The following is a 72089-nucleotide window of genomic DNA, read 5'->3' as shown; positions in this document are numbered from 1 at the left end:
GGAATGGTCCACTGTGTCAAAGGCAAAGGACAGGTCCAGGAGGAGGAGGATAGAGTAGTGTTGCTTGATCCTGGCGGTTAATAGGTCATTGGTCACCTTAGTTAGGGCAGTTTCAGTGGAGTGGTGTGACCGGAAGCCTGATTGTAAGCGGTCGAAAAGGGAGCAGGAAGATAGATGGCAGGACAGATCAAGATGGACGTGTTGTTCCAGTAGTTTTGAGGCATAGGGGAGAAGTGATATAAGGCGATAGCTAGATACAGAGGATGGGTCAAGAGAGGGCTTTTTGAGGATAGGTGTGATTGAGGCATGTTTAAAGCTTGAGGGGAAAACATCAGTTGTTAGTGATAGGTTGAAGAGATGGGTTACAGTTGGGATGAAGACTGTGGCGAGGTTTGGGATGAAGTGGGATGGGATTGGGTCAAACATATCAGCAAACATCACTAGTAATAAAGGATAAGCCACAATAAAAGTGAATATTATGGCCTACACAAACAAAAGTCTGTTTACTTGACCAACCAGAAATCAACACTTAATTTGAAAGCCAACATACAGATAACATTCTAGTATTCTTCGTTTGCTAAAAATAGTCATCTGGTTAATTAAGATACAATGCTGTATTCACAATGCCAAAAGTAAACAAAAAATGTTTTAAAAAATATAAAAATATATATATATATATATATATATATATATATATATATATAACTTCAAATCATCCCCTTTCAAAATAAAATAAAAAAAATGAAACATCCACATATTTGGTATCACCGCATTCAGAATTGCTTGATCTATCAATATAAAAAAAAGAATTAACCCAATCGTGCAGCGAGAAAAAAAAAGTCAAAACGCCACAATTACGTTTTTTGGTCACCGCAACATTGCATTAAAATGCAATAACTGACGATCAAAAGAATGTGTCTGCACCAAAATGGTATCATTAAAAACGTCAGCTCAGCACGCAAAAAATAAGCTTGCACCCAACCCAAGATCATGAAAAATGGAGATGCGCCGGGTATCGGAAAATGGCGCAATTCTTTTATAGCTTACCTAATAAAGTTGAGTTATTTTTACTGATAAATTTTTTGGGGGTCATTTATTTTCTGTTTGTATTTCATTTATCCTATAAAACTCCCATATAATATTCTCATTTTGAACGCACGCCGCGCGCATCATGTTTTTGGACAATTTGTCAATAATATATATACAATAGGTTCTCCCCGTCGGTGTTATTTTTGATGGTCAACAAAATACGATTTTCCTGTAATTCATTTCTCACACTCTAGGTATAATAATGGATTTTTCCTGTGTGGGATTTTCGATGTTTAAAAAGGTAGTCAACTAGTTGGACAAGCCCTTCTCATTCCTCATGTTTGGTCCTGTTAAAATAAAAATCCTCATACAAACCTCTCATGGTGGCTCCGTTTCACTGGTGCTGGCGCTTGAGGCTCTGCTGAGGTTTTTACATCATGTGAGCTCTGTGCCCAATCAGTGCTGAAGTCCCTGTCCCCACCTTCGGACAAATCAAGCATCATGAGGCAGTCAGAGAGAAGCCGCGGCCCTGGCTTCCTGTTCATGTTCACTGCGTCCAAAGGAAGGAGCAGTGAAGCTGCCGTTGATCGAGTGCAGGGCTCGTGTGACACTAGAAGTCCCAGAAATTTCGAGCTCTCTGGGTTCCAAAGGTAGAAATGTTAAATGACCCCTCTCTGGGACTTCAAGTGTTAAAGAAGATAAACACTCACATGTTGCTTAGGTCATTCCAGGCTAACCATGCTGGTTGGAGGAGCCAGACATGCTAATGCATCAGAGGGTCTTGGTGCAACAGCTTCTCAGGTAAGACTGAAGGCTGGGCTGACTGGCAGTAACTTAGACATGTAGGCTGTGACATCACTAAAGGGGGTTGAGTTACCCTCGCCCTCCCCTTATCATTATCATGACTTGCCTGGAGAATCTAGCAGAGTAACGGCACACACATCACTCATCTTATATGGAAATTAGCTTTCTAATGATTCCAAACCCGGACTAGCTATTCCACTCGGTTCAGGAGAAATCCATTTCTCGGGTTCCTTGGGAGCTAGAATTTAGCAAGAGGCGCCGTAGCGAAGATCTATCGAAGCACGTTTCAAATATGTAACTGTCATATTTCTATCACACACTGGCATCGCATTACAGCTTCTGTAATATCTCCCCAACATACAGCAAGCCCATGTGTTTGGAGACAAAGACATTCCTACGGGAAGGGGGGAAAGGAAGGAGTGAGGAGAGAGTGTAAGGTTACAGGAGCCAGGGACAGATATCCCCTAGTGCAGGGGCTGCGAGGGGGGCCACATGCAGTGTGTGTGATAACAAGGGAAAATCATACGCCATTTTATACATTATCGTGACAAGGCCAACATGAGCAATGAGTTCACTGCGAAAAATATACCGTATATTTTGGACTATAAGATGCACCTCGGTTTTAGAAGAGGAAATTAGGCAAAAAAAAATGAGTAAAAAATGTGGTTAATTCTGTACTTATTATACCCTATCCTGGTATATATGGTTTCCTCACCCTCATCCTGATACACATGGCTCCTTCACCCTTATCCTGGTATACATGGATCTCTTATCCATATCCTGATACACATGGCCCCCTCGTCCCTAGCCTGGTATACATGTCTCCTCATCCCTATCCTGGCAGGAATGATCACCCTCATCCCTCTCCTAGTATGTATGGCCCCATCCCTATCCTGGTATGCAGGGCCCCATCTGATCCTAGTATGCAGGGCCCCATCACTATTCTGGTATGATTGGCCCCCATACTGGTCATGGTCTGCATCAGAGGTGTAAAACTGCATTCCTCGAGGGCTGCAAACAGGTCATGTTTTCAGGATTTCCTTGTGTTGCACAGGTGATAATTTAATCACCTGCACAGAATGATTCCAGCACCTTGTGCAGTGCTAAGGAAATCTTGAAAACAAGCATGGTTTGAGGCCCTTGAGGAATGCAGTTTGACACCCCTGGTCTGCATAGCCCCATCAGAAAACATAAAAAAAAAAAAAAAAAAAACATTACACTTACGTACCCGGCGCTCCTTCACAGCGTCCTGTTCCGATGCCAGCAGCTGCTTTATGCTCGTTAGGCCAGGTTCACATTGCGTTAACAGCAGCCCATTCAACACATGCATTAACGGGCTGCTGTTAACGCAAGTGCCGATGTGTCATCACGCTAGCACAGATAGAGCTAGCAGATGCTCTATCTGCACTAGCAATGACGGACCCAGAAACGCTGCAGCCCGTGTCCCAGAATCCGTCACTCAATGACGACACATCGCTAGCCCATGCCCACTGTGGGTGTGCGCTAGCGATGCGTCCGACATTGGACTCAATGGAGGTGTTAACTGTTGTGAATTCCGTTCTGGAGCTCCCTCCTGTGGTTGCTAATGGTATTTTTGTGAGTTCTGCCCTGGGGCTCCCTCTGGTGGTTTCAAGTGGAACTGCTGCTCTTTTAGGTAGCTGTATCAGCTGCCTTCACTAATCGCCTTGCCTGGGTTTGTTATTTAAACCTGCTCTGGGCGTTAGTTCATGCCTGCTGTCAATGTTCTTGGTTGGATTTGGTTCTCTCCTTGGAATTCTCACATGGCCAGTCCTGGTCTGCAAAAGATAAGTTTTTGCTAGTTTTTGTTTGTCCATTTGTTTGGACTTCATTGCTCTGCAGTTATGTCTCTTTTTGTCCAGCTTGTCACTATGTCTCATTCAGGCTAGCTGGAAGCTCTGGGAAAGCAGATTTGCCTCTCCACACCGTGAGTCGGTGTGGAGTTCATTTTTGTAATCTCTGCGTGGATTTTGTAGTTTTTTTTTTTTATAAATCTGTTTATTAAGTTTCTCAACATAAAACAAAACAGTCATACAAAAGTAGTTAATTCAACAGTAACTCCCTTCCCTTAAGCCCACCCATAACCCTCCCACCTAACCTCTGTGTGCGCATCTGTAGCCACAAGATTATGGAATTGGTGAATGACCACTTATCCGTTGCAGCAGATACCATTGCGTGTTTTCAAATTGAGCTCGTAACCTCTCCCTGATTTCTAGAGGAAGCGAGGGAATAAAAAGAGACCATGTATTCAAAAATTTGCTCGATAACCTCTCCTTATTAGACTGAGCCTCCAACCACTCCATTTTAAACAAAAAATTGACCTTTGTGTGTATAAGAGAGAGCGATGGGGCCATTGGATTCTGCCAATGTTGTAGTATGCTTTTTCTGGTGGCCGAGGCCCAGAACACCAAAGTTGCCTTAATGTGTTTAGGCCAATTCTGATTTGCCTCTTCTATGATGTTAAAGATGGCCCATTGCGGCGTGAGTGTGAAGCTGATCCCGCATAGCCTCTGTAGCTCAGAGTGTACCTTGACCCATATATCCCGGATCTTTGAGCAGCTCCACAAATGATGGAAAATGTCAGTGTTACGCGCTTTACATTTTGAGCATAAGTACACACCTGAGGGAGATATTCTTGATTGCAAGTAGGGAGTGATATAGGCTCTATGTAGGATTAGAAGGGCCATGTCAGTGTAGCTGCTATACGTGATAAATTTCCTTTGTGTCATGGTTGCTTCAAGAAAGTCTCCTGCTTGGTGACCTGTAAGATCCCCAGACCACCTTGCGACCCCTGTGGTCAAACCTTCCCATGACCATTTCCTTCTTAATACTAAGTAAATAGAGCTTATTGACGTCGGTTGAGATTTCGTGTTTCTAATAAAGCCATCTAGACTAGTCCTCCCTCCCTCTGTCCCCCCTATAGGAAGGCATTTTTGAACTAGACTGCGTGCCTGAAGAAACAAGAAGGGATTGTTGCCAAACGATGAGAATCTGAGCGATGCAGATTCAAAAGAAAATACAGAAAAATTAAGGTCTAGCAGATCTATTGCCTGTCTGCATCCCTGAGTCGCCAATTGAGTGTAAATTAAAGGAGCTTTGCCCCCAAAAAATCTTGGGTTCTTAAAGAATGGTTGAAAAGGGGAAGTCCCAGCACTCAGTCCACATAGTTTCCTGCATCGTCTCCAAGTCAACACCGTCTGCCATAGCATTGGGTATTCCTGTATTTCCGCCGGAATCTCCTCCCCCCTCAAATGTAGTAATGCCGCCAGCGAGATATTTGGGCACATCTGTTGTTCCAAACCCACGTTGGCAAAATGAGATACCCCTTATCCAATCTGTGGCGAATCTGAAGTTAGCCGCAAGGTTGTACCTGCCTATGTCTGGAAAATTTACTCCTCCGTCTTTTTTTGTCGCCTGCAGTCTAGCAAGGCCAATACGCGTCCTACCTCCCACCTCCCAAATAAATTTCCGAAACCTGGAGTTAAGTAAGCTAAGGTCTGCCTTGGACAACAGAAGGGGCAGGGTCTGAAAGGCATATAGCAGTTTAGGGAACACTATCATTTTAATTAAGTGGCATCTGCCTGAAAATGATAGTGTGAAGTGTTTCCATGAGTGGAGGAGATTGATTATTGAAGATATTAGTGGTTTATAATTGGCTGTGTATAAATTAGACATTTCTGCTGTCAACCAAATCCCCAGATATTTTATAGACCCATGACTCCAATGAAACGGAAACTCTGGATCATGCAGCCTCCCAGTTCTAAAAATTGCCAGGGCTTCTGATTTATTATAATTAACTTTAAAACCCGAACTCGAACCAAAATCTTTTAGTATTCTCATAATAGCCGGGGTTGCACGGGCAGGATTGGCGATAAATAAAAGAATATCATCCGCAAATGCTGAAAGTTTAACAGAGTTTGTTCCCACCCTAACCCCTTCAAAGGACTTTTCATTCTGCAGGGTTTTCAGGAGCAGGTCCAGTGCCAAATTAAATAGCAGAGGGGACAAAGGGCAACCCTGGCGAGTTCCCCGTTGAATTTCGAATGGCTTAGATAGAATGTTATTCACTGACATCCTAGACATCGGATTTTTATAAATTGTTTTAACTGCTTCACAAAACCAGGGGCCAAAATTACGGATTGCTAGTAGGTCGTGTAAGTAGTCCCATGCCACTCTATCAAAAGCCTTATCGGCATCCAGGCTTACCACGATTGATTTGGTATGTTTTTGTGCTCTACAATAAGATATAGCTCCTATGGCCGTTCTAATATTGTATGTGATAGATTTTCCGTGAACAAATCCTGTTTGTTGTGGTGAGATTAAGTTAGGGATGATCCTTTGAAGTCTGTCAGCCAAAATTTTGGTAAATATCTTAAAGTCGGAGTTAAGTAGGGATATTGGTCTGTATCCTTCCACCTGCATATGGTCTTTGCCCGGCTTTGGCAATACTATAACTACTGCCTCGTTGAATCGGTCTGGGAGACATCCTCCCCTAACCGCTTCATTGTATAGTTCACAAAGGTGGGGTGCCAAGCTAGGTCCCAGTATCTTGTAATGTTCGTTGCTAAACCCGTCTGGGCCCGGTGCCTTGGAAACCTTGAGATTATTGATAACCTGCAAGATTTCCGTAGTGGATATGGGGGCGTTGATCGCCTCCCTCTCATCCTCAGTTAATGTTGGTGCTAAATGACTTTCGAGGAAGTTTTCTCCTCCTTCTCTCCCCCCAGAATCTGCTTTATATAGTTCACTGAAAAAAAGTCTAAATTCTTCCACTATTTCTGCGTCATTAGTTATTTGATGTCCGTTGCGGTGTTGTATTTTGTGTATCTTTGCTCTATTCCTGTACGGCTTTGTAAGTGAAGCCAGTACCCTACCTGGTTTGTTGCCCCACTTGTAAAATTTGTGTTTCTGGTAATCCAGATTTAACATGGCTCTTTCATGCGCCAATGCATCCGCCCCCTCTCTGGCTTCTAAGAACTGTGCTTTTGTTAATGGGTTGTTGTTGGACTTAAATGCCTTGTAGGCCTGGGTCAGTGAGATTTGAGCATCTATGGTTCTTTTTGCTAGTTCCTTCTTTTTGTGACTGACATAGGAGATAATCTGGCCTCTTATTACTGCTTTCGACGCCATCCAGAATAATTGTGAGTCATTTAAATGAATACGATTATCCTGTTTATAAGCTTCCCAAGACATTTGCAGGTGTTTCTTGAAGTCATCTGATTGATAAAGATGGGAAGGAAAACGCCACCCCCTCTCCTGATGTATTGGGGATGTCAGTCTAGATTTAAATGTCACTGGAGCATGATCTGAGATGTGGATGTTGAGAATGTCTGTTTGAATTAGTGTGGGGAGTATTGAGGAGTGTAGTAGCCAACAGTCTATCCTTGCGTGGGAGTCATGCACGTGAGAATAATGGGAATAGTCCCTATCTAGAGGGTGTTGCAGTCTCCAAACATCCACCAGATCTAAATGTTTTGAGAGTGATTGAATGTTATTTCCTTGTGCTGATCTATGAGTGACTTTCGAACCAGATCTGTCCATAGAGGCATCAGCCACTTCATTGAAGTCTCCGCCCATGACCACCCTGGATGTATCCCACCCCGCCATACCCTCCAGTATTTTAACTTGGAACTGTGCATCTGGTGTGTTCGGAGCATATATGTTAATTAGACTATAATTTATCCCCTCAATTATGATCCTGACTAGAAGAAATCTGCCCTGTGAGTCTTCAAAGGTGTCTACAACCTCGTACTTAAGGTCATTGGAGATTAATATAGCCACTCCACGTTGTTTCTTGGAGTACGAAGCCTCTGCGCAAAGTGTGTACTTCCTGCTAAGCAAAGATGGATGGTTGTTTTTTATCCAATGTGTTTCTTGTAGAAAGATAATATGAAAGTTTTGTTTGTGTAAAAAATTCAAAACCTTTTTCCTCTTAATTGGAGTGTTCAACCCATTTACATTCCATGAACACCAATTTAGCGAACGGATAGTAGTATCTATAACAATGTCATGACCAGCCATTAGCCCACACCCATACGATTAAACAATTGACCAATATGTAAATGCTCTAAATGAGGTCACCACCCATCCCAGCGAGTAAGCCTGGGACCTCGATTTGCCGATTCTGATTGGATGCGCACACAGAAGTCCCTCCCCCTCCCCCCCACCCAAACAACTTTTTTAACTATTATCAGTAAGCTCAGCTGCAGAGTGAGCAACATATAGGACAAAGACATGCCACTCAATGGGCAGAGAAGCAGCATCATAAACCCAACATCACCGACAATGAAGGAATCGTGGTAGGTCTCATCGTTCAAGTAGGGCTGGAGTTAGCAGGTGGATGAATCTCTCTACGAAGAAACTCCAGAGCCCTATCAGGGTCATTGAAGGCCCAGTTTTTCCCCGCCGAGTTGAATCGCAGAATTGAGGGGTACTGCAAACTGAAACAGATGTTATTTTCCACGAGAATTTTGCAGGCCGGGTTGAAAGCTTTGCGCTTGGCTGCCACGGTAGCCGAGTAATCCTGGAACAAAAGTAACTTATGATTGTCATATAACAGAGATCGTTGTTTCCTGTACGCTGATAGGATGCGTGTTTTATCTTGAAAGTCCAGAACTTTGAAGATGACTGGTCTTGGTCTTCCTCCGTCTCCATCCCTGAGAGGTCCCAACCTGTGGGCTCTCTCTATGGCCATTGCACCTGATGGTATTGAAATGCCAAGAGATTTCGGGAGCCATTCTGAAGTTAATTTAATCAATTCTGATGAGGAGACAGATTCAGGTATACCAATGAGTCTCAGATTATTGCGACGGGATCTGTTCTCAAGGTCATCCACCTTATCAAGAAGATCTGAAATATCTTTTTCCTTGATGGTCAGTGTGTCCTTGAGAGCCTTGGTGGAATCTTCTAAGTCTGAGATTCTCTGTTATGCTTCTGTTAAGCGCATTCCCTGGGCGTTGACTTGTGACAGAATCGAATCTAAAGAGGACTGAAAAGCCGCCAGGCGGTTATCAATTACAGGCGTCAGCCGGACCAGAATAGCATCTGCTATGGATTGTGTGTTTTCGTTATTGGTCTCAGCTACTTGTGAAGTTGGGGATGCGCCAGCCTGATTACGCGTGGAGCTTCTGCCAGGTTTAATATTTTTGCCCATGAATTTATCCATAATGAGATAAGATGAGAGTTCGTTATTTTCAATAAAGGAGTCGGTGATGTTTTGATGAATGCCACTTACATCTGGATGCTAGATCATAGAGTCCTATATATCAGTGCTGCCCTCTTTCTCCTCTTCCCTCTTTAGCTGTTCAACGATGTTATGTAGGTTCCACTTAAACCTAGATATTAATCAGCCTGTAACCTGTGTGTAGGGGCAGTCTTTGGTGTATAAATTCAGGATGCTGCGTCTACCAAAATGGCACAGGATTGACATGCAGATGCCTGGCACACTGAGCCGCAGCGCTGTGCAAAGGGTGCTATGTGGGATCCACTTTAGTCCATATAATACTCAGCCCGCTGCCTGTATGTTGGAACAGTCTGTGGTGTTTGAAATAAATGGGCTGCGCTGCTAGGATGACATAAAATTGGTGTGCTGATGGCTGGCACACTGAACCGCAGCGCTGCGCAGGCGAGTTATGTGGGGCCCCCTTTAATCCAAGTAACAGTCAGCCCGCAGCCTATATGAAGTAGATGCGCTACACAAAACTGAAGTGCCGACGTCCGGCACACTAAGCCTCCACACTGTGCGGTGCTCTGGAGCCCACCACGAGGGGTTGTGTAATGGCGCCGGTCTGATTTTGTAGTTTTTATACTGACCGCACAGTATCCTTTTCTATCTGCCTATCTAGTTTAGTATTGGCCTCCCTTTGCTGAATTCTGATTTCATTTCTATGTACGTCTTTTCCCTCTCCTTTCACAGTCAATATTTGTGGGGGGCTATCTTTCCTTTTGGGGGTTTCTCTGAGGCAAGATAGCTTTCTGATTCCTTCTTTATGGGTAGTTATATCTTAGGCTGTGAAGAGGTGTCTAGGCAGAGTCAGGAACATCCCACGGCTATTTTTAGTTGTGTTGTTAGGATTAGGGACTGCGGTCAGTAGAGATACCACCTTCCCAGAGCTCGTCCATGTTGCGTTTTAGCCACCAGGTCATATCAGTGTGGCCTCTTAACCACCAGGCCATAACAGTTAACGGACTGCACTACACCGCGTTGTGCCGCTGTGTAACGTAGTCCGTCTAATGGACGCAAGTAGCGTAATGTGAACCCAGCCTAAGCAGCACATGGCAGGGACGTCACAAGAAGAGCACAGCTGTCGGAGTACTCGCCGGGACTGTGCACAGAGAGCGGTGAGTATTCATTCCTCTTCAGTAGTGCGCAGTGTCAGCCACTAGCTTCCTGCTGCTGTCGGCGGTCACGTGTGCCGCTACTTAAGAGAAATGAATATTCATTGGATTCATTCATCAGGATACTATTTAATATTGAACTATATTCAAGCGAGACTAGACGAAGAAAACCCTAAAATCATGTATCATGTTATACGAAATAGTCAGAAAACTAGCCACATATTGGCAGACCCCAGACCTCAAACTATATACTTCGTAAGTTTATACACCACTCCAATGTCAGGAATAGATAGTATGTGAAAATAAAGCATATACCGCTCAGGGAACAGTTAACTTTCAGAGACAATCTCCATATTCATACAAAATAATGGCACAGATCTTCCAGACATTATGACTGCACTAGTGATAATAATAATAATAATCTTTATTTTTATATAGCGCTAACATATTCCGCAGCGCTTTACAGGTTGCACACATTATCATCACTGTCCCCGATGGGGCTCACAATCTAGAATCCCTATCGGTATGTCTTTGGAATGTGGGAGGAAACAGGAGAACCCGGAGGAAACCCAAGCAAATACGGAGAGAACATACAAACTCTTTGCAGATGTTGTCCTGGGTGGGATTAGAACCCAGGACCCCAGCGCTGCAAGGCTGCAGTGCTAACCACTGCGCCACCGTGGTGAGCGAATATACTCGGTACTCGAGATTTCCCGAACACGCTCGGGTGTCCTCCGAGTATATGTAGGTACTCAGAGATTTAGTTTTCAGTGCCAAGTACATGTGGAGATTCTCTAGCAACCCCCACATGTACTTATGCTGGCTAAGGCTACGTTCACACTAGCGTTATGCTAGTGTGCGTCGGGTTAGCGTCGGGCAACGCAGCGGCGACGCACGCGTCATGCGCCCCTATATTTAACATGGGAGACGCATGCGTTTTTGTTTGTTGCGTTGTGCGACGCATGCGTCTTTTTTGCCGCAAGCGTCGGACCAAGAAAACGCAACAAGTTGCATTTTTCTTGCGTCCGATTTTCAGCAAAAAACGACACATGCGTCGCAAAACGCAGCGTTTTTGCGCGCGTTTTGCGGCGTTTTTGCATGTGTTGTGCGTTGCGTCGCCGACGCAGCGGCGCACAACGCTAGTGTGAACGTAGCCTAATAGATGCAGCTCTGAAAACTAAATCTCCAAGTACTTACAAATACTCGAAGGACACCCGAGCGTGCTCGGGAAATCTTGAGTACTAAGTATATTAGTTCATCACTAGATTGTACACATCCCTAGTCTTTATATTGATATTGCACTCATTCCTTGACAGACTGCAGCATGGCCATTAGTGAGAAGCTGCTATTGATCTTTGGAGCAGGCAAGTTTTCCCTGAGTGGTACATATTGGGCCGTCTGAAAACGGAGTTTAGTCTAGGACAATTTGTCTGCACTACTAATTAACAGCGGTTACAATACCAAACTAGGGCAGTCCCTACAGGAGGAAAACACAAGAATTATACTGTATTTCCACATACTATCTATTCCTGACACTGGAGTGGCGTATACACTTACGAAGTATATAGTTTGAGCTCTGGGATCTGCCAATATGTGGCTAGTTTTCTGACTGTTTCGGATAACATGATACATGACTTTTTTTTTTTTGGTCTAGTCTCGCTTGACTATAGGTCAAGTCTCCTGATGAGTCGCCTTTGGTGAGGACAATGAAACCAGTAGAAATGAGAAGCTTGGAGAGTGAGTGTCTATATGTCTCACCTCACCCTATATACTCAACTGTAGGGTACATGTTTTTTCTATTAGTCACCTACTGAATAACCTTCAGAGGGTGAATTATGGGTATAGTTTTACATTTGGAATTAATAAAGTTTAGTTTTATCCTTTTGTCAGCAAACATGAGGAATGACAAGAGGCAACCCATTTAACAAGATTCAATTTTGGTTAAAACTATTCCAATATTACGAACATAAAAAAGGCTTCGCCCCTATGTGACCGCTCTGATGTCTAACAAGAAGCACTTTCCATTTAAAACATTTCCCACATTCTGAACAGGAAAAAGGTTCCTCCCCTGTGTGATTTCTCTGGTGACTAACAAGATCTGATTTCCATTTAAAACATTTCCCACATTCTGAGCATCAAAAAGGCTTCTCCCCTGTGTGATTTCTCTGGTGACAAACAAGAACTGATTTCCGGTTAAAACATTTCCCTCATTCTGAGCATGAAAAAGGCTGCTCCCCTGTGTGATTTCTCTGGTGACAAACAAGAACTGATTTCCGGTTAAAACATTTCCCACATTCTGAGCATGAAAAAGGCATCTCCCTTGTGTGATTTCTCTGGTGACAAACAAGATCTGATTTCCGGTTAAAACATTTCCCTCATTCTGAGCATGAAAAAGGCTTCTCCCCTGTGTGATTTCTCTGGTGACTAACAAGATCTGATTTCCGGTTAAAACATTTCCCACATTCTGAGCATGAAAAAGGCTTCTCCCTTGTGTGAGTTCTCTGGTGACAAACAAGAACTGATTTCCGGTTAAAACATTTCCCACATTCTGAGCATGAAAAAGGCATCTCCCTCGTGTGATTTCTCTGGTGACAAACAAGAACTGATTTCCGGTTAAAACATTTTCCACATTCTGAACATGAAAAAGGCTTCTCTCCCGTGTGAGTTATTTGGTGTATAACAAGACTCCTTTTCTGGTTAAAACATTTCCCACATTCTGAACATGAAAAAGGCTTCTCCCCTGTATGAGATATTTGGTGTCTACCAAGATTCTCTTTGAGGGTAAAACATTTCCCACATTTTGAACAGGAAAAAGGCTTCTCCCCTGTATGAGTTCTCTGATGACTAACAAGATGCACTTTCCTTTTAAAACTTTTTCCACATTCTGAACAGGAAAAAGGCTTCTCCCCTGTATGAGATATTTGGTGTCTAACAAGATTCTCTTTGAGGGTAAAACATTTCCCACATTTTGAACAGGAAAAAGGCTTCTCCCCTGTATGAGTTCTCTTATGACTAACAAGAAGCACTTTCCTTTTAAAACATTTCCCACACTCTGAACATGAAAAAGGCTTCTCCTCTGTGTGAGATATTTGGTGTCTAGCAAGATGCCATTTCTGGTTAAAACATTTCCCACATTCTGAACATGAAAGCGGCATCTCCCCTGTGTGAGTTTTATGGTGATTAACCAAATCTGATTTCCATTTAAAACATTTCCCACACTCTGAACATGAAAAAGGCTTCTCCTGTGTGTGAGATATTTGGTGTCTAACAAGATTCCATTTCTGGTTAAAACATTTCCCACATTCTGAACATGAAAAAGGCTTCTCCCCTGTGTGGGTTCTTTGGTGACTAATAAGACGACATTTCTGCTTAAAACATTTCCCACATTCTGAACATGAAAATGACTCCTTTGCTTTAGGAGCAGTTTGTTGTTTAATGCCTCTTTTGTGACTTTGATTTTCCTTAGTAGTCAGTAATGAATCAGAACATGGGACCTGTTTCATAGGATCAGATGACAGATCTTTGCTGTGAATGGATGATGATATATCTGAAGTAATGGCATTCACTTCAGTTTTATCTTGTAGGATCTCAAGGTCATCATATTTAAAAATTGAAGAGGTCAGCTGTCCCTCTGATCTCCTGGTGCAGTCATCTGTTAAGATAAAAAACATTTTTTTAATAAAATATCCTTGAGTTTTATATTTTTGAACATTTCTACTTACAGTAAACTGTACATAAAAATGGCAAGCTATGTAAAAAACTTGAATTATTTACCAAGACAATGACAGTTCACAGTCTAAAAGAAAACCTTGTTGGATGAGCCAGTAGTGCTTGGTGTTCAGCTGTTTGTTCATTCTGCCTCCCAAATATCGAATAAAAAGAAACCAATCAATGTTATGTAGGCGAAAATAATACCAATTCTCATCTCACAAAAAACAAGTCCCCACTTAGGTCCATCATGTGTCAATGGAAAAACAAAGGTTCCCACTCTACTAGTGGCTCAAAGGCTGTTGAAAAGCAACAGGGTTTCTATAAACCAATCCAGCAAAATCCACTCTCACTTCTGAGTCTTGCAGAGTGCTCAAACAACATTAAGGACCCATGTTGTCATGAGATTGTATAAAATATAATGATTTTGGAGTTTGCCTGTCAGACCCATGCTGCGGGCTAAAAAGCCCTCCCTTCCCTCTGTGGTTCTGAATCTATGTGTAGAAGAGGTTTTTATTGCTCTGGCCATAAATTCCAAGCTTGGAGCAACTTACTCCCCCCCTTCCATCTGTCCAGCTATAACTGGTATAGAAGTTCTCCAAAATCCATGAGGGTCTTTGTTCTAATATGATAAGATATTGGGCCAATGGTTTAGGCTAGGAAAATAATACGTCCAGTTTGTGAATCTCCATCGACGGATTTATCCGCCACGGTAAGCGCGGGCTTCTAACTCCATCAGTTACAAAGTAACCGCTGGAAAGTGGCAGGGGCATTCTTCATGCCGAAGGGCATGACCGTGGACTCATACAGTCCAAAGGGTGTGATGAAGGCGGACTTCTCCTGCGCCTCGGGGCTCAGGAGAATCTGCCAGTATCCTCGACTCAGATCCATTACTGTCAGGAATTTTGTGCCAGCTAACCTCTCAAGCAGCTCCTCGATGCGCGGCATTGGGTGCGCGTCAGAGGCTGTGATGGCATTGAGCCCCCTGTAGTCCATGCAGAACCGAGTGGTCCGGTCCTTCTTTGTCACGAGAACTACAGGTGAGGCCCACGTGCTCTTTGACCGTCAAATCATCCCCAGCTGTAACATCTCATCGATCTCCTGGCACATAACCTGCTGCACCTGGTCGGAGATTCGATAGGGTGTTTGCCGTAGTGGGGCGTGATTCCCGGTGTCCACCTTGTGGACTGCTAACTCAGTCCTCCCAGGTCGGTTGAAGAACATGACCCAGAAGTGTTCCAGTGTGGTTTGCAACTGCAACTGCTGGGGTTCAGTTAACGAGGCGCTTACTTCCACGTCCTTGATGAACCCACCGGCCTTGGCTCGGGCCAGCATGTCCAGGAGGGTGTCTTCCTCCCCGTCTTCGGATAAGCTGCAGACCGGTAGGACAAAAGGTTCAAGTTCATGGTGAGCCTTCATCATGTTGACGTGAAAGGCCTTTTGCCTACCCCGAGCGTGGTCAAGCGTGACCACGTAGGTGACCGGGTTGAGCTGTTGGTGGATGACGTACGGGCCCTCCCAGGCTGCCTGAAGCTTATCCGTTGGCACAGGGACCAGCACCCACACCTTTTGACCCACGTGGTAGGTCCGCTCCCGGGCATTCTGGTCATACCAGTGCTTCTGGTCAGCCTGAGCCTGCGTCATGTTGTCATGCACCAACTGCGTCAAGGTCTGCATCTTGTCACGGAAGCGCATGACATAGTTACATAGTTATTAAGGTCGAAGGAAGACTATAAGTCCATCTAGTTCAACCCATAGCCTAACCTAACATGCTCTAACATGTTGATCCACTATGGACCCTTCAGAAGGGTTCGGCTCCTCTTCCCAGGATTCTCTTACCAACCCAAGGGGTCCCTGGACTTACCTGCCGTACAGGAGCTCGAAGGGGGAGAACCCCGTCGAGGCCTGTGGAACCTCTCGGTAAGCGAATAGCAGGTGTGGGAGGTACCGCTCCCAGTCACGCCCTTGAGTCTCAACCAGCATGCGTAGCATCTGTTTGAGGGTACCATTGAAGCGTTCACACAAGCCATTGGTCTGTGGGTGATACGCACTCGATACCAGGTGCTTCACCTGCATTCTCTTACAGAGAGCCTCCATTAGGCGAGACATGAATTGGGTCTCTTGATCAATAAGCATCTCCCTGGGAAATCCTACACGTGAAAAGATAGCCAAGAGGGCATCCGCCACCTTATCTGCCCTAGTTGTAGACAGAGCTACTGCCTCAGGGTACTGGGTAGAGTAGTCTACCACAGTAAGGATGTATTGCTTCCCAGAGCTGCTGGAGACGGCCCGCGGGCCCACAATGTCCACAGCGAATCTCTGGAAAGGCTCCTCTATCACTGGCAAAGGGATCAGGGGAGCCTTAAGAGCAGGCCCGGCCTTCCCCACTCTTTGACAGGTGATACAGGAGCGGCAGTAGTTTGACACATCTGTCCCCATCTTAGGCCAATAGAAGTGTTGAGACAGCCGGGCCTTAGTTTTGCTGATCCCCAAGTGTCCAGCTAGCGAGATCTCATGGGCAATCCGTAACAACTCACCCCGGAATTGCTACGTAATGACCAGCTGTCTTTCCCTCAACCACTCCTTTTGCGATTTTCCGGGTACTGTCTCCTGGTACAACCTTCCTCGTTCCCAGAACACCCTCTCCTTATCAGTCATGGAGGTGGATGTCTCGGCGAGTTGTCTCAAACTCTCTAGGCTTGCATCTGTGCGCAGAGTGGCCTGAAACTCCTGGCTAGGGGAAGCCAGAAGCGATGTCAGGGTCCCTTCCCCACGGGAACCCTCTTGGACCTGCTCTGGGTCCACCTCTGGTTCAGTCACCATGATGACTGAGGAGGGTCCGGAAGGCAGACAGTTATCTGTGTTCCAGGCACTCTGACTGCTGGTGACAGCAGCTACGTAGGCTGTCTCTCTGGGGATTTCTACAGACCCATCAGCCGGCGCCGCTATGGGCTCTACCTCCCCATCCACCCCCAACACTCCAGGGGCAGTGCTACTTATGGGCCAGTTACCTTCCTCGGTGGCACTGGTCAATTTCATGGCATCACCTTTCTCACGGTTCCCATGCTTCTCCCCATTTCCTGTAGCACCGACACTTGCCCCTGCTAGGGGTTCCTCAGCCGTCTCACTCCGCAGAGCGACGTGGCTGAGCACTCCTGTACCTATGGACACATCAACTTTCACAGAAAAATCATTATCAGGCTCCGTTGGCACAGGTACACCATTTTCACCATCAATCCTGGGGAAAAAATGGTTATCAGATGCATCATTACAAGATAAAGCATGGTCAGGTAACACATGCGATTTCCCATCATCATCAGAGTTAATATTACCCTTATTAGCAGATTGGGGAGGGGTGTCAGGGACGTAGTATGCAACCATCCTCCCCAAATCAGTCCCCAACAAAACATCAGTGGGTAAATTATCAGACAGCCCCACTTCCTTCACCCCGCTCCCAGCACCCCAATCAATATAAACCTGGGCCATTGGTAAGAGACAGCTGATGCCCCCAATCCCAGTGACAGTTAGGGTTTTCCCCAGAATGATTTCTTCAGGGGCCGCCAGTTCGGGTCGGATGAGGGTTCGTTCAGCTCCGGTGTCCTTGAGGCCTGTAGCAACATGGCCTCCCAACGGTGACGTGCTCTACGTTGTCACACACCCTCCCAACCACACCACCCACCAAAAGAACTGCTGCATTAGGCCCTGGGGCCTTCGCTGGGGGGTTCTTCGGCTTGTCTGGACAGTGGGGACTGATATGACCAGTCTGCTTGCAGAAGAAACACTGGCGAGGTTCGATGGTAGGTCTGGTGCTTTTGGCCACGGGGACAGGACCTCTGGTGTGTTGGCTGGCAGGGGTACTGGTGTTGGTTGCAGGCTTACCCCCTCTCCAGCTGGTGGTGACTGGCTTCTGCACTTCCGATTTACGGTTGGCCTCATAGGCATCGGCAATCTGCGCTGCTTTCGCCACGTCTTTGGGTTTTCTATCCATAACGAACTGTCGCACCTCAGCTGGGCAAAGATGTAAGAACTGGTCTTTGATCATCAGGTCTCCCAGCTGCTCAAAGGTGGTCACTGACAGTCCTTGGATCCACTGATTAAAGTGGGTCCTGAGTCCATGCACCACATCGCCGTAGCTGTCATGTGGGCCACGTTGGAGGTTCCAAAACTTTCTACGATACACCTCGGGTGTAAGCTGGTACTTGGCTATCAGAGCCTGCTTGATGGCCTCATAGTCACCTTCTTGTTCTTGATGGAGGGCAGCAAACGCCTCCAGAGCTTTGCCTCTCAGCCCTGGTGTCAGGTATCGTGCCCATTCATCTGTAGGTAGCCTGTACTGTCTGCAGGCTTTCTCAAAGGCCTGCAGAAAAGTGTCCCAGTCCCCATCCTTTTCCATAACAGGAAAGTGATCGGGCCGGGGCTTTGGTATATGAGCGCTGCTGGGCTCACGTGTTGTGAATTCTGTGGCAGAGCTCCCTCCTGTGGTCACAAGTGGTACTTCGGCTGATTCTCTCTGGGAGCTTCCGTTTGTGGAGGAAAGTGGTACTGCGGCTTCTCAGTTTCCTCCCTCAGGTGATCTGGTGAGGTCGTTAGGTGCTTCTCTACTTAACTCCACCTAATGCTTTGATCCATGCTTCCTGTCTATGTTCCAGTGTTGGACTTGTTTTTCCCTGGATCATTCCTGTGGCCTGCTGCTCTGCATAGCTAAGTTCTTCTTTGCTATTTGTTTGCTATTTTTTCTGTCCAGCTTGTCTAATTGTTTTGCTGGAAGCTCTGGGACGCAAAGGGTGTACCTCCGTGCCGTTAGTTCGGTACGGAGCGTCTTTTTGCCCCCTTTGCGTGGTTTTATTTAAGGGTTTGTGTAGACCGCAAAGTTATCTTTCCTATCCTCGCTCTGTTAAGAAAGTCGGGCCTCACTTTGCTGAATCTATTTCATCCCTACGTTTGTCTTTTCATCTTAACTCACAGTCATTATATGTGGGGGGCTGCCTTTTCCTTTGGGGTATTTCTCTGAGGCAAGGTAGGCTTATTTTCTATCTTCAGGCTAGTTAGTTTCTCAGGCTGTGCCGAGTTGCATAGGTAGAGTTAGGCGCAATCCACGGCTGCCTCTAGTGTTGTTTGGAGAGGATTAGGGATTGCGGTCTGCAGAGTTCCCACGTCTCAGAGCTCGTTCTATTATTTTGGGTTATTGTCAGATCACTGTATGTGCTCTGACCGCTATGTCCATTGTGATACTGAATTGCCTATCACAACAGTACAGGAAGCCAAAAGTGCTAATGATTCTCAATAGAGGGAAAAAAGAAGTTCTGAGACCATTTTATTTTCTTTGCACTGTGTTTTGTCTTTTTTTTCCCCTAGACATTTGGGTGGTTCAGGACACAGGTGTAGCAATGGACATTAAAGGTCTGTCTTCATGTGTGGATCAGCTCACGGCAAGAGTTCAAAATATTCAAGATTTTGTGGTTCAGAATTCTTTGTTAGAACCAAGAATTCCTATTCCAGATTTGTTTTTTGGAGATAGAACTAAATTTCTGAGTTTCAAAAATAATTGTAAACTATTTCTGGCTTTGAAACCTCGCTCCTCTGGTGACCCAGTTCAACAGGTTAGGATCGTCATTTCTTTTTTGTGTGGCGACCCTCAGGACTGGGCATTTTCTCTTGCGTCAGGAGATCCTGCATTAAGTAATATCGATGCGTTTTTCCTGGCGCTTGGATTGCTGTACGATGAGCCTAATTCAGTGGATCAGGCAGAAAAAAATTTGCTAGCTCTTTGTCAGGCTCAGGATGAGATAGAGGTATATTGCAAGAAATTTAGAAAGTGGTCCGTGCTCACTCAATGGAATGAATCTGCGCTGGCAGCTATATTCAGAAAGGGTCTCTCTGAAGCCCTTAAGGATGTCATGGTGGGATTTCCTATGCCTGCTGGTTTGAATGAGTCTATGTCTTTGGCCATTCAGATCGGTCGACGCTTGCGCGAGCGTAAATCTGTGCACCATTTGGCGGTATTACCTGAGATTAAACCTGAGCCTATGCAGTGCGATAGGACTTTGACCAGAGTTGAACGGCAAGAACACAGACGTCTGAATGGGCTGTGTTTCTACTGTGGTGATTCCACTCATGCTATCTCTGATTGTCCTAAGCGCACTAAGCGGTTCGCTAGGTCTGCCACCATTGGTACAGTACAGTCAAAATTTCTTCTGTCCGTTACCTTGATCTGCTCTTTGTCATCGTATTCTGTCATGGCGTTTGTGGATTCAGGCGCTGCCCTGAATTTGATGGACTTGGAATATGCTAAGCGTTGTGGGTTTTTCTTGGAGCCCTTGCAGTGTCCTATTCCATTGAGAGGAATTGATGCTACGCCTTTGGCCAAGAATAAGCCTCAATACTGGACCCAGCTGACCATGTGCATGGCTCCTGCACATCAGGAGGTTATTCGCTTTCTGGTGTTGCATAATCTGCATGATGTGGTCGTGTTGGGGTTGCCATGGCTACAAGCCCATAATCCAGTATTGGATTGGAAATCCATGTCGATGTCCAGCTGGGGTTGTCAGGGGGTACATGGTGATGTTCCATTTCTGACAATTTCGTCATCCACCCCTTCTGAGGTTCCAGAGTTCTTGTCTGATTACCGGGATGTATTTGATGAGCCCAAGTCCGATGCCCTACCTCCGCATAGGGATTGTGATTGTGCTATCAATTTGATTCCTGGTAGTAAATTCCCAAAAGGTCGACTGTTTAATTTATCCGTGCCTGAGCACACCGCTATGCGCAGTTATGTGAAGGAATCCCTGGAGAAGGGGCATATTCGCCCGTCATCGTCGCCATTAGGAGCAGGGTTTTTTTTGTAGCCAAGAAGGATGGTTCGCTGAGACCTTGTATAGATTACCGCCTTCTTAATAAGATCACTGTTAAATTTCAGTACCCCTTGCCATTGTTATCTGATTTATTTGCTCGGATTAAGGGGGCCAGTTGGTTCACCAAGATAGATCTTTGTGGTGCGTATAATCTGGTGCGAATCAGGCGAGGCGATGAATGGAAAACTGCATTTAATACGCCCGAGGGTCATTTTGAGTATCTAGTGATGCCATTCGGACTTGCCAATGCTCCATCAGTGTTTCAGTCCTTTATGCATGACATCTTCCGAGAGTACCTGGATAAATTCCTGATTGTGTACTTGGATGACATTTTGATCTTCTCGGATGATTGGGAGTCTCATGTGAAGCAGGTCAGAACGGTTTTTCAGGTCCTGCGTGCTAATTCTTTGTTTGTGAAGGGATCAAAGTGTCTCTTTGGTGTGCAGAAGGTTTCATTTTTGGGATTCATCTTTTCCACTTCTACTATCGAGATGGATCCTGTTAAGGTCCAAGCCATCCATGATTGGACTCAGCCGACATCTCTGAAAAGTCTGCAAAAGTTCCTGGGCTTTGCTAATTTTTATCGTCGCTTCATCTGCAATTTTTCTAGTATTGCCAAACCATTGACCGATTTGACCAAGAAGGGTGCTGATTTGGTCAATTGGTCTTCTGCTGCTGTGGAAGCTTTTCAAGAGTTGAAACGTCGTTTTTCTTCTGCCCCTGTGTTGTGTCAACCAGATGTTTCTCTTCCGTTCCAGGTCGAGGTTGATGCTTCTGAGATTGGAGCAGGGGCTGTTTTGTCGCAGAGAGGTTCTGATTGCTCAGTGATGAAACCATGCGCTTTTTTTTTCCAGGAAGTTTTCGCCTGCTGAGTGAAATTATGATGTGGGCAACCGAGAGTTGCTGGCCATTAAGTGGGCATTCGAGGAGTGGCGTCATTGGCTTGAAGGAGCTAAGCATCGCGTGGTGGTATTGACTGATCATAAGAACTTGACTTATCTCGAGTCTGCTAAGCGTTTGAATCCTAGACAGGCTCGTTGGTCGCTGTTTTTTGCCCGTTTTGACTTTGTGATTTTGTACCTTCCGGGATCTAAAAATGTGAAGGCGGATGCTCTGTCTAGGAGTTTTGTGCCCGACTCTCCGGGTTTATCTGAGCCGGCGGGTATCCTCAAGGAAGGAGTAATTGTGTCTGCCATCTTCCCTGATTTGCGGCGGGTGCTGCAAAAATTTCAGGCTAATAAACCTGATCGTTGTCCAGCGGAGAAACTGTTTGTCCCTGATAGGTGGACGAATAAAGTTATCTCTGAGGTTCATTGTTCGGTGTTGGCTGGTCATCCTGGAATCTTTGGTACCAGAGAGTTAGTGGCTAGATCCTTTTGGTGGCCATCTCTGTCGCGGGATGTGCGTACTTTTGTGCAGTCCTGTGGGATTTGTGCTCGGGCTAAGCCCTGCTGTTCTCGTGCCAGTGGGTTGCTTTTGCCCTTGCCGGTCCCGAAGAGGCCTTGGACACATATCTCTATGGATTTTATTTCAGATCTTCCCGTTTCTCAAAAGATGTCAGTCATTTGGGTGGTCTGTGATCGCTTTTCTAAGATGGTCCATCTGGTACCCTTGTCTAAATTGCCTTCCTCCTCTGATTTGGTGCCATTGTTCTTCCAGCATGTGGTTCGTTTGAATGGCATTCCAGAGAATATTGTTTCTGACAGAGGTTCCCAGTTTGTTTCGAGGTTTTAGCGAGCCTTTTGTGGTAGGATGGGCATTGACTTGTCTTTTTCCTCGGCTTTCCATCCTCAGACTAATGGCCAGACCGAACGAACCAATCAGACCTTGGAAACATATCTGAGATGCTTTGTTTCTGCCGATCAGGATGACTGGGTGTCCTTTTTGCCTTTGGCTGAGTTCGCCCTTAATAATCGGGGCCAGCTCGGCTACCTTGGTTTCGCCATTTTTCTGCAATTCTGGGTTCCATCCTCGTTTCTCTTCAGGACAGGTTGAGTCTTCGCACTGTCCTGGTGTGGATACTGTGGTGGACAGGTTGCAGCAGATTTGGACTCATGTAGTGGACAATTTGACCTTGTCCCAGGAGAAGGCTCAACGTTTCGCTAATCGCAGACGCCGTGTGGGTCCCCGACTTCGTGTTGGGGATCTGGTTTGGTTATCTTGTCATCATATTCCTATGAAGGTTTCCTCTCCTAAGTTTAAACCTCATTTCATTGGTCCGTATAGGATTTCTGAGGTTCTTAATCCTGTGTCTTTTCGTCTGACCCTCCCAGATTCTTTTTCCATACATAACGTATTCCATAGGTCATTGTTGCGGAGATACGTGGCACCTATGGTTCCATCTGTTGACCCTCCTGCCCCGGTTTTGGTGGAGGGGGAATTGGAGTATATTGTGGAGAAGATTTTGGATTCTCGTGTTTCTAGACGGAAACTCCAGTATCTGGTTAAATGGAAGGGTTATGCTCAGGAAGATAATTCCTGGGTTTTTGCCTCTGATGTCCATGCTCCCGATCTTGTTCGTGCCTTTCATGTGGCTCATCCTGGTCGGCCTGGGGGCTCTGGTGAGGGTTCGGTGACCCCTCCTCAAGGGGGGGTACTGTTGTGAATTCTGTGGCAGAGCTCCCTCCTGTGGTCACAAGTGGTACTTCGGCTGATTCTCTCTGGGAGCTTCCGTTTGTGGAGGAAAGAGGTACTGCGGCTTCTGAGTTTCCTCCCTCAGGTGATCTGGTGAGGTTGTTAGGTGCTTCTCTACTTAACTCCACCTAATGCTTTGATCCATGCTTCCTGTCTATGTTCCAGTGTTGGACTTGTTTTTCCCTGGATCATTCCTGTGGCCTGCTGCTCTGCATAGCTAAGTTCTTCTTTGCTATTTGTTTGCTATTTTTTCTGTCCAGCTTGTCTAATTGTTTTGCTGGAAGCTCTGGGACGCAAAGGGTGTACCTCCGTGCCGTTAGTTCGGTACGGAGGGTCTTTTTGCCCCCTTTGCGTGGTTTTATTTAGGGTTTTGTGTAGACCGCAAAGTTATCTTTCCTATCCTCGCTCTGTTAAGAAAGTCGGGCCTCACTTTGCTGAATCTATTTCATCCCTACGTTTGTCTTTTCATCTTAACTCACAGTCATTATATGTGGGGGGCTGCCTTTTCCTTTGGGGTATTTCTCTGAGGCAAGGTAGGCTTATTTTCTATCTTCAGGCTAGTTAGTTTCTCAGGCTGTGCCGAGTTGCATAGGTAGAGTTAGGCGCAATCCACGGCTGCCTCTAGTGTTGTTTGGAGAGGATTAGGGATTGCGGTCTGCAGAGTTCCCACGTCTCAGAGCTCGTTCTATTATTTTGGGTTATTGTCAGATCACTGTATGTGCTCTGACCGCTATGTCCATTGTGATACTGAATTGCCTATCACAACACTCACGGCTCTGGGCGGTAGAAGGCATCCCCCCCTGCCGGAGCATCTCCGGTTCATGTTCTCGCTGGGCTTGGCGCTCGGCTCTCAGTCTCCCGCTCGGCTCTCTCATGGTATTGCTGGATCAGCTGCAGACATCCAACACGGTCATCAGCGGGGAGTAGTTCCAAGACTGCCAGCAGGTGGGGGTCCAATTCGCCCTGATTGCTAATAGGGCCGGCATTCAGTGATTGAACCTCTGCTGCAGCACCACCTCTGCTCGTGCTGGCTTCTGCGGCCTCTGGGCTCTGTGGCCTGGCTTGGTCTAGAGCGGCTTCCCATTGCACCAGATCTGTGACCAGTTGGCTTTTGTTTTTGCCTGCAAAGTCAATACGCTGTGACCTACATAAGGCAATAAGGGTGTTTTTGGTCTGCTGCTTATAAAAGGTTTCTCCCAGCACAACCATGGTTGCCAAATAAAAGATAGGACAGAAAAACGAAGAGAAAGGGAAGGGATAATTACCAGTACACACAATTGTCTCAGGACTAATAAACACTGAGTTCGTTCTCCAAACTTATTTGCGCAGAGTCCTCGCAAGAACTTTGCAAGTTTTTAGTGAGAGGAATGATTGCTCAAACCAAATCACTAATGCTCTAAGATCCCACCGCCTTGCCACCAATATGTCACGATTCACACCATGACCGTCACCTCTGCATCACGGATCGGGGTGACTTTAGGCCAACAGACGGCTATCACATGTGCAGGGGGGCTTATCTTAGTTATCCCTCCACTGCAACAATGTGATGAAAAAACACACAAGGCTATTGACCTCTTGTATTACAGCAGGGGCTTATTTTAGGTATCCCACTGCTCTTCAATATACCACAAACTGCAGGGATTTATGTATATCCCGCTTACAGTTCCACTTGAAACTTGCAGCTCTCTGGCACCCTCCTTACTCTCAGGTCAGATTAGGTACTGCACCTAGAGTAATTAGTCGCCAGAAAGGCTGCCAGCTATGTACTGGCTATTGGGCACGCTGCAGCGAGGCGATATAAATACTCCCACACAAGCAGGAACAATAGTTATCAACGCCGCAGTCGCTACAATGACTCCCAACCACCCAGTACAAAGGTATGCTGCCACCAGCTCCGATTAACCGGGTCCGAAGCTAACCCAAAACAATAGCGTAATTCCCTTCAGAAGACTTAGAGTACGTTTTAGAGCAGGAAGAACGAAAACTAGTAACTAATATATATTTTACTCCGGAAGAAGGCAGTGTTTATAAAGAAGGCATATAAAGATGTTACAATATAAAACAATTGAAAATATGTACAAAGGTAATTATAAAAAAAACAGGGATTACATGAGAAATCAACACTTACATGTGTTCAGAGCATTGCAGGCAACCAGGCTAGTGGGTGGAGTTCCCATATATGTCACAATGCATCAGGACTGGCAGTCAGAGCTCCTCAGGTAAAACTAACTGCTGGGGGTTTGGCATAAACTTATAAACCGCAGCCTGTGACATCACCAACAGGGCTGGTTTACCCAGACCCTCCCCTCTCTTCAGTCTTAGTAAATTTCACACAAGTTTGTCTAATGCCTGTATCTCCGCTACAGAACATGTCAGAATCATAACACACCCAGCATTCATCTTGTATTAACATTGGCATTCTAATGAAACCAAATTTGTGCTATTTGTGACGCACAGTTCCAGGGAAATCCATACTTTTTAACTGATGGAGTTAGAAGCCCGCGCTTACCGTGGCTGATAAATCCGTCGATGGAGATTCACAAACTGGACGTATTATTTTCCTAGCCTAAACCTTTGGCCCAATATCTTATCATATTAGAACAAAGACCCTCATGGATTTTGGAGAACTTCTATACCAGTTATAACTGGACAGATGGGAGGGGGGGAGTAAGTTGCTCCAAGCTTGGAATTTATGGCCAGAGCAATAAAAACCTCTTCTACACATAGATTCAGAAACACAGAGGGAAGAGAGGGCTTTTTAGCCCGCAGCATGGGTCTGACAGGCAAACTCTAAAATCATATTATATTTCATACAATCTCGTGACACCTGTGTTTACCAATATTATAGTGAGAAGAATCCACTTAATTTACGGTGTGTGTCTCCTGGAGCGCAATCTGGGCACTATGTGCTGGGTAGTGATGAGCGAGTATACTTGTTGCTCAGGTTTTCCAGAGCACGCTCGGGTGGTCTCCGAGTATTTGCTAGTGCTCGGAGATTTAGTTTTCATCATCCGCAGCTAAATGATTTACAGCTACTAGACAGCTTGATTACATGTGGGGATTCCCTAGCAACCAGGCAACCCCCACATGCACTCAGGCTGGATAACAGCCATAAATCATTCACCTGCGTCAACAAATATTAAATCTCCGAACACTAACAAATACTCAGAGACCACCCAAGTGTGCTCTGGAAAACCCGAGCAACGAGTATACTTGCTCATAACTAGTGCTGGGTAATAAAATGGCAAATGTGTAATTTTCACTCTCTAACATCCACTTTGTGCTAATTTCCAGAAAGTGGCAGTGGAGTCAAAATATTCATTCCACCTACATACGTGGTCAAAATTGTTGGTACCCCTCGTTTCATGACAGAAAAACCCACAATGGTCACAGAAATAACTTGAATCTGACAAAAGTAATAATAAATCAAAAATCTATGAAAATGACCAAATGAAAGTCAGACATTGCTTTTTATCCATGCTTCCACAGAGTTAAAAAAAAAATAAAACTCATGAAATATGCCTGGACAGAAATGATGGTACCCTTAACTTAACTGCTTCGTGACCGCCAACAGTAGATAAACGGCAGCGCTAGCAGGGCTTTGTGCAGTGCCAACGTTTGTCTACTGTCCCCAGTTTTGTGCTCATCAGGACCCCCACGTACCTTATAACAAGGGGATTCCGGCGCACAACACTTCCTGTGTTCCCCGACCTCATCGAGACCTGATTAGTTCAGGTCCTGATGACGTCAGCGTCACACCAGCCAATGAGACAAATCACTAGGAAAGTGTGTTGTAGCAACGAACTTTCCCGGGCGACCTGCCTCATAAAAATGCTGTTTCTCCTCAGATCTCCTGTCAGTGAGAGATTAGAGGAGAAACAGTGTTACAAGTGCTGCTGCCAACAGCTGTGTCAGTCAGCGATCTTGTTATAGAGTAAAAAAACAGATTAGGCGGGTTAGTGTTGAGGGTAAAGTTAGGGTTACTGTTAGGTTAAAGTGAAGGTTACTGTTAGGCTAAAGTTAGAGTTTATTCTAAAGTTAGGGTTAGGCTAAAGAATTCGGTTTTTCTCAATTGTCTCCCCAATAATTTGGTCACCTGAGTCACGTAACGTCAGTCAGTCACGTCAGTGTTTTCTATTTCCGGGTAAAATGGCCGTCAGTATTATAGTGCAGGGGAGACTTATGCACTTTTATGTTCTGACAGTGAAGATAGTGCAATGTCAGATGGGGATGTGGATTTTGAGGGCTTTAGTAGCAGCGACAGTGATAGCTCAGAAATGAGCAGTGATTCTGGTCCATCCTCACACACAAGGACCAGTACAACAAGAAGGACAAATAGCACTTCTGGAGAAATGTCTCCAACTCAGGGAACAATGCCCAGTACTAGCGCTGTCCTTAGTGCTCGTGAATTGGTGCATATCAATGTCCAAGGGGTTTTGCCTCTTGATGTAGCATTTCTCAGATGGGAGACTTCGGATTTGGCTACTCCATTCATCCTTAATTTTAATGCCATTCCTGGTATAAATGTGGAGGTGAAAAATTTTGGGCCAGTTCATTTTTTAAATTTGATTCTGACAGATAGTTTGCTAGAGCATATTGTCATAAAAACAAATTCATATATGTCCCAATTCATCAGCCAGAATCCACGATCCTATTATGCTAGGTCAAATTTATGGACACCAACTAATGTCCTAGAAATTAAAACATTTTTAAGACTTACATTAGTTATGGGGCTTGTTAACAAAAATTCGGTCCTATTGGTCCAACCACCCTGTTCAAGCCACCCCAATGTTTTCTGCCATTCTTCCTTGGACCTATTATGAAATGCTTATGAGATTTTGGCATTTTAACGACAACAGTCGATGCCTGCCCAGAAATGCCCCAGAACATGACAGAAAATTCAAAATCAGACCCATCATCAAAGACTTGACAGAAAAGTTCTTAAAGCTCTACACATCAACAGAAAACATTTCCATTAATGAGTCCCTTGTAAAATTCAAAATAAGACTGCACCTCAAGCATTTTATTCCTTCTAAGAGGGCAAGGTTCGGAATAAAGCTCTATAAAATGTGCGAGAGTTCAACCGGATACACATCAGCTTTTCGCATTTATGAGAAAGATACCCAACTAAACCCACCAGGATGCCCTACTTATCTGGAGACATCTGGAAAACCGTTTGGAAGCTGGTAACTCCAATTTTACAAAAAAGCTACAATCTGTATGTTGACAACTACTGCACCAGCAGACCACTATTTAAAAGTCTGGTTGCACATAACATAGGGGATTGTGGGACCATCTGTCAGGGGTTACCACAATGATTGGTTAATGAAAAGTTCCGAAAGGGGCAGTCAGGGGCTTTACACAATGGAGAGATGTTTGTCCTTAAGTATAAGGATAAAAAATATATTTTTATCCTGAGCTCGATCCACACAGATTCCACAAGGGCCACTGCAGAGCAACAGGGATCCACTACTCCAAAACCTGTGTCTATCATTGACTACAACAAATATATGGGGGGTGTGGACCTTGCAGATCAGGTTCTACAGTCATACCAGGTATTAAGAAAATCATATACCTGGTATAAAAAGTTAGTCATTTATTTGTTTCAGGTGGCCTCATATAATTCTGTTGTGTTATACAAAAAAGCCGGAAATGCAGATACTTTCCTTGATTATCAGGAAAAGGTCATTGAAAATCTTGTTTTTGAGAATTTTGTCCCCGCCAATCCTTTAGAATCTGAAGATGTTAGAAGACTCACTGAGCGACATTTTATTGTACTCATTCCAGCAACTGTAACAAGAAAGAACCCCCAGAGAAGATGTCGTGTATGTTCCAAGAGAGGAATGAGGCATGATACCCGCTATTATTGCCCACAATGCCCATCATTGCCGGCTTTATGCCTCCATGACTGATTTACAATCTTCCACACAGAACCAAGTTTTTAAACTGTTTTGACATTCAAAGATTTGGTTTATTTAGTGACAGACACATCTGAGTAGAGCTGACCTAACAATTTCCGGGGGTAGGTGGGGGGATGTCTCCAGAGACACAAGCTGGGCACAATATGTTGGGCACTACAATGACATTCTTGCAATTTAGCGGCTCTCCAAAGTGCCATAACAGCAGAATCCCCCCTGATGTTACCCCATTTTAGAAATGACACCCCTCTGCGAATTCATCTATGGGAGTAATGACCATTTACCTATCTACCTATTTTAATGTAAATTCTGGGGTTAAAACAACATTTCAGTGGTAAAAATGTAATTATTTTTCTTCACTGCCCAATGGTGTAATTTTCTATGGAACAGCTGTGGTGTCAGTTTGCTCACTGCACCACTAGAAGAATTCATTCAGGGAAGTATTTTGTAAAATGCAGTCACTTTTGGGGGCTTATGCTGTTTTGCCACCTCAGGGGCTCTGACAATGTGACATGTCACCCAACAAACAATTCCAGCAAAATCTGCTCTCCAATATGGTGCTCCTTCCCTTCCGAGCTCTGCCATGCACCCAAACAGTGGTTTACCCCCACATATGGCGTATCGGCGTGCTCAGGAGAAATTGCAAAACAAAACATATAGTCCATTCTCTCCTGTTACCCTTGTGAAAGTTAAAAAAATTAGGTCTAAAGGAAAATTTTTGTGAAAGAAAAGTAAATGTTTATTTTTTCCTTCCACATTCCATTCATTCATGTGAAGCACCTGAAGGGTTAATAAACTTCTTGAATGAGGTTTTGAGCACCTTGAGGGGTGCAGTTTTTAGAATGGTGTCACTTTTAGGTATTTTCTGTCATATTGACCCCCCAAACTCACTTCAAATGTGAGGTGGTCCCTAAACAAAATGGTTTTGTAAATTTTGTTGTAAAAATAAGAAATCGCTGGTCAAATTTTAACCCTTATAACATCCTAACAACAACAAAAAAATTGCATCCAAAATTACGCTGATGTAAAGTAGACATGTGGGAAATGTTATTTATTAGCTATTTTGTGCAATATCACTCTCTGATTTAAGAGCATAAAAATTAAAATTTTGAAAATAGCAATATTTTCGCCAAATTTCCATTTTTTAACAAATAAACGCAAGTTATATCAGAGAAACTTTACGACTATCATAAAGAAAAATATATCAAAAGAAAACAATCTCAGAATCACCAGGATTCGCTGAAGCGTTAGAGTTATGACCTCATAAAGTGACACTGGTCAGAATTGAAAAAATTGGCCTGATCACAAAGGCAAAAACAGGCTCTAGCGCGAAAGGGTTAATATTTAGCTGCACAACCTTTTGAGGCAATCACTGCAATCAAACGATTCTTTTAACTGTCATTGAGACTTGTGCACCTCTCGACTGGTATTTTTGATCCACTACTCAAGAGCAAACTGCTCCCGTTGTCTCCTGTCTGAAGGTTGCCTTTTCCACACGGCAGGTTTCAGCTCTTTCCAAAGATGCTCAATAGGATTTAGGTCAGGGCTCATAGAAGGCCACTTCAGAATAGTCCAATGTTTTCCTCTTAGCCATTCTTGGGTGTTTTAGCTGTGTGTTTTGGGTCCTTATTATGACATGCGACTGAGACCAAGCTTTCTGACACTGGGCAGCACATTTCTCTCTAAAATCCCTTGATAGTTTTGAGATTTCATTGTACGCTGCACAGATTCTAGACACCATGTGCCAGATGCAGCAAAGCAGCCCCAGAACATAACAGAGCCTCCTCCATGTTTCACAGTAGGGACAGTGTTCTTTTCTTGATATGCTTCATTTTTCCCTCTGTGAACATAGAGCTGATGTGCCTTGCCAAAAAGTTCAATTTATGTCTCATCTGTCCATAGGACATTCTCACAGAAGCTTTATGGCTTGTCATCATGTAGTTTGGCAAATTCCAGTCTGGCTTTTTTATGATTTTTTTCAACAATGTTGTCCTCCTTGGTCGTCTCCCATGAAGTCCACTTTGGCTCATACAACGACGGTTGGTGCGATCTGACAATGATGTTCCTTGAGCTGGAAGTTCACCTCTAATCTGTTTAGAAGTTTTTCTGGGCTCTTTTGTTACCGTTCATATTATCCATCTCTTTGATTTGCCATCAATTTACTCCTGTGGCCACATCCAGGGAGGTTGGCTACAGTCCCATGGATCTTACATTTCTGAATAATATGTGCAACTGTAGTCACATGAACAACAAGCTGCTTGGAGATGGTCTTATAACTTTTACCTTTAACATGTTTGTCTATAATTTTCTTACTAATCTCCTGAGACAACTCTTTCCTTCGCTTTCTCTGGTCTATGTTGAGTGTGATACACACAATGTCACCAAACAGCACAGTGAGTATCTGTAGCCCTATATACAGGCCACTCACTGATTCCAAGATTGTAGACACCCGTGATGCTAGTTAGTGGACACACCGTGATTTAACATGTCCCTTTTGTCACATTATTTTCAGGGGTAACATCATTTCTGTCGCCTATTCATGAGTTTTATTTTTTGGTTTAATTCTGTGGAAGCATGGTTGAACAGCAATGTCTGACTTTCATTTGTTCATTTTCAGAGATCTTTTATTTCTATTACTTTGTCAGATTCAAGTTATTTCTGTCACCATTGTGGGTTTTCCTGTCATTAAACGAGGGAGACCAACAATTTTGACCACATATGTATAGATTATAACCCTCAGTTAATTAATTTATAAAATGGAATCACTTTATGAGGATTTCAACTATTCTGGTTTTCTGTCATTTAGTCATATTAGGGCTTCTGCATATGGTGCGTCCAATCTCATCTGGGATCTGTTCCTGCTGTCCAGCTGGAGTAATCTGCTCCCTACTTCAGCCAATTGGAAAGTACCACACCCTACTAAAGCTCAAAGCACATGGCCGGAATCTGCCAGAAACAGCGTTGTTCTCCTCTGGTTCAGTCCTCTGTGCTCAGCTTGCGGCTTGTGTATTTGTTTCCTGTTGTGACCGTGGCCCGTTTACTGACTACTCTTGTGTCTTCTGATTCTGTATTCTGTCCTTCCGGTTCTGACCCAGCTACCTGACTATTCTTCTTGCCATCTCATACCACAGAATAGCAGATAACACCATGGTCCTAGCCTAGGGGTCCCAGTGTAAGTCAAGATCCATGTAATGGTGTTAAAGGGCGATGAGCAAGGAAATCCTTGGGATATGGAAAGCAGAGAAGATAGTGCCAAGCATGTTCATGGTGGAGATCTTTTGAGCTGCCAGTTGACCACGAACATTGCTCCCAATACATTGTGTCTGCAAACTATTCCAGCTAGATCTGCATTCAAACAGCTAAATGGCTCCTTCCCTTCTGAACACGGCCATGTGCCCAGAGAGTAGTGTACAATCGTATGTAGGGTATTGTGAGAAGTTGGAAAATAATTTGTAAGATCCATTTGTTTTCTATTATCCTTTGTGAATAATTCCAGAGTTATCTCCACATAAAGTGACACACGTCAGATGGTAAAAATGGGGCCGGATTAAGAACACAAAACTTGGTGCGGTAAGAGGATAAATCAGAGTATTCTGGACACGACTGTAATCAAAAACTGACTATAGACAATAACATCTACTGAAATGCTCAAACTGAACAGTCTCCATCAGTAATAAATGAGCAGCTAGTGGTGAAACCTCTCTGGGGGAATTAGAGCACGGGGCTCGGTGACTTCACAATCTAAACTATCGGAAGATCCAATATTTTCTGTCAGATGAGTTTCAAGAAGAAATATTACACATTTAAAGAGAACTGTGTATAATAGTGCAGAGCGGAGATGTCTTAAAGGGATCCTGTCACCCCCAAGGTGCCGGGGACCTTCAGGAAGGAAATGGAGGCGGCGCCCACTGCAGGGAGGCCCTGAGTGACGGCTGTGAGACATTTGTGTCAGGGGGGGAAAAGACATGCCCCCCTGACAAACTTCAGGTATGAGGGGCACATTATAAAAGCGATTATTTCAGCGTTTGCAGGGGTTGTTTAATCTGTATTTGTAGTTTTCAGTTAATGAGATCCTCGGGCTCTGGGGCGGGGCTGTGGGCGGGGCTTTATGTGGTGCTCTGGTGCGGGGCTGTGGGCGGGGCTTTATGTGGTGCTCTGGTGCGGGGCTGTGGGCGGGGCTTTATGTGGTGCTCTGGTGCGGGGCTCTGGGTGGGGCTTTGTGTGGTGCTCTGATTACATATGCATCTGTATTGGCTTATGACAGGTCATAAGGTCGATGGCGGCGCCTGCACAGTAGAATCTATAAGTAAGAGATACAGTAGATGCTACTGGACAGGAGCCGATGGTGTAATTTTGCTGGATGTAAATTTTTTTCTAAGCCTCCCAATAGCCACAATATTATAGGCATTATCAACAATAATATCAACACTATTATATGCATTATGTAAAAATGGGAGCAGGTCAGTGAGGGATCAGCGACCAGTCATAGGCCAATACAGATGAATATGTAATCAGAACACCACATAAAGCCCCGCCCACAGCCCCGCCCCAGAGCACCACATAAAGCCCCGCCCACAGCCTCTCCCCAGAGCACCACATAAAGCGCCGCCAACAGGCCACTCACAGCACCGCCCAAGAGCACTATAATTAACTGAAAATTACAAACAAAGATTAAAGAACAGTAAACCAGAGTTGCATTCATTTATGGTGGACCATTGAAGCTACTATGAATCCTGACCAGAAGATTTGAGGAAATAATATCGCTCCACATTTCAGGAGAGATTGTGCAGTAATCTGAACTTCTTAGGATAAAACAATGTAATTTATGAGGTTGAGTGAATCCATGAAACCAGGGCTGGAGTCAACACATCTCCTGCAGGCGGGAATAAATGTATATTACAGCCATCAGCCACACACAGCTCAGAGATATATCATGGCACCAGTGTGATGGGTTTATGGAGATTATCACAATCCTCCTTGAAGTTAGTCGGTTTTAATACAAATTGAAAAGTCAGGATAAAGGGAAACTCTGTTATTGTCCAGAAATTCACACTTGGCCTCACTGCACATTTAATGTTGTCGATCATAAAAGTGAAGTTTGGCCAGAAAGACTGGACCTGGTCTTGTAGGGACCATATGATCACATTCAGCAGCACAGAAGGGAGAGAAGGGAGATTCATCCGATAAGATCTCAGGGTTCTAGGAAGCCAACAGCATCATTACGGTGGCTCAGTGGTTAGCACAGCAGCCTTACAGCGCTGGAGTCCTGGGTTCAAATTCCACCTTGGAGAGCATCTGCAAGGAGTTTGGAGGTTATCTCCGTGTTTGCGTGGGTTTCCTCCCACATTCCAAAGACATACTGGTAGGGAATATAGATTGTGAGCCCCATTGGGGACAGCGATGATAATGTCTGTAAAGCGCTACGGAATATGTTAGCGCTATATAAAAATAAAGACTATAATTATTATTATACAGTAATGTACACCTAGGTGTATACAGGTACGCGCTGGAAAAATAGCAAATAAAGGTGGGTGAGGAGTAAGAGTGTCCTTAAAATAAATGGCTGTTTATATAATGTCCCAATATGTTGTAATTTGATGTCCGGATCAACATAGGTATACCCACGGTATGCCCACTTCACATAGCCAAGGAATTTACATTTACATGAAAGGTGCACAAAAGGTACATAAAAGTTCTGCCTACCTCCGTCGGTGATTAAAAGACTTTAACGTTCCTCCTGATGTTCCGGATGTATTCAGGCAAAAAAGAAGTATTGTAACCAGGTGGTTTTACTTGATCAAGAATCTTACCATAAGGAAGCACTTCGTTTACTAAGTGACTCCTGTACTTATAAAAAACTAAATGGAAATCCCACTAAGGATTATATCAAGGAAATGAAAATCCTAACAAAAAAGAGCTTAGATTTGGGATTTATTAACAAACAAGAGTTTGAATTCATTAATTTTGGTCCCCTTAGAGTGGCAGTGTTCTATTATCTCCCAAAGATTCACAAGGGCAATGTCAACCCACCTGGTAGACCAATCGTATCCGGCATTCAATGCTTAACGGCTAACATGTCTAAGCTGGTAGATTCTCACTTACAGCCTATTGTCCCACTCCTTCCATCACATTTGAAGGACAGCACACACATCCTAGCACTCCTTCAAAAAGTGGAATGACGAAGAGGGTATATAATGGGCACCCTCGATATAACCTCACTGTATACGGTTATTGACCACAATAAAGGATGTCAGGCTGCCAAATACTCTTTACATAAATTGTCTAAAGCTCCTCCAGAACAAACGGAATTTTTAGGTGAACTAATGCAGTTCATTTTAACTCACTATTATTTTTTATATAAGGAGGACTACTACTCCCAGCAGTGGGGTACCGCCATGAGGACCAGGTTCGCGCCCAGTTATGCCAACCTCCATGTGGGAAGCTGGGAAGAACAATTTATTTACCCAGATGGCGGACTGCTCGCGAACCTTGTCCTATGGCGGCGTTTTATTGACGATATTGTTTTTTTTGGTCTGGTGGGTGGGACACTCTTAATCAATTTTTAATGGATATAAATAAAAATTAATATTTTTTAAAATTCACTTCCACCACCAGTACCACTGAAATTAACTTTTTAGATTTGAAGATTTTTATTGAAGACCTGCAAATTCACACACGCACTTTTTCTAAACCAACTGATACTAATAGTTATATCCCTTTAGATAGCTCTCACCTTCCCGGCTGGTTGCTAAATATACATAGAAGCCAATTTACTAGGATTCATAGAAACTGCTCGAGGCCTCAGGATTTTGAGATGGAATCACAAATATTAACCAAAAAATTCCTGGAAAAAGGGTATAACGCAACATTGCTAGAAAAATCAAAAGAAACGGCTATAAGCAAACCCAGACAGGACCTTATTAATCCAGCTCCTAGGTCTAAACCAACCCTTGAGTAACATAGTAACATAGTTAGTAAGGCCGAAAAAAGACATTTGTCCATCCAGTTCAGCCTATATTCCATCATAATAAATCCCCAGATCTACGTCCTTCTACAGAACCTAATAATTGTATGATACAATATTGTTCTGCTCCAGGAAGACATCCAGGCCTCTCTTGAACCCCTCGACTGAGTTCGCCATCACCACCTCCTCAGGCAAGCAATTCCAGATTCTCACCGCCCTAACAGTAAAGAATCCTCTTCTATGTTGGTGGAAAAACCTTCTATCCTCCAGATGCAAAGAATGCCCCCTTGTGCCCGTCACCTTCCTTGGTATAAACAGATCCTCAGCGAGATATTTGTATTGTCCCCTTATATACTTATACATGGTTATTAGATCACCCCTCAGTCGTCTTTTTTCTAGACTAAATAATCCTAATTTCGCTAATCTATCTGGGTATTGTAGTTCTCCCATCCCCTTTATTAATTTTGTTGCCCTCCTTTGTACTCTCTCTAGTTCCATTATATCCTTCCTGAGCATCGGTGCCCAAAACTGGACACAGTACTCCATGTGCGGTCTAACTAGGGATTTGTACAGAGGCAGTATAATGCTCTCATCATGTGTATCCAGACCTCTTTTAATGCACCCCATGATCCTGTTTGCCTTGGCAGCTGCTGCCTGGCACTGGCTGCTCCAGGTAAGTTTATCATTAACTAGGATCCCCAAGTCCTTCTCCCTGTCAGATTTACCCAGTGGTTTCCCGTTCAGTGTGTAATGGTGATATTGATTCCTTCTTCCCATGTGTATAATCTTACATTTATCATTGTTAAACCTCATCTGCCACCTTTCAGCCCAAGCTGAGTCTATTCCTATTATCACAAAGTGTAACACAAATTCAAATATCCTTCGGAAGATAGTGAGTAGTAGGGTTGAGCGACTTTTACTTTTATAGGATCGGGTGAGTATATAACTAATAGGAATATACTCACCCTCGGACGCGCCCTGCTTCTTTCCGGCAGCCTTCCTTCCTAAGAATCACCGCTTGAAGGACCTTCGGTGACGTCGCGGCTTGTGATTGGTCGCGTGAGCGGTCACATGGGCGGTCACACGACCAATCACAAGCCGCGACGTCATCTAAGGTCTTTCACGCGCTGATTCTAAGGAAGGAAGGCTGCCGGTTAGTACCAGGGCATGTCAGAGGGTGAGTATAGCTATATTTTTTATTTTAATTCTTTATTTTACACTTAAATATGGATTCCGATACCGATTTCCGATATTGCAAACAGCCCAAATTATATGTGGGAAGGACAAAACGACCCTTAAAAATAAGGATCAGCGAACACATCCGCAATATTAAAAATAAATTTATGGGTCACCCACTTTCGCAGCATTTTATAGAACATCATGGTGGGACAGTACGGGAGATGAAAATATCCGGTATATCGGCGGTACACCACCAATGGAGAGGTGGCGATTATATTAAGGCAATGTCACGAGCCGAGACAAAATGGATCTTCCTCCTGGATACTGTTGCACCAAGAGGATTGAACATGGGTACGGAACTTTTTGGCTTTCAATAGCCGGCTTATCCTATGAGCAGCTATATAAGGACGATGAGTACGAGGCAGGAATCAACCCTGAGGAAGGAGACAGGCGTCTCCGAAACGCGTTGGTTGTTTGGTCCTAGCTGCACTTCGTATTCACTCCTCCGGGGGTTACGGTCACGTGACCAATTACGTCACGCAGGCCTTGCGCACCGTCCGTACTCACCGCTGACAGCACATGCGGCGTCAGCTCGGCAGGATCCTGTCTCCACTCGGACGTTAGTTGTTGGTGGCTTGTTGCTGGCCGGGGCAGCCACCTGGTTACAATTCTTCATTTTGCCTGAATACAACCGGAACATCAGGAGGAACGTTAAAGTCTTTTAATCACCGACAGAGGTAGGCAGAACTTTTATGTACCTTTCATTAATTCCTTGGCTATGTGAAGTGGGCATACCGTGGGTATACCTATGTTGATCCGGACATCAAATTACAACATATTGGGACATTATATAAGTGGCCATTTATTTTAAGGGCACTCTTACTCCTCACCCACCTTTTTTTGCTATTTTTCCAGCACGTACCTGTATACCCCTAGGTGTACATTACTGCATGTTCATTTGTTTACAGACTTTTTGTGGAGGTCTGTTGATATCACTGCAGGAATTTATAATAGCTTTGACATCCTGCGCCACCATCTAAAGGACTTTATATAATTATTATTACCCTCCGCTTTCTCTTACAGGACCATCATAATAGTTTTCTTCAGGTGATTTTCTATCTTGTCAGCACACTCTACGTACGCTGTTATTTGGCTTTATAGTTCACAGATCTGGGCAGGTAACAGCGTCTCCTAAACCCAGGGGGTAGGTGGATCTACCAGGTAAGTTCTATAGAAAAGGGCTTTCAATGACCAAAGTCATTAGAACAGTTTTGGGTGGAGGAGAATGTTGTGGTCGAGAGGCAAAATGGTGATCATGGTAATACGGCCGGACTACACCACCGATAAAGCAGCCACAGCCAGTGATGAGAAGAATCTGTGACTTCTCTGCATTTAGTGGTTACTACTCACCTGGGTAGCCATATGTGGGAATCTCCTCTTTACACCGCTCATCACCCCTCACATATGTCTCTGTAGTATTAATATGGGTCAGATCTTCACCCTGAAACAAATATAAAAGTCACCGACAGATGGAGAAGTCCCATCTATGATCAGCTCTAATCCTGCTATCTCCACCGTTCTCTTTACACAAGTATAAAACATATAATACTGGTGGATAAAACAAGGCTGAGCACAAGACCTTCACCGGCGTCTACACATCATAGGGGAGATCTCCTGACACCTTCTCTCCATCTACCTGATGATCCTGAGGAGCATTGGGATCTTCTTGGTTACAGTCCTGTGGAAGAAGAGGACGGGGACATCTCTCTGGTGTTGTCCTCTTACGAAATAGATCTGGAGGAAACACATACAGGGAGTAAATTCATTCTTTACATACAGATAATTATAGGCCGTGTGTATTTAGTCCTGTCTATTACCTGGAGATGTGAGGGGCTGGGGAACCTCCATTATGACGTTCTTGTACAGGTCTCTGTGTCCTTCTAAATACTCCCACTCCTCCATGGAGAAATACACAGCAACATCCTGACACCTTATAGGAACCTGACACATACAATGATACCGTCATCCCCTGATCCCTTCATAGCGTTACTGTATAATGTCCCAGCATTTCCAGCAGTGTCACCTCTCCAGCCAGCAGCTCAATCATCTTGTAGATGAGTTCTAGGATCTTCTGGTCATTGATGTCCTCATGGATCAGGGGGTGAGGTGGAGGCCCCGTGATTGGGCTCAGGGGTCTTCCCCATTCCTCAGACACAGGGTCCTGACAGCGATCACTAGAGGTCTTCTTCACCACTGTGTAATCCTGGTAATGGAGAGACACATTAATAAATCTCACTACAGACATTTCCAGAGTCCTCACCTCTCCAGTTCTGTCCATCTGTTATTCCCATAGATAAGAATGATGTAATGTGACGTCATCAGAATCTCTTACCTCTCCAGTAAGCCGGAAGAGGATCTCTAGGGTGAGGTGTAATATCCTCTCCGCCATCTTGTCTCTGTCCATATCCATCTTTGATGGGTAAATCAGGAAAATTCTCTCTTGTAGAAGATCTTCACTGAGAGGATCCGATATTGTAGAGACCTGAATGAGAAGATGAGCCGATGTAACATCATAAGAATCCTGTAATAATACAATTACTGGAGATAATAAGGGAAACATATGAGGAGATTTATTATTTTACAGTATTTAGTTTCCTTCTTTACATCTACTAATAAATCCTATATATTTAGGCCACAGACAACAAGCAGTTTCCTCCTCGGAGTCGGCAGCTGAATACGTTCCTCATAGACTCATCTTCCATAATGCTAATTCTCGTCTCTAGGGTTGAGCGAAACGGGTCGTTCATTTTCAAAAGTCGCCGACTTTTGGCAAAGTCGGGTTTCACGAAACCCGATCCGACCCCTGTGCGGGGTCGGCCATGCGGTACGCGACTTTCGCGCCAAAGTCGCGTTTCAATGACGCGAAAAGCGCCATTTCTCAGCCAATGAAGGTAAACGCAGAGTGTGGGCAGCGTGATGACATAGGTCCTGGTCCCCACCATCTTAGAGAAGGGCATTGCAGTGATTGGCTTGCTGTCTGCGGCGTCACAGGGGCTATAAAGGGGCGTTCTCGCCGACCGCCATCTTACTGCTGCTGATCTGAGCTTAGGGAGAGGTTGCTGCTGCTTCGTCAGAAGCAGGGATAGTGTTAGGCAGGGTCCATTAACCACCAAACCGCTTGTGCTGTAGCGATTTGCACTGTCCAACACCACCTTCGGTGTGCAGGGATAGTGGAAGCTACATTTTTTTTTTTTTTTCTCGGCGCTGTAGCTCATTGGGCTGCCCTAGAAGGCTCCCTGATAGCTGCATTGCTGTGTGTACGCCGCTGTGCAAACCAACTGCTTTTTTCAAAGCACAAATCCTCTTGTTCCTTCCTTTCTGCACAGCTATCTTGTTTGTTTGTCCACACTTTTTATTTAATTTGTGCATCAGTCCACTCCTTATTGCTGCCTGCCATACCTGGCTGAGATTACTGCAGGGAGATAGTAATTGAAGGACAGTTCCTTTTTTTTTTTTTTTTTTGTGGGAGATTAAGATTGGCATTTCTGCTAGAGTGCCATCCCTGTCTGTGCCATCTCTCACTCAGTGGGCCATAGAAAGCCTATTTATTTTTTTGCTTGATTTGGGTTCTAAAATCTACCTGAAAAAATCACTACATCAATCAGTGGGAGAAAAATATTGGCCTCAGGGCTTGTGTGCCACTCCTGACTCCTGTGTGTGCCATCTCTCAGTCAGTGGGCCATAGAAAGCCTATTTATTTTTTTGCTTGATTTGGGTTCCAAAATCTACCTGAAAAAATCACTACATCAATCAGTGGGAGAAAAATATTGGCCTCAGGGCTTGTGTGCCACTCCTGACTCCTGTGTGCATCATCACTCACTCAGTGGGCCATAGAAAGCCTATTTTTTTTTTTGCTTTATTTGGGTTCTAAATTCTCCCTGAAAAAATCAATAAATCAATCAGTGGGAGATTAATATTGGCCTTTGGGCTTGTGTGCCAGTCCTAAGCGTGCCATCTCTCTCACAAATAGTGGGCCATAGAAAGCCTATTTATTTATTTTTTTTTGGTTTTATAAATTCTCCCTGAAAAAAAAAGGGAGATTAATATTGGCCTTTGGGCTTGTGTGCCAGTCCTAAGCGTGCCATCTCTCTCTCTCAGATAGTGGGCCATAGAAAGCCTATTTATTATTTTTTTTATTGGGTTTATAAATTTTCCCTGAAAAAAAAAAAAAAAAGTGGGAGATTAATATTGGCCTCTGGGCTTGTGTGCCAGTCCTGAGCGTGCCATCTCTCTCACAAATAGTGGGCCATACAAAAGCCTTTTTTTTTTTTTTTTTTGGTTTTATAAATTCTCCCTGAAAAAAAAAGGGAGATTAATATTGGCCTTTGGGCTTGTGTGCCAGTCCTAAGCGTGCCATCTCTCTCTCTCAGATAGTGGGCCATAGAAAGCCTATTTATTATTTTTTTTATTGGGTTTATAAATTTTCCCTGAAAAAAAAAAAAAAAAGGGAGATTAATATTGGCCTTTGGGCTTGTGTGCCAGTCCTAAGCGTGCCATCTCTCTCTCTCAGATAGTGAGCCATAGAAAGCTTATTTATTTTTTTGGTTGATTTGGGTTCTAAATTCTACCTGAAAAAATCAATAAATCAATCAGTGGGAGATAAATATTGGCCTCTGGGCTTGTGTGCCACTCCTGACTCCTGTGTGCGTCATCTCTCACTCAGTGGGCCATAGAAAGCCTATTTTTTGTTTTATTTGTTTTCTAAATTCTCCCTGAAAAAATCATTTTATTTTATTTGGTTTCTAAATTCTTCCTGAAAAAATCATTTTATTCTATTATTTTTTTTTTTCTAAAGTCTCCCTGAAAAAAAAAAAAAAAATCAGTGGGAGATTAATATTGCCCTTTCTGCTTGTGTGCCAGTCTTGACTCCTGGGTGTGCCATCTCTCTCTCTCTCTCCAATTGTGGGCCATAGAAAGCCTATTATTTTTTTTGCTTGATTTGGGTTCCAAAATCTACCTGAAAAAATCACTACATCAATCATTGGGAGAAAAATATTGGCCTCTGGGCTTGTGTGCAACTCCTGACTCCTGTGTGCGTCATCTCTCACTCAGTGGGCCATAGAAAGCCTATTTTTTGTTTTATTTGTTTTCTAAATTCTCCCTGAAAAAATCATTTTGTTTTATTTGGTTTCTAAATTCTTCCTGAAAAAATCATTTTATTCTATTATTTTTTTTTTCTAAAGTCTCCCTGAAAAAAAAAAAAAAAATCAGTGGGAGATTAATATTGCCCTTTCTGCTTGTGTGCCAGTCTTGACTCCTGGGTGTGCAATCTCTCTCTCTCTCTCCAATTGTGGGCCATAGAAAGCCTATTATTTTTTTTGCTTGATTTGGGTTCCAAAATCTACCTGAAAAAATCACTACATCAATCATTGGGAGAAAAATATTGGCCTCTGGGCTTGTGTGCCACTCCTGACTCCTGTGTGCGTCATCTCTCACTCAGTGGGCCATAGAAAGCCTATTTTTTGTTTTATTTGCTATCTAAATTCTCCCTGAAAAAATCATTTTATTTTATTTGGTTTCTAAATTCTTCCTGAAAAAATCATTTTATTCTATTATTTTTTTTTTCTAAAGTCTCCCTGAAAAAAAAAATCAGTGGGAGATTAATATTGCCCTTTCTGCTTGTGTGCCAGTCTTGACTCCTGGGTGTGCCATCTCTCTCTCTCTCTCCAATTGTGGGCCATAGAAAGCCTATTATTTTTTTTGCTTGATTTGGGTTCCAAAATCTACCTGAAAAAATCACTACATCAATCATTGGGGGAAAAATATTGGCCTCTGGGCTTGTGTGCCACTCCTGACTCCTGTGTGCGTCATCTCTCACTCAGTGGGCCATAGAAAGCCTATTTTTTGTTTTATTTGCTATCTACGGTAAATTCTCCCTGAAAAAATCATTTTATTTTATTTGGTTTCTAAATTCTTCCTGAAAAAATCATTTTATTCTATTATTTTTTTTTCTAAAGTCTCCCTGAAAAAAAAAAAAATCAGTGGGAGATTAATATTGCCCTTTCTGCTTGTGTGCCAGTCTTGACTCCTGGGTGTGCCATCTCTCTCGCTCTCTCCAATTGTGGGCCATAGAAAGCCTATTATTTTTTTTGCTTGATTTGGGTTCCAAAATCTACCTGAAAAAATCACTACATCAATCATTGAGAGAAAAATATTGGCCTCTGGGCTTGTGTGCCACACCTGACTCCTGTGTGCGTCATCTCTCACTCAGTGGGCCATAGAAAGCCTATTTTTTGTTTTATTTGTTTTCTAAATTCTCCCTGAAAAAAATCATTTTGTTTTATTTGGTTTCTAAATTCTTCCTGAAAAAATCATTTTATTCTATTTTTTTTCTTTCTAAAGTCTCCCTGAAAAAAAAAAAAAATCAGTGGGAGATTAATATTGCCCTTTCTGCTTGTGTGCCAGTCTTGACTCCTGGGTGTGCCATCTCTCTCTCTCTCTCCAATTGTGGGCCATAGAAAGCCTATTTTTTGTTTTATTTGTTTTCTAAATTCTCCCTGAAACAATCATTTTATTTTATTTTGTTTCTAAAGTCTCCCTGAAAAAAATAAAAAAAAATTAAAAAAAACAGTGGGAGATTAATATTTACATTTGTGCTTCAGTGACAGTCCTGCGTGTGTGGCATCTCTCTCATTTGTTGCCACCAACAACAGAGTGTGTAACATTGTGCCTGATTTTCGTTGTGGTCTCACCCACCTGTAAAGGGGTAGCTAAATCATACTGAAGTTATAGCTCACCGTGTAAGTTGTGTGACAGCAACAAATACCGTTAGTTTGGTTACGTTTTTAAAACAATGAGGAAGTCTGGTGGAAGAGGTCGTGGCCGGGGGCGTTCATTGTCAGCTGGTAATGAGGGTAGTGGTAGTGGTGGAGCATCAGGTGGTCGTAGGAAAAAAAATATTGCACCTAAGTCTGGAGCTGTGGAGCCAGGTTCGTCGTCTGGCTACACAAGGCCTCGAACGCTCCCTTTTCTGGGAGTAGGAAAACCGCTTTTAAAGCCGGAGCAGCAAGAGCAAGTTTTGGCTTATCTTGCTGACTCAGCCTCTAGCTCTTTTGCCTCCTCTCGTGAAACTGGTAAATGTAAAAGCAGCGCGTCGTTAGTGGATGTTCACGGTCAGGGACAAGTCGCTTCCTTGTCCTCTTCAGCAAAAACAACAACAGAGAAGAATGCAGCAGGCGACACAACGGGTTACTCCATGGAGCTCTTTACACATACCGTCCCTGGCTTAGAAAGTGAAGCAGTTAACAGTCCATGCCCATTACAAGTTGAATCTGACATGGAGTGCACTGATGCACAGCCACAGCCAGACTACTATGCTGGTCCTTTGACTCAGACCAGAACATTGCCCTCGCAGGGTAATGATCAAGAATCAGACCCTGATGAGACTATGTTGCCCCATCACGAACGCTATACCACCGACCGACATGGTGACACAGACGAAGTTGCACACGAGCTACAAGAAGAGGTAATAGATGACCCAGTTCTTGACCCCGATTGGCAGCCATTGGGGGAACAGGGTGCAGGCGGCAGCAGTTCTGAAGCGGAGGAGGAGGGGCCGCAGCAGGCATCAACATCGCAACAGGTTCCATCTGCCAGGCCCGTATCTTGCCCAAAACGCGTGGCAAAGCCAAAACCTGTTGGAGGACAGCGTGGCCATACGGTTAAAGCTCAGTCTGCAATGCCTGAAAAGGTATCCGATGCTAGAAAGAGTGCAGTCTGGCATTTTTTTAAACAACATCCAATTGATCAGCGCAAAGTCATCTGTCAAAAATGTTCAACTACATTAAGCAGAGGGCAGAATCTGAAAAGTCTCAATACAAGTTGCATGCATAGACATTTAACCACCATGCATTTGCAAGCTTGGACTAACTACCAAACGTCCCTTAAGGTTGTAGCACCCTCGGCCAATGAAGCTAGTCATCAACGCAACATCCCTTCCGGCAGGGAATCACCAGTTTCGTAGTAGGAAACACTGCATCTAGGGCACCGGCGGCAACAATACCATCTCCCACCGTCTCTCAGTCTGCCATGTCCACCGGCACCCCCGCTAGTTCCACGATCTCCAGCTCTCCAGTCCAGCTCACCCTACATGAGACTATGGTTAGAAAAAGGAAGTACTTAGCCTCGCATCCGCGTACACAGGGTTTGAACGCCCACATAGCTAGACTAATCTCGTTAGAGATGATGCCCTACCGGTTAGTTGAAAGCGAAGCTTTCAAAGCCCTGATGGACTACGCTGTACCACGCTACGAGCTACCCAGTCGACACTTTTTTTCCAGAAAAGCCATCCCAGCCCTCCACCAGCATGTTAAAGAGCGCATCGTCCATGCACTCAGGCAATCTGTGAGCACAAAGGTGCACCTGACAACAGATGCATGGACCAGTAGGCATGGCCAGGGACGTTACGTGTCCATCACGGCACACTGGGTGAATGTTGTGGATGCAGGGTCCACAGGGGACAGCAATTTTGGGACAGTTCTGCCTAGCCCACGGTCTAGGAAACAGTTGGCTGTAGCCGTTCGCACCCCCTCCTCCTCCTCCTCCTGCAGAAGCGAGAGCTCGTCCACAGACCGCAGTCGCACAACCACTCCATCCGCAGCTGCCACTGTTGCACACCAGGTCTCCCATTATGGGGCAGCTACTGGCAAACGTCAGCAGGCTGTATTGGCTATGAAGTGTTTGGGCGACAACAGACACACCGCGGAAGTTCTGTCCGAGTTCTTGCAGAAAGAAACGCAGTCGTGGCTGGGCACTGTAGATCTTGAGGCAGGTAAGGTAGTGAGTGATAACGGAAGGAATTTCATGGCTGCCATCTCCCTTTCCCAACTGAAACACATTCCTTGCCTGGCTCACACCTTAAACCTGGTGGTGCAGTAATTCCTGAAAAGTTATCCAGGGTTATCCGACCTGCTCCTCAAAGTGCGTGGACTTTGCTCACATATCCGCCGTTCGCCCGTACACTCCAGCCGTATGCAGACCTATCAGCGTTCTTTGAACCTTCCCCAGCATCGCCTAATCATAGACGTTGCAACAAGGTGGAACTCAACACTGCACATGCTTCAGAGACTGTGCGAACAGAGGCGGGCTGTTATGTTTTTGTGGGAGGATACACATACACGGGCAGGCAGTAGGATGGCAGACATGGAGTTGTCAGGTGTGCAGTGGTCGAAGATTCAAGACATGTGTCAAGTCCTTCAGTGTTTTGAGGAATGCACATGGCTGGTTAGTGCAGACAACGCCATAATAAGCATGAGCATACCCCTAATGCGTCTGCTGATGCAAAGTTTGACGCACATAAAGGATCAGGCGTCTGCAGCTGAGGAAGAGGAAAGCCTTGATGACAGTCAGCCATTGTCTGGCCAGGGCAGTGTACAGGACGAGGTAGCGGGCGAAGAGGAGGAGGACGAGGAGGATGATGGGGATGATTATATTTTTAATGAGGAAGCTTTTCCGGGGCCACTGGAAATTGTTGGCGCGGCAAGGCCGGGTTCTGGTTTTTTGAGGGACACAAGTGACGTGGATTTGCCTGAAACTGCCCCTCAACCAAGCACAACCGCAGATTTGAGAACTGGAACTTTGGCCCACATGGCGGATTATGCCTTACGTATCCTCAAAAGGGACACACGCATTACTAAAATGATGAACGATGACGATTACTGGTTGGCCTGCCTCCTTGATCTTCGCTATAAAGGCAAATTGCAAAATATAATGCCACATGAGAACTTGGAACTAATATTAGCAACCAAACAATCAACTCTTGTTGACCGTTTGCTTCTGGCATTCCCTGCACACAGCGCCCGTGATCGTTCTCACACGAGCTGCAGGGGCCAGCAGACCAGAGGTGTTAGAGGGGCAGAAATCAGAAGTGGCGTTGGCCAGAGGGGTTTTCTGACCAGGTTGTGGAGTGATTTCGCTATGACCGCAGACAGGACAGGTACTGCAGCATCAATTCAAAGTGACAGGAGACAACATTTGTCAAGTATGGTTACAAACTATTTTTCATCCCTTATCGACGTTCTCCCTCAACCGTCATTCCCATTTGATTACTGGGCATCCAAATTAGACACCTGGCCAGAATTGGCAGAATATGCATTGCAGGAGCTTGCTTGCCCGGCAGCTAGTGTCCTATCAGAAAGAGTATTCAGTGCTGCAGGTTCAATACTAACAGAAAAAAGGACTCGTCTGGCTACCCAAAATTTAGATGATCTAACCTTCATTAAAATGAACCACAACTGGATTTCGAAATCTTTTGCCCCACCTTGCCCGGCTGACACCTAGCTTTCCTATGAAAAGGTCTTGCCTGTGGACTATTATGAATGACTTTTCCAATATCGTAATTTGCTGCACCTGATTGTCCAGCATACGACATGTTTACACCTCCCTAAATGGCCAAACTCCCCACACGGGGCCGTGGTATCGCCACTTGGCGCCAGCACCCGTGAGAGTGCTGTTTTTTTTCTGAAGAGGTCGGTGTGCCCGCTTTTGGTCGACGGCACTGCCACTGGGTCCCTCATAGTACAATAAAGCGTCTCTGGCGGTGGTGGTGCGCACCCAACGTCAGACACACCGTTGTAATTTGAGGGGCCCTGGGCCTGTACCGCCGGCCACAAGACAGTTCCCCCCCCCAGCTCAAACAGTGCTCTACCACTTGCAAAATTATCTCTCACAGCTCCACCAATGTTTAGTCTATGCGCTGACATCCTTCAATGCCTGGCACTGACAATACCATTGTATTGACATTTTTGTTATGTTAGGCCTTCGAAGCCTGTCTGCGGTCCCTCCTTCCACTAGGCCTCCACTGACCATTGTACTGCTGCCCGTGTACCCCTGGAACCAATTTTAAATTGCCAACAGCCCAATTTTGTTATGTTAGGCCTTCGAAGCCTGTCTGCAGTCCCTTCTTTCTACTACTACTACACTGACCAGACCACTGCTGCCCGTGTACCCCTGGAACCAATGTTAAATTGCCTGCACCCCTATTTTTGTTATGTTAGGCCTTCGAAGCCTGTCTGCGGTCCCTCCTTCCACTAGGCCTCCACTGACCATTGTACTGCTGCCCGTGTACCCCTGGAACCAATTTTAAATTGCCAACAGCCCAATTTTGTTATGTTAGGCCTTCGAAGCCTGTCTGCAGTCCCTTCTTTCTACTACTACTACACTGACCAGACCACTGCTGCCCGTGTACCCCTGGAACCAATGTTAAATTGCCTGCACCCCTATTTTTGTTATGTTAGGCCTTCGAAGCCTGTCTGCGGTCCCTCCTTCCACTTGGCCTCCACTGACCATTGTACTGCTGCCCGTGTACCCCTGGAACCAATGTAAAAGTGCCTACAGCCTGTCCAATTTGTTATGTTAGGCCTTCGAAGCCTGTCTGCGGTCCCTTCTTTCTACTACAACTACACTGACCAGACCACTGCCGCCCGTGTACCCCTGTAACCTATTTTAAAGTGCATACAGCCAATTTTTATTCTCTATTTTACAATTATAAAGCCCAGATGGACTACGCTGTACCACGGTAAGAGCTACCCAGTCGTCACTTCTTTTGCGAGAAAAGTCATCCCAGCACTACAGCATCATGTAAAAATCTGCATTGTCCATGCTCTCTGGCTATCTAATAGTAGAAAGGTGCACCTGACAACAGATGCATGGACCAGTAGGCATGTCCACGAAAGGTTAGATGTCCATTACGGCGCACTGGGTTAATGTTGTGGATGCATGGTCCACAGGGGACAGCCTACAAAGTCTGTCTGCAGTCCTAAATATAAATTGTTCTCTGCTTACCACACCAATGCTGCCTGTGTACCCCTGGAACATTTCATAAACTCCATTGACCAAAATTTGTGGTTTACAGCCTACTACCAGTGTCTGCCGCTCCAAGGTGTTCCCCGGGTTGCCTTTTCTGAGCTTTGATCTTCAGGCTCTTCTTAAGTAGTTGTTGAAAACAACACTGCATTCGGCCTACAAGTTGGGTCTGGGGTGTAGAGATGGTGTGTTCCACTCCAAGGTGTTCCCCAGGTTTCCTCGCCATTGCTGCAATCTTAATGCTCTCGTTTAGTAGTTGTTGGAAACTACAGTGCATTAGGCCTACAAATTGGGTATGGGGTGTAGAGAGACGGTGTGTTACACTCCAAGGTGTTCCCCAGGTTTCCTCTCCATTGCTTCGATCTTCCTGCTCTCGTTTAGTAGTTGTTGGAAACTACAGTGCATTAGGCCTACAAATTGGGTATGGGGTGTAGAGAGATGGTGTGTTCCACTCCAAGGTGTTCCCCAGGTTTCCTCGCCATTGCTGCGATCTTAATGCTCTCGTTTAGTAGTTGTTGGAAACTACAGTGCATTAGGCCTACAAATTGGGTATGGGGTGTAGAGAGATGGTGTGTTCCACTCCAAGGTGTTCCCCAGGTTTCCTCGCCATTGCTTCGATCTTCCTGCTCTCGTTTAGTAGTTGTTGGAAACTACAGTGCATTAGGCCTACAAATTGGGTATGGGGTGTAGAGAGACGGTGTGTTACACTCCAAGGTGTTCCCCAGGTTTCCTCTCCATTGCTTCGATCTTCCTGCTCTCGTTTAGTAGTTGTTGGAAACTACAGTGCATTAGGCCTACAAATTGGGTATGGGGTGTAGAGAGACGGTGTGTTACACTCCAAGGTGTTCCCCAGGTTTCCTCGCCATTGCTTCGATCTTCCTGCTCTCGTTTAGTAGTTGTTGGAAACTACACTGCATTAGGCCTACAAATTGGGTATGGGGTGTAGAGAGATGGTGTGTTCCACTCCAAGGTGTTCCCCAGGTTTCCTCGCCATTGCTTCGATCTTAATGCTCTCGTTTAGTAGTTGTTGGAAACTACGCTGTATTAGGCCTACAAATTGGGTATGGGGTGTAGAGAGATGGTGTGTTACACTCCAAGGTGTTCCCCATGTTTCCTCGCCATTGCTGCAATCTTAATGCTCTCGTTTAGTAGTTGTTGGAAACTACAGTGCATTAGGCCTACAAATTGGGTATGGGGTGTAGAGAGATGGTGTGTTCCAATCCAAGGTGTTCCCCAGGTTTCCTCGCCATTGCTTCGATCTTCCTGCTCTCGTTAAGTAGTTGTTGGAAACTACACTGCATTAGGCCTACAAATTGGGTATGGGGTGTAGAGAGATGGTGTGTTACACTCCAAGGTGTTCCCCAGGTTTCCTCTCCATTGCTTCGATCTTTCTGCTCTCGTTTAGTAGTTGTTGGAAACTACAGTGCATTAGGCCTACAAATTGGGTATGGGGTGTAGAGAGATGGTGTGTTACACTCCAAGGTGTTCCCCAGGTTTCATCCACATTGCTTCGGTCTTCCGACTCTCGTTTAGTAGTTGTTGGAAACTACACTGCATTAGGCCTACAAATTGGGTATGGGGGGTAGAGAGATGGTGTGTTCCACTCCAAGGTGTTCCCCAGGTTTCCTCGCCATTGCTTCGATCTTCCTGCTCTCGTTTAGTAGTTGTTGGAAACTACACTGCATTAGGCCTACAAATTGGGTATGGGGTGTAGAGAGATGGTGTGTTACACTACAAGGTGTTCTCCAGGTTGCCTTTCCTGAGCTTCTATGTTCAGGCTCTCATTAAATTGTGGTTAAATGGAACAACTGCATTTGGCGTAGTAGTTGGGTTGGGGCCTACTATCGGTGTCTGCCACTCCTTGCTGTTCTCCTGGTTTCCTGTCCTGAAATTCCATTTTCAGGCTCTCGTTAAGTAGTTGTTAATGTTAGACTGCATTTGGCCTACTAGTTGGGTTGGGGCCTACTATCGGTGTCTGCCACTCCTTGCTGTTCTCCTCCACTGAACAAAGCTGTGCCGCCTGTTTACTACGGTTGCCAATTTTGAACTGCATTTCGACTACTTACTGATTTGGGCCTACTCTCTGTGTCAGCCTCTCATTCCAGTTGTCCTCCACTGCAATGCCCCCTGGTTAGTCCTGTGTTACCAATTTTGAACTGCATTTAGCCCACTTTATTCTTTGGGCCTATATCTGTGTTTCCTCCTCATCCTGCCCATTGCCCAGCCAGTGATAGATGAGTCTGCTGGTACATTGACCCATAATGCAACATTCCCCGTGCACGCTACACAGCAAGATTGTGACCCTGCTGAAAGTCAGGTTCCTCTTCCCGCATACCATACCACCTTACACGGGGACAAAGAGGAAGGTGCAGATGAAAGTGCAGGTTCCTTCATCAGGTGGGGGGAGGAATACTAGTTGGCGACGTCACTGGCACAGGGCCTCTCATAGTACGCAAAAGTGTTGCTGCCGGTGGGAGGCGCCCCCGCCGTGCAAACACACCGCTGTACTTTGAGGGGCCCTGTGCCAGTGCCAGTGCCAACGAGTGGGCCCCCCCTGCTTGCTCAGGATCACAGCACTTGCAAAGTTGAAATACTTTCCTCTCCCTGCTCCACTGCCGTGACGCGTTCCAGATTTCCTGGGCCCACTAATTACTTGAACCAGCCCTACCCCCCAAAACTTTAGCCAAATGACCCCCAATTTCAAATGCCTTCCAATTATTATAAGCTAAATTACGATTGACAAGCTTCAGTAAAAAGAATGGATGTTTTTGCCATTAAAATGGGCAGTGTAGGTGTTTTCCTGGCCTCCACTCACTGCCGACTATGCTCCCCCATTGACTTGCATTGGGTTTCGTGTTTCGGGCGATACCCGACTTTTCGCGATAATCGGCGATTCCACTCGACTCGACTTCTAAGATAGTCGGGTTTCGCGAAACACGACTCGACTCTAAAAAGGTCAAGGTCGCTCAATCCTACTTGTCTCATTTACCGGCCCTGGAATCGGCATTAGCAATACTGCAGGAGATATTCATTACCCGCGACATGAGAAATAACTACTTCATGATGAGGACGACATCTTCATCTTCTACTACGGCTCTAGAAACAGATTAGTCCAGAGTCGGTCACTGACTCCATCATCACCGGCCTCTATATGAAGGTTTCCCGTCTTCCCCGCACTGTAATCTTCTATCACGTTAGATCTCAGGTCTGACAGAGTTTGGCTGAATGCCCCCCGCCCCCAAGTACTGGATAGTATGGGGCGGCCTAGTTATTACGATACTTACATGCCTAATAATGGGGTCTGGGCTGCAATGTATGAAGGTCTATTAGGCCCGGGGCAGCGTCCAATAAGTTACCTTTTACCGCCCCCATACACATTAAACTAAAGTTCCATGAAATCACTGATTTCGGGGGTTTGGGCGACTATATAATGTATTTGGGGCCTCCCGACAGATGATGTCAGGGCAGAGAAGGATCTGACATCCTGAATTTCAGAGGATAATCCGTTTGTTCTTCCTGTAGATAATCCTCCGCTAGAGGAGTCTGGAGGCGACTCTCTCATACAGACCCCAGGAAAGCTGGAATATTTGTGTGTATGGGGGAGTCGGGAGAGATGGCCGTCTGCCAAATGACCGTTCAGCCAACTCTTATCTCATGTGTATGGGGCCGTTAGTATTACACTGACAGCAGTGATGATACACGGCACTACAGTAGTACAGGGCATCACCGGAGCCATCAGAGGCTTGTATGCTGTATGATCGCACTGATCAGAGGGGGTTAACAAAGGGTTAAAGTGAAAAACATCATAGTTTCACCAACAAGAAATATCCATCACTATATGGAAAGCAGAGTCACTGCACAATGTTAGTTAAGTCTCGTCCATAACTACTTTATTATACTCTATTATCCTGTACACAGTGGAGGAGATAGAAATCACAGGTCCGACAGCAACAGCTGGAATTGGGCCCTCCGACCTAAAGAAAAAAAATCTATATATATAAAGCTGAGTGTATGTATGTATGTATGTATGTATGTATGTATGTATGTATGTGTGTGTGTGTCAAGCCACGCCCATTCCACATAGCAATCAATCACTAAGCATCTTTCATTTCACCAGAGCTGTATAAAAGAAGCTGAGCTGTGATTGGTTGCTATGAGCAGCGGTTTTCCCACTCCACAACACCTCAGCAGACACTGACCAGGTGGGAGAAATCTCGCATCCCTGGGAACATAAGCTCCAGCCATTGTCTGCCCCCCAGAAAGGAGCAGAGAGCACATGACAGAAATGAATCCCCCTCCTCTATTACTGCCGTGCTCTATTGTTACTGGCGTAGAAAATCGCATCATCAGCGGCCGCACACAGAGCCGCACTGCCAGGTTACATAACAGCACATCTCCAGGAACTCGCTGCTCAGCGCCACCCAGCTCGGGACTATGGGATGGAAAATGTATGATGGGTATATGGGCACGGAACTATGGGATGGAGGATGTGTGATGGGTATATGGGCACTGGACTATGGGATGGAGGATGTGTGATGGGTATATGGGCACGGGACTATGGGATGGAGGATGTGTGATGGGTATATGGGCATGGAACTATGGGATGGAGGATGTGTGATGGGTATATGGGCACTGGACTATGGGATGGAGGATGTGTGATGGGTATATGGGCACTGGACTATAGGATGGAGGATGTGTGATGGGTATATGGACACAGGATTATGGGATGGAGGATGTGTGATGGGTATATGGGCACTGGACTCTGGGATGGAGGATGTGTGATGGGTATATGGGCACTGGACTCTGGGATGGAGGATGTGTGATGGGTATATGGGCACTGGACTATGGGATGGAGGATATGTATGATGGGTATATGGGCACTGGACTATGGGATGGAGGATATGTATGATGGGTATATGGGCACTGGACTATGGGATGGAGTATATGTATGATGGGTATATGGGCACTGGACTATGGGATGGAGGATATGTATGATGGGTATATGGGCACTGGACTATGGGATGGAGAATGTGTATGATGGGTATATGGACACTGGACTATGGGATGGAGGATATGTATGATGGGTATATGGGTACTGGACTATGGGATTCAGGATGTGTGATGATCTCGCGCTTCGACTACTTCAACATCCTTTTCTGTGGCCTCCCTGCTAAAACCCTTGCACCTATCCAGTCCATCCTTAACTCTGCCGCCTGACTAATTCCTCTCTCTCCTCGCTACTCCTCCGCTTCTCCCCTCTGCAAATCTCTTCACTGGCTCCCATTCCCTCTTGCCTTGTCCATGTATGGTTTGGTGCAGTAGCCCATGAATCATCAGATTGTCCTGGTTCTCCGACATCTGACGCCGACCTTGTTAATCCAGTCTACGTCCGAGCCGGCATGACTCTCTTTGCTCGTGACACTCTCATGTTTATTGAGGTAGGCACCATAGTGTTATGGACCACTACTGGTATATTATGTCCAACAGGGCAGAGCCAGGATTTGAACCCCAGTCTCCCACATTGGTGGCTGTGATTTTACTAAACGCGGCACATGTATTGTCGGCTTCTATTATATCTTTTACCAAATGTTATCGACATTTTCCGATGTTAAGAAAAATGCTCCTGTTACCGATCATAAATCCGAATGTACCATATTTGTGCCGAATTTATGTTTGGTGATCGTTTTCCGAACATATTCGCTCATCTCTAATTATGGCCACCACAACGTGCTACACAAAATAAAACCCCACTCAGTATGGAGGCATTTACAGTCCACCACAACCCCAGTATAATGACCCCTACCAGCCACACATTCAGTATGAGAGTCCCAACAGCTCTTCTCTTAATATGATGCCCCCACAATTCCTGATATAAACACACACACTAGTAATAGTAAGCACGGCACTCTTGGCTTCTTGGAGGTGCACAAGTTAGGTATCCAACCCGTCAAATATAAGCAATAAATTACTTGGCACTCAGGATATCTTTTTGCAAGATAAGAAGTGAACAATTCGTTTATTTAGTGCATCCAGTTCAAAATTAAACGTTTTCGGTCTAATCAAAAGACCTTCATCAGAAGAAGTCCCGGGAGAACGCGACTCCTTCAGCACGGCCCCGGTGCCCTTTGAGGATACAGCGCTACCGCTATTGCGAGTGTTTCGCCCCTCTGCAGCGCTCAGTTCCCGTACCTCCAGACTCTTCAAGGCGCTTTTTTCTCCCGGACTCCGTCTGATGTTGGCACCCCTGTGGGCCCACACATATTTCTCGTGGCTTCCAGTACTCCAAAAACTGTTTCTGATGAAGGTCTTTTGATTAGACCGAAAACGTTTGATTTTGAACTGGATGCACTAAATAAACGAATTGTTCACTTCTTTTCTTGCAAAAAGATCTCCTGAGTGCCAAGTAATTTATTGCTTATAAACACACACACTGCTCAGCCAACCCGGTTCCTGAGGAGCGCTGCTCTGGTCTGTGCGGTGTGAGTACTGAGGCTCCGTACTACAGGTGTGATGTAGTGACGTCATTGTGTCTGCAGTGCACGGAGTGTCAGACTCAGAAGTGAAGGCTGAATGGTGGATCAGGAGCTTTCCACTCCCTGATTCACTAATCTATTCAGCGGTATCACCGTCATGGGAATGTGGATATCGCTGAAATTGTGATGACGGGAAGGAGAGGGTGACAAATACCACACCCCACCGAACCCTGTCAATTCATAGGCATCATAGCAACCGAGTGGGCTACCTTTATGGAAAATACACTCCTGCCTATCCAACTACCAAATGGAAATATCTCATAGATCCTGGGTTCATTAGTATTTCCACCAAGAATGAGGTTAAGTGAGTATGTTATTAATTGTCGGTGGTCGTAGGTAGTCAGTGAGGTGGATGGTACCATATTGTGCATGTAGGGGGCAGTACTGTGGGAACATTAGAAAGTGGGGGGATGGCAGTACTGTGGGGACATATTGTGTGTGATGGGGATGCCAGTCCTGTGGAAATGCAACACCCCAGGTAACAGGTTGTTGCAGTGATGTTGCCTTCCTTTGGGGTGGGCAATGTCATGCGTGGAGGCAAGGAGGATTCCCTTTACCAGGTAAGCACACGCATTCAACACATTCTGAATCCAGGCCAGGAGGGGAAGCTCAGGACCCGGATTCAGGTGAGCTTCCCTCAAATATGGATACAGTGGGGCAAAAAAGTATTTAGTCAGTCAGCAATAGTGCAAGTTCCACCACTTAAAAAGATGAGAGGCGTCTGTAATTTACATCATAGGTAGACCTCAACTATGGGAGACAAACTGAGAAAAAAAAATCCAGAAAATCACATTGTCTGTTTTTTTAACATTTTATTTGCATATTATGGTGGAAAATAAGTATTTGGTCAGAAACAAAATTTCATCTCAATGCTTTGTAATATATCCTTTGTTGGCAATGACAGAGGTCAAACGTTTTCTGTAAGTCTTCACAAGGTTGCCCCACACTATTGTTGGTATGTTGGCCCATTCCTCCATGCAGATCTCCTCTAGAGCAGTGATGTTTTTGGCTTTTCGCTTGGCAACACGGACTTTCAACTCCCTCCAAAGGTTTTCTATAGGGTTGAGATCTGGAGACTGGCTAGGCCACTACAGGACCTTGAAATGCTTCTTACGAAGCCACTCCTTCGTTGCCCTGGCGGTGTGCTTTGGATCATTGTCATGTTGAAAGACCCAGCCACGTTTCATCTTCAATGCCCTTGCTGATGGAAGGAGGTTTGCACTCAAAATCTCACGATACATGGCCACATTCATTCTTTCATGTACCCGGATCAGTCGTCCTGGCCCCTTTACAGAGAAACAGCCCCAAAGCATGATGTTTCCACCACCATGCTTTACAGTAGGTATGGTGTTTGATGGATGCAACTCAGTATTCTTTTTCCTCCAAACACGACAAGTTGTGTTTCTACCAAACAGTTCCAGTTTGGTTTCATCAGACCATAGGACATTCTCCCAAACCTCCTCTGGATCATCCAAATGCTCTCTAGCAAACTTCAGACGGGCCCGGACATGTACTGGCTTAAGAAGTGGGACACGTCTGGCACTGCAGGATCTGAGTCCATGGTGGCGTAGTGTGTTACTTATGGTAGGCCTTGTTATATTGGTCCCAGCTCTCTTCAGTTCATTCACTAGGTCCCCCTGCGTGGTTCTGGGATTTTTGCTCACCGTTCTTGTGATCATTCTGACCCCACGGGGTGGGATTTTGCGTGGAGCCCCAAATCGAGGGAGATTATCAGTGGTCTTGGATGTCTTCCATTTTCTAATTATTGCTCCCACTGTTGATTTCTTCACTCCAAGCTGGTTGGCTATTGCAGATTCAGTCTTCCCAGCCTGGTGCAGGGCTACAATTTTGTTTCTGGTGTCCTTTGACAGCTCTTTGGTCTTCACCATAGTGGAGTTTGGAGTCAGACTGTTTGAGGGTGTGCACAGGTGTCTTTTTATACTGATAACAAGTTTAAACAGGTGCCATTACTACAGGTAATGAGTGGAGGAAAGAGGAGACTCTTAAAGAAGAAGTTACAGGTCTGTGAGAGCCAGAAATCTTGATTGTTTGTTTCTGACCAAATACTTATTTTCCACCATAATATGCAAATAAAATGTTAAAAAAACAGACAATGTGATTTTCTGGATTTTTTTTTCTCAGTTTGTCTCCCATAGTTGAGGTCTACCTATGATGTAAATTACAGACGCCTCTCATCTTTTTAAGTGGTGGAACTTGCACTATTGCTGACTGACTAAATACTTTTTTGCCCCACTGTATATATCCTGGTCTGGAGGAGGAGTTAGGCAGTCTGAGAGAGACACAGAAGGAGAAGAAAGTCTGAGATAGCAGACATTGGAGCTGGCAGCCAGGATTGTGCTGCGGCTCCAGGGAAGAGAGAGAACCTGAAAGGTTGTTGCATGCAGTGGAGCATTGAGGAAAGAAGCGCAGGAGTGGAACAGGACTAAGAGGGGAACTGTGACCGGGCACCCTCAGAGCCAAAGCACAGAAAACGGGTACCGGGAGCCCAAGGCTTTTGTGGGACTCTAAGACACGAAGCAGAACCAGAGGGCACTAGATTACACGTTAACTACCTACACCAACCAAGCATGAGGTACAGCAGTACTCTAAGAGCCCGGGTCGTGGTAGAGACCCTATAAAATGTCTCAAACTGCCCACCGTGCAGGCAACTGTCCCAGGATAGGAGAGAGGATTCCTTGCAAGTAAGCTACAAGCAACAGGGACCTCGCCATCTTAGCGCAAGTAGGAATGGCTTACGGACCTCCCCTGGGAGAGGGATCACCTTTGCCTCCAAGCTGGCTGGACCACACCACCACCCGTGCCTGGTATCCTGGACTGTGGCCTGCTAATAACAGTAAACCAGGTAAAGACTTTACAACTTGTGGCCTCCACTTATTCTTTGGCATACACCATCTTTGCCACACACCTTGGGAGCCCTGTGGACCCCGCTTCACCTGTGGGAAGTGTCACCATCATTGCTGCAACATCCCCCAGAGGACCCCTTTAAAGCAGCGCCGGTCACCCTGATCGAAAACCACAGGTGGCGTCACGACAGACTTTATCACAATTCCCCTTTAAAGCAGTTCCCCTTTTACAGTGAGTCCCAGGGCAACGGACCGGGTCGCAGCCACCATGACATCCCCTTTAACAGCGACCGGACCCGGTGCCGAGAATCACGCTGCCCTCTGTCTGTAGTTATCCACTATTGTGGGAACAAAATACTAAGTTTGGTGGGATGATGGTATTGTGGGAACTTTATACTGTGTGTGGGGGTATAGCGGTACTGTAGGAATATTATACTGTGTGTGGGGGTATGGCGGTACTATGAGAACATTATACTGTGTGAGGGGGTATGGCGGTACTGTAGGAACATTATACTGTGTGTGGGGGTATGGTGGTACTGTAGGAACATTATACTGTGTGTGGGGGTATGGCGGTACTATGAGAACATTATACTGTGTGAGGGGGTATGGCGGTACTGTAGGAACATTATACATTATCGCTGGTACACCTGGTCAGGAGACCTTGATGACGCAGTTACTGATATTATAAAGGCCGGAGCCCCAAAGGCAGAAAATATTTGGCGCCAAGCAAAGGAAAGGGGTGCAGGGAAGAATCTGAGGTACCAGCTGATGGTAAAGTGCCCGAGGCAGCTGGGTGTGGGGCAGAACCCTGCTTACAGGGCATAATGGGGGCATTACACTGAGTGGGGCCAAGAAAGGGGCCCTGTACTAGGAGAACAATCCGCTCCATCACTTCCTGTCCTCCATAGTTGGCTCGTATGTATCTATTACAGGAAACACAACAACAACGTTATGATTCTTATAAAGAGTCTCCGTGCAGAAGGGGTTAATGTCCCCGCGCTCAGTAATGGGGAATCTCCACATACCTCCACCTGCAGAGCCGCACTCCACATATATGGCTGCTCTGTGCGCACAGGACCTGTGATGAGGTCACAGGGGGAGGAGTCAGGGGTCACGTGATCCGCAGTGCAGACGCTACATGGAGACTTCTCCTCAGTCAGTGACATTTCCGCCATTATTCGCCCTCACTACTGGCACAATTACCTCGCGCCGCCTTTTCTACACAATGTTCTGTGTGGAATGTAACGTGTGATTTCTCTGGAGACAAATAGACCCCACACATGAGGGAATTATTACCGGTTACCGGACGTCTAGTATATGGCGGCATATGATTGTGCTATCGCCTCCACACCAGGAGCTAAAATGCCGAAATCTCGCTTATTTAACCCCTTCCAGTGTCCGGCTAAGGGTCATATACGGCCATGCCCCTCTCCAGTCACTGTGGGGGTTTGTTAATAGGATGGAGGGCGGCGTCCATGCTTGGACTTCAGAGAGAGTAATAAAATCACAGCTCACCTTCCCTGTCCTTTACCCCTTACACATGACCTGTTTAGCCAATTACCTGGAGATAAATGGTTTTACAGACTTACCATGAGAGGGGCATATAACCTTATACGTATCGCCATGGTGACGGGTGGAAGACCGCACACAATACACCTGAGGGGCAGATTGAACATTTGATGCTGCCATTCGGGGTAACCAATGCTTCCAGTCTTTGAAAATGTCATTAATTATATTTTTTCTCACTTATTGGTGGATTTGTGGTGATTTTCCTGGATGAATTATTGAGTTCCTCACGTACTCTGGAGGAGCATGGTGAGCATGTCAGACAGCTGGAGTGGGAAAAACATTACCTAGCAATCCGTTTTTGACATTTCGACTCCATCATTAAAAAATGTCCTAGCACCAAGAAAGATAACAAAGAAGATGGAAGAGTCACTAAAAGTGGCGTCTTCTGAATAAAGTCATTACATGCGATCTGACAAATTGTCTATGTTGTCCTGTGATCTGCCATGGTCTCTCTGAATTCACCCTTATTTCTACAGGTGACATTTTCCCTATGAAAAGTCCCATGTCATGTTCCACCAGTTCTGTCCTCTATGTGATTATATGCTAATGTCAGAATGTATATGTGGGAAGGACGACCCAACCCCCCCACAAAAGGCTGAACTCACACCGTCCCAAGATCCAATAGGGTTTTCTCAAACATGGGCTTTCATGCCACTGCACCATCAAACACTAGGGTTGAGCGAAACGGGTCGGCCAGATTCAGAAGTCGCCGACTTTTGGCTAAGTCGGGTTTCATGAAACCCGACCCCTGTGTGGGTCGGCCATGAGGTCGGCGATCTTCTGATCTGGAATCGGAATTCCGATACCGAGTTCCGATATGTTTAAGATATCGGGAATCGGTATCGGAATTCATATTTAAGTGTAAAATAAAGAATAAAAATAAAAAAATATTGATATACTCACCCTCGGACGCGCCCTGGTTCTCACCGGCAGCTTTCCTTCCTAAGAATGAGCACCTGAAGGGCCTTCGATGACATCGCGGCTTGTGATTGGTCGCGTGAGCGGTCACATGGGCGGTCACGCGACCAATCACAAGCCGCGACGTCATCTAAGGTCCTTCAGGCGCTCATTCTTAGGAAGGAAGCGTCCGAGGGCACGTCCGAGGGTGAGTATATTCCTAATAGGTATATACTCACCCTCGGACGCGCCCTGGTTCTAACCCGCAGCCTTCCTTCCTAAGAATCAGCACCTGAAGGACCTTAGATGACGTCACGGCTTGTGATTGGTCGCGTGATGCCCATGTGACCGCTCACGCGACCAATCACAAGCCGCGATGTCATCGAAGGTCCTTCAGGCGCTCATTCTTAGGAAGGAAGGCTGCCGGTTAGAACCAGGGCGCGTCCGAGGGCGAGTATAGCAATATTTTTTATTTTTATTCTTTATTTTACACTTAAATATGGATCCCAGGGCCTGAAGGAGAGAGTTTCCTCTCCTTCAGACCCTGGGAACCATTAGAAACCCAATGCACTGCATTGGGTTTCGTGTTTCGGCCGACCCCGACCCGATCCTATAAAAAGAAAAGTCGCTCAACCCTATCAAACACAATAAAGATGACAAACAACGGAAAATATTCCCCACAGAGGAGATTCCCCCACAGGCTCAGAATCGCACTGGACAACGACATCGGAAAGAAATCATGTGGATTTATAAACTAATCACCTTACTGCAAATGGACTCAGCGAAATCACAGATGTATTTTTGTGACCTCCTTTCTGACTTCATAAATTGTATTATTTATTATAACAGTTTATTGTCATATTCATAATACATTTTATTGGTCTGTTCATTGGGAATCTTAATTATTGTAATATTTTAACATACTTCTAATACTTTCATAAATGTCATTGTCATATTTATCACTCTTATTTATAATACAGTTTTCATGCATTTCTACTATAATAACACATCGTTTATTTATCACATCGGGTAACTATTCTTTTCATATCCCGATATATACTATATTATATACTGCACACTTGACACAAATTCCTGTGTGTGTAGTTTAGTGATGAGCGAGCACTAAAATGCTCGGGTGCTCATTGCTCAGGGTCGAGCAAATTGGAATACTCGGGTACTCGACCTGAGCAACGAGCCCAATGTAAGTCTATGGGAAACCGAGCATTTTTGCCGCAATCCCCCCGGGGTCCTTTTAGGGTCTAAAAATGTCAGAAATCAATGGGAACAGTGCTCAAATGACACAGGAACATCATTGGGTAGACTCCTGGAAACATTTCTGAATATCATCAGTATATAGTTTATACCTGTATATCATCTCCTCCTGTAGATAGTACAGTTATATGAAAAAGTTTGGGCACCCCTATTAATGTTAAGCTTAATGTTTTTTAAAAATTGTTGTTTTTTTTTGCAACAGCTATTTCAGTTTCATATATCTAATAACTGTTGGACACAGTAATGTTTCTGCCTTGAAATGAGGTTTATTGTACTAACAGAAAATGTGCAATCTGCATTCAAACAAAATTTGACAGGTGCATAAGTATGGGCACCCTTATCATTTTCTTGTTTTAAATACTCCTACCTACTTTTTACTGACTTACTAAAGCACTTTTTTTGGTTTTCTAACCTCATTGAGCTTTGAACTTCATAGCCAGGTGTATGCAATCATGAGAAAAGCTACGTAAAGTGGCCACTTGCAAGTTGCTCTCCTGTTTGAATCTCCTCTGAAGAGTAGCATCATGGGCTCCTCAAAACAACTGTCTAATGATCTGAAAACAAAGGTTATCCAACATAGTTATTCAGGGAAAGGATACAAACAGCTGTCTCAGAGATTTAACCTGTCAATTTCCACTGTGAGGAACATAGTAAGGAAATAGAAAAACACAGGTACAGTTCTTGTTAAGGCCAGAAGTGGCAGGCCAAGAAAAACATCAGAAAGGCAGAGAAGAAGAATGGGGAGATCAGTCAAGGACAATCCTCAGACCACCTCCAGAGAGCTGCAGCATCAACTTGCTGCAGATGGTGTCACTGTGCATCGGTCAACTATACAACGCACTTTGCACAAGGAGAAGCTGTATGGGAGAGTGATGCAAAAGAAGCGGTTTCTGCAAGCACGCCACAAACAGAGTCGGCTGAGGTATGCAAAAGCACATTTGGAGAAGCCAATTTCTTCTTGGAAGAAGGTCCTGTGGACTGATGAAACCAAGATTGAGTTGTTTGGTCATACAAAAAGGCGTTATGCATGGCGGCCAAAAAACACAGCATTCCAAGAAAAACACTTGCTACCCACAGTAAAATTTGGTGGAGGCTCCATCATGCTTTGGGGCTGTGTGGCCAATGCCGGCACCGGGAATCTTGTTAAAGTTGAGGGACGCTGTTGTGAATTCTGTGGCAGAGCTCCCTCCTGTGGTCACAAGTGGTACTTTGGCTGATTCTCTCTATGAGCTTCCGTTGGTGGAGGAGAGTGGTACTGCGGCTTCTGAGTTTCCTTCCTCAGGTTATGTGGTGAAGTCGTTAGGTGCTGCTCTATTTAACTCCACCTAGTGCTTTGATCCTGGCCTCCAGTCAATGTTCTAGTATTGGACCTGTTTCCTCCTGGATCGTTCCTGTGGCCTGCTGCTCTGCATAGCTAAGTTCCGCTTTTGTTATTTTGTTTGCTGTTTTTTCTGTCCAGCTTATTTGTTTTTTCTTGCTTGCTGGAAGCTCTGGGACGCAGAGGGTGTACCTCCGTGCCGTTAATTCGGTACGGAGGGTCTTTTTGCCCCCTTTGCGTGGTTGTTTGTAGGGTTTTGTGTTGACCGCAAAGTTACCTTTCCTATCCTCGCTCTGTTCAGAAAGTCGGGCCTCACTTTGCTAAATCTATTTCATCTTTACGTTTGTCTTTCCATCTTACTCACAGTCATTATATGTGGGGGCTGCCTTTTCCTTTGGGGTATTTCTCTGAGGCAAGGTAGGCTTATTTTCTATCTTCAGGCTAGCTAGTTTCTCAGGCTGTGCCGAGTTGCATAGGGAGCGTTAGGCGCAATCCACGGCTGCCTCTAGTGTGGTTGGAGAGGATTAGGGATTGCGGTCAGCAGAGTTCCCACGTCTCAGAGCTCGTTCTATGTTTTTGGGTTATTGTCGAGTCAATGTATGTGCTCTGACTTCTATGTCCATTGTGGTACTGAATTACCTCATCATAACAGTATTGGAGGCCCCAAAGAGTACTAATGATTCTCAATAGAGGGAAAAAAGAAGTTCTGAGACCATTTTTTTCTCTGCACTGTGTTTTGCCTTTTTTTCCCCCTAGACATTTGGGTGGTTCAGGACACAGGTGTAGCGATGGACATTAAAGGTCTGTCTTCATGTGTGGATCAGCTCACGGCAAGAGTACAAAATATTCAAGACTTTGTGGTTCAGAATTCTATGTTAGAACCAAGAATTCCTATTCCTGATTTGTTTTTTGGAGATAGAACTAAATTTCTGAGTTTCAAAAATAATTGTAAACTATTTCTGGCTTTGAAACCTCGCTCCTCTGGTGACCCAGTTCAACAGGTTAGGATCATTATTTCTTTTTTACGTGGCGACCCTCAGGACTGGGCATTTTCTCTTGCGCCAGGAGATCCTGCATTAAGTAATATCGATGCGTTTTTCCTGGCGCTCGGATTGCTGTACTATGAACCTAATTCAGTGGATCAGGCAGAGAAAAATTTGCTGGCTCTGTGTCAGGCTCAGGATGAGATAGAGGTATATTGTCAGAAATTTAGAAAGTGGTCCGTACTCACTCAATGGAATGAAGGTGTGCTCGCAGCTATTTTCAGAAAGGGTCTCTCTGAAGCCCTTAACCCCTCTGTGACCTTAGACGTACTATCCCGTCGAGGTGCCCTGGGCTTATCTGACCCTGGACGGGATAGTACGTCATAGCCGATCGGCCGCGCTCACGGGGGGAGCGCGGCCGATCGCGGCCGGGTGTCAGCTGCTTATCGCAGCTGACATCCGGCACTATGTGCCAGGAGCGGTCACGGACCGCCCCCGGCACATTAACCCCTGGCACACCGCGATCAAAGATGATCGCGATGTGCCGGCGGTGCAGGGAAGCACCGCGCAGGGAGGGGGCTCCCTGCGGGCTTCCCTGAGCCCCCCGCAGCAACGCGATGTGATCGCGTTGCTGCGAGGGTCTCCTCACCTCCCTCCCTGCTCGAGCCCCGGATCCAAGATGGCCGCGGATCCGGGTCCTGCAGGGAGGGAGGTGGCTTCACAGAGCCTGCTTAGAGCAGGCACTGTGAAGGCTGCAGCGCTGCATGTCAGATCAGTGATCTGACAGAGTGCTGTGCAAACTGTCAGATCACTGATCTGTGATGTCCCCCCCCTGGGACAAAGTAAAAAAGTAAAAAAAAAATTTTCCAAATGTGTAAAAAAAATTAAAAAAAATATTCCAAAATAATGAAAAAAAAAAAAATATTATTCCCATAAATACATTTCTTCATCTAAAAAAAAAAAAAAAACCAATAAAAGTACACATATTTAGTATCGCCGCGTCCGTAACGACCCGACCTATAAAACTGTCCCACTAGTTAACCCCTTCAGTAAACACCGTAAGAAAAAAAAAAAAAAAACGAGGCAAAAAACAACGCTTTATTATCATACCGCCGAACAAAAAGTGGAATAACACGCGATCAAAAGAACAGATATAAATAACCATGGTACCGCTGAAAGCGTCATATTGTCCCGCAAAAAAAGAGCCGCCATACAGCATCATCAGCAAAAAAATAAAAAAGTTATAGTCCTGAGAATAAAGCGATGCAAAAATAATTATTTTTTCTGTAAAATAGTTTTTATCGTATAAAAGCACCAAACCATAAAAAAATGATATAAATGAGGTATCGCTGTAATCGTACTGACCCGAAGAATAAAACTGATTTATCAATTTTACCAAACGCGGAACGGTATAAACGCCTCCCCCAATAGAAATTCATGAATAGCTGGCTTTTGGTCATTCCTCCTCACAAAAATCGGAATAAAAAGCGATAAAAAAATGTCACGTGCCCAAAAATGTTTTCAATAAAAACGTCAACTCGTCCCGCAAAAAACAAGACCTCACATGACTCTGTGGACCAAAATATGGAAAAATTATAGCTCTCAAAATGTGGTATTGCAAAAAATATTTTTTGCAATAAAAAGGGTCTTTCAGTGTGTGACGGCTGCCAATCATAAAAATCCGCTAAAAAACTCGCTATAAAAGTAAATCAAACCCCCCTTCATCACCCCCTTAGTTAGGGAAAAATAAAAAAAAATGTATTTATTTCCATTTTCCCATTAGGGCTAGGGTTAGGGCTAGGGTTAGGGCTAGGGCTAGGGTTAGGGCTAGGGTTAGGGCTAGGGTTAGGGCTAGGGTTAGGGCTAGGGCTAGGGTTAGGGTTAGGGCTAGGGTTAGGGCTAGGGTTAGGGCTAGGGTTAGGGCTAGGGTTAGGGCTAGGGCTAGGGTTAGGGTTAGGGCTAGGGTTAGGGCTAGGGTTAGGGCTAGGGTTAGGGTTAGGGCTAGGGTTAGGGCTAGGGTTAGGGCTAGGGTTAGGGTTAGGGCTAGGGTTAGGGCTAGGGTTAGGGTTAGGGTTGGGGCTACAGTTAGGGTTGGGGCTAAAGTTAGGGTTAGGGTTTAGATTACATTTACAGTTGGGAATAGGGTTGGGATTAGGGTTAGGGGTGTGTCAGGGTTAGAGGTGTGGTTAGGGTTACCGTTGGAATTAGGGTTAGGGGTGTGTTTAGATTAGGGTTTCAGTTATAATTGGGGGGTTTCCACTGTTTCGGCACATCAGGGGCTCTCCAAACACGACATGGCGTCCGATCTCAATTCCAGCCAATTCTGCGTTGAAAAAGTAAAACAGTGCTCCTTCCCTTCCGAGCTCTCCTGTGTGCCCAAACAGGGGTTTACCCCAACATATGGGGTATCAGCGTACTCAGGACAAATTGGACAACAACTTTTGTGGACCAATTTCTCCTGTTACCCTTGGGAAAATACAAAACTGGGGGCTAAAAAATAATTTTTGTGGGAAAACAAAAAGATTTTTTATTTTCACGGCTCTGCGTTATAAACTGTAGTGAAACACTTGGGGGTTCAAAGTTCTCACAACACATCTAGATAAGTTCATTGAGGGGTCTAGTTTCCAATATGGGGTCACTTGTGGGGGGTTTCTACTGTTTAGGTACATTAGGGGCTCTGCAAACGCAATGTGACGCCTGCAGACCAATCCATCTAAGTCTGCATTCCAAATGATGCTCCTTCCCTTCCGAGCCCTCCCATGCGCCCAAACGGTGGTTCCCCCCCACATATCGGGTATCAGCGTACTCAGGACAAATTGGACAACAACATTTAGGGTCCAATTTCTCCTGCTAACCTTGGAAAAATACAAAACTGGGGGCTAAAATATAATTTTTGTGGAAAAAAAATATTTTTTATTTGCATGGCTCTGCGTTATAAACTGTAGTGAAATACTTGGGGGTTCAAAGCTCTCACAACACATCAAGATGAGTTCCTTAGGGGGTCTACTTTCCAAAATGGTGTCACTTGTGGGGGGTTTCTACTGTTTAGGTACATTAGGGGCTCTGCAAACGCAATGTGACGCCTGCAGACCATTCCATCTAAGTCTGCATTCCAAATGGTGCTCCTTCCCTTCCGAACCCTCCCATGCGCCCAAACGGTGGTTCCCCCCCACATATGGGGTATCAGCGTACTCAGGACAAATTGGACAACAACTTTTGGGGTCCAATTTCTCCTGTTACCCTAGGGAAAATACAAAACTGGGGGCTAAAAAATAATTTTTGTGGGAAAAAAATTTTGTTTTATTTTTATGGCTCTGCATTATAAACTTCTGTGAAGCCCTTGGTGGGTCAAAGTGCTCACCACACATCCAGATAAGTTCCTTAGGGGGTCTACTTTCCAAAATGGTGTCACTTGTGGGGGGTTTCAATGTTTAGGCACATCAGTGGCTCTCCAAACGCAACATGGCGTCCCATCTCAATTTCTGTCAATTTTGCATTGAAAAGTCAAACTGCGCTCCTTCCCTTCCGAGCTCTCCCATGCGCCCAAACAGTGGTTTACTGCCACATATGGGGTATCAGCGTACTCAGGACAAATTGGACAACAACTTTTGAGGTCCAATTTCTTCTCTTACCCTTGGAAAAATAAAAAATTGGGGGCAAAAATATAATTTTTGTGAAAAAATATGATTTTTTATTTTTACGGTTCTGCATTATAAACTTCTGTGAAGCACTTGGTGGGTCAAAGTGCTCACCACACATCCAGATAAGTTCCTTAGGGGGTCTACTTTCCAAAATGGTGTCACTTGTGGGGGGTTTCAATGTTTAGGCACATCAGTGGCTCTCCAAACGCAACATGGCGTCCCATCTCAATTCCTGTCAATTTTGCATTGAAAAGTCAAATAGCGCTCCTTCCCTTCCGAGCTCTCCCATGCGCCCAAACAGTGGTTTACTGCCACATATGGGGTATCAGCGTACTCAGGACAAATTGGACAACAAGTTTTTGGGTCCAATTTCTCCTGTTACCCTTGGTAAAATAAAACAAATTGGAGCTGAAGTAAATTTTTTGTGTAAAAAAGTTAAATGTTCATTTTTATTTAAACATTCCAAAAATTCCTATTAAACACCTGAAGGGTTAATAAACTTCTTGAATGTGGTTTTGAGCACCTTGAGGGGTGCAGTTTTTAGAATGGTGTCACACTTGGGCATTTTCTATCATATAGACCCCTCAAAATGACTTCAAATGAGACGTGGTCCCTAAAAAAAAATGGTGTTGTAAAAATGAGAAATTGCTGGTCAACTTTTAACCCTTATAACTCCCTAACAAAAAAAAAAATTGGTTCCAAAATTATGCTGATGTAAAGGAGACATGTGGGAAATGTTACTTATTAAGTATGTTGTGTGACATATCTCTGTGATTTAATTGCATAAAAATTCAAAGTTTGAAAATTGCGAAATTTTCAAAATTTTAGCCAAATTTCCGTTTTTTTCACAAATAAACGCAGGTACTATCAAAGAAATTTTACCACTATCATGAAGTACAATATGTCACGAGAAAACAATGTCAGAATCACCAGGATCCGTTGAAGCGTTTCGGAGTTATAACCTCATAAAGGGACAGTGGTCAGAATTGTAAAAATTGGCCTGGTCATTAACGTGCAAACCACCCTTGGGGGTAAAGGGGTTAAGGATGTCATGGTGGGATTTCCCATGCCTGCTGGTCTGAATGAGTCTATGTCTTTGGCCATTCAGATCGGTCGACGTTTGCGTGAGCGTAAATCTGTGCACCATTTGGCGGTATTATCTGAGCATAAACCTGAGCCTATGCAGTGCGATAGGACTTTGACCAGAGTTGAACGGCAAGAACACAGACGTCAGAATGGGCTGTGTTTCTACTGTGGTGATTCCACTCATGCTATCTCTGATTGTCCTAAGCGCACTAAGCGGTTCACTAGGTCTGCCACCATTGGTACGGTACAGTCAAAATTTCTTTTGTCCGTTACCTTGATCTGCTCTTTGTCATCTTATTCTGTCATGGCATTTGTGGATTCAGGCGCTGCCCTGAATTTGATGGACTTGGAGTATGCTAGGCGTTGTGGGTTTTTCTTGGAGCCCTTGCAGTGTCCTATTCCATTGAGAGGAATTGATGCTACTCCTTTGGCCAAGAATAAGCCTCAGTACTGGACCCAGCTGACCATGTGCATGGCTCCTGCACATCAGGAGGTTATTCGCTTTCTGGTGTTGCATAATCTGCATGATGTGGTCGTGTTGGGGTTGCCATGGCTACAAGTCCATAATCCAGTATTAGATTGGAAATCCATGTCTGTGTCCAGCTGGGGTTGTCAGGGGGTACATGGTGATGTCCCATTTCTGTCTATTTCGTCATCCACCCCTTCTGAGGTTCCAGAGTTCTTGTCTGATTACCGGGATGTATTTGATGAGCCCAAGTCCGATACCCTACCTCCGCATAGGGATTGTGATTGTGCTATCGATTTGATTCCTGGCAGTAAATTCCCAAAAGGTCGACTGTTTAATTTATCTGTGCCTGAGCACGCCGCTATGCGGAGTTATGTGAAGGAGTCCTTGGAGAAGGGGCATATTTGCCCGTCATCGTCGCCATTAGGAGCAGGGTTCTTTTTTGTGGCCAAGAAGGATGGTTCGCTGAGACCTTGTATACATTACCACCTTCTAAATAAGATCATGGTTAAATTTCAGTACCCCTTGCCGTTGTTATCTGATTTGTTTGCTCGGATTAAGGGGGCTAGTTGGTTCACCAAGATAGATCTTCGTGGTGCGTATAATCTTGTGCGTATTAAGCGAGGCGATGAATGGAAAACTGCATTTAATACGCCTGAGGGCCATTTTGAGTTTCTAGTAATGCCATTCGGACTTGCCAATGCTCCATCAGTGTTTCAGTCCTTTATGCATGACATCTTCCGAGAGTACCTGGATAAATTCCTGATTGTATACTTGGATGATATTTTGATCTTCTCGGATGATTGGGAGTCTCATGTGAAGCAGGTCAGAACGGTGTTTCAGGTCCTGCGTGCTAATTCTTTGTTTGTGAAGGGATCAAAGTGTCTCTTTGGTGTTCAGAAGGTTTCATTTTTGGGGTTCATTTTTTCCCCTTCTACTATCGAGATGGACCCTGTTAAGGTCCAAGCCATCCATGGTTGGACTCAGCCGACATCTCTGAAAAGTCTGCAAAAGTTCCTGGGCTTTGCTAATTTTTATCGTCGCTTCATATGCAATTTTTCTAGTATTGCTAAACCATTGACCGATTTGACCAAGAAGGGTGCTGATGTGGTCAATTGGTCTTCTGCTGCTGTGGAAGCTTTTCAAGAGTTGAAGCGTCGTTTTTCTTCTGCCCCTGTGTTGTGTCAACCAGATGTTTCGCTTCCATTTCAGGTCGAGGTTGATGCTTCTGAGATTGGAGCAGGGGCTGTTTTGTCGCAGAGAAGTTCTGATTGCTCGGTGATGAAACCATGCGCCTTCTTTTCCAGGAAGTTTTCGCCTGCTGAGCGAAATTATGATGTTGGCAATCGAGAGTTGCTGGCCATGAAGTGGGCATTCGAGGAGTGGCGTCATTGGCTTGAAGGAGCTAAGCATCGCGTGGTGGTCTTGACTGATCATAAGAACTTGACTTATCTCGAGTCTGCCAAGCGGTTGAATCCTAGACAGGCTCGTTGGTCGCTGTTTTTTGCCCGTTTTGACTTTGTGATTTCGTACCTTCCGGGCTCTAAAAATGTGAAGGCGGATGCCCTGTCTAGGAGTTTTGTGCCCGACTCTCCGGGTTTATCTGAGCCGGCGGGTATTCTCAAAGAGGGAGTAATTGTGTCTGCCATCTCCCCTGATTTGCGGCGGGTGCTGCAAAAATTTCAGGCTAATAAACCTGATCGTTGCCCAGCAGAGAAACTGTTTGTCCCTGATAGGTGGACGAATAAAGTTATCTCTGAGGTTCATTGTTCGGTGTTGGCTGGTCATCCTGGAATCTTTGGTACCAGAGAGTTAGTGGCTAGATCCTTTTGGTGGCCATCTCTGTCGCGGGATGTGCGTTCTTTTGTGCAGTCCTGTGGGATTTGTGCTCGGGCTAAGCCCTGCTGTTCTCGTGCCAGTGGGTTGCTTTTGCCCTTGTCGGTCCCGAAGAGGCCTTGGACACATATCTCTATGGATTTTATTTCAGATCTTCCCGTCTCTCAAAAAATGTCAGTCATTTGGGTGGTTTGTGATCGCTTCTCTAAGATGGTCCATTTGGTACCCTTGTCTAAATTACCTTCCTCCTCTGATTTGGTGCCATTGTTCTTCCAGCATGTGGTTCGTTTACATGGCATTCCAGAGAATATAGTTTCTGA

General features: G+C 45.0%; 1 protein-coding gene across 1 annotated transcript; it reads right to left on the bottom strand.

The window, feature by feature from the left end:
* Positions 1 to 12531: 12531 nt before the first annotated feature.
* Positions 12532 to 59768, bottom strand: LOC138662990 (oocyte zinc finger protein XlCOF6-like). Its single transcript, XM_069749023.1, has 7 exons — positions 59727 to 59768; positions 39835 to 39984; positions 39526 to 39705; positions 39320 to 39443; positions 39139 to 39236; positions 38853 to 38943; positions 12532 to 13840 (listed from the first exon to the last, which is right to left on the bottom strand). The coding sequence occupies exons 1-7, from the start codon at positions 59751 to 59753 to the stop codon at positions 12564 to 12566; spliced, it is 1947 nt and encodes a 648-aa protein (XP_069605124.1). The 5' UTR covers positions 59754 to 59768; the 3' UTR covers positions 12532 to 12563.
* Positions 59769 to 72089: the final 12321 nt, after the last annotated feature.

This window comes from Ranitomeya imitator, chromosome 2 (assembly GCF_032444005.1).
Source record: "Ranitomeya imitator isolate aRanImi1 chromosome 2, aRanImi1.pri, whole genome shotgun sequence".
NCBI lineage: Eukaryota > Metazoa > Chordata > Amphibia > Anura > Dendrobatidae > Ranitomeya > Ranitomeya imitator.
The sequence above is the reverse complement of the archived record's forward strand: the minus strand, read 5'-3'. Positions and strand labels throughout refer to the sequence as shown.

What these genes read in the sequence shown, in the direction of transcription:
- LOC138662990 (XM_069749023.1), bottom strand. Translation starts at nt 59,753, where the DNA reads ATGTGGAGTGCGGCTCTGCAGGTGGAG. An exon ending in ATGCTCCTCAGGATCATCAG is followed by an intron (nt 38,944 to 39,138) that starts GTAGATGGAGAG and finishes TATTTGTTTCAG; the next exon opens with GGTGAAGATCTGACCCATAT. An exon ending in TCCCACATATGGCTACCCAG is followed by an intron (nt 13,841 to 38,852) that starts GTGAGTAGTAAC and finishes TTATCTTAACAG; the next exon opens with ATGACTGCACCAGGAGATCA.